Source organism: Dipteris shenzhenensis, chromosome 9, assembly GCF_047967505.1.
Source record: "Dipteris shenzhenensis isolate YYH24624 ecotype China chromosome 9, Dip_SZ_1.0, whole genome shotgun sequence".
In the NCBI taxonomy this organism is placed as follows: Eukaryota; Viridiplantae; Streptophyta; class Polypodiopsida; order Gleicheniales; family Dipteridaceae; genus Dipteris; species Dipteris shenzhenensis.
The window spans coordinates 13,123,925-13,196,013 of NC_141604.1; the positions used below are offsets into that span (position 1 = coordinate 13,123,925).

General features: G+C 43.1%; 2 protein-coding genes across 2 annotated transcripts; one reads left to right on the top strand and one right to left on the bottom strand.

Annotated features, from left to right (window-relative positions):
- Positions 1-21,542: 21,542 nt before the first annotated feature.
- On the bottom strand, positions 21,543-26,405 carry LOC147898221 (PRA1 family protein A1-like). Its single transcript, XM_087379436.1, has 7 exons — positions 25,999-26,405; positions 23,367-23,413; positions 22,980-23,058; positions 22,722-22,808; positions 22,531-22,616; positions 22,196-22,267; positions 21,543-21,934 (listed from the first exon to the last, which is right to left on the bottom strand). Exons 1-7 carry the CDS (start codon positions 26,154-26,156, stop codon positions 21,831-21,833), a joined length of 633 nt encoding a protein of 210 aa, XP_087235562.1. The 5' UTR covers positions 26,157-26,405; the 3' UTR covers positions 21,543-21,830.
- Positions 26,406-65,278: 38,873 nt separating this feature from the next.
- On the top strand, positions 65,279-70,859 carry LOC147898222 (inositol-tetrakisphosphate 1-kinase 4-like). Its single transcript, XM_087378960.1, has 10 exons — positions 65,279-66,166; positions 67,191-67,272; positions 67,921-67,953; positions 68,224-68,344; positions 68,515-68,607; positions 68,891-69,010; positions 69,249-69,422; positions 69,556-69,611; positions 69,962-70,046; positions 70,188-70,859. The coding sequence occupies exons 1-10, from the start codon at positions 65,790-65,792 to the stop codon at positions 70,262-70,264; spliced, it is 1,218 nt and encodes a 405-aa protein (XP_087235086.1). The 5' UTR covers positions 65,279-65,789; the 3' UTR covers positions 70,265-70,859.
- The last annotated feature ends 1,230 nt before the right edge of the window (positions 70,860-72,089 follow it).

Genomic DNA, 72,089 nt, shown 5'->3' on the forward strand with positions numbered 1-72,089 from the left:
AAAGTTGAAGGCGCATGATATAAGCAAATCTTTTCAGACACACCACACATATGTAGTGGTGCAAATATCCAAAGTTATAGATAGAACTTTGACTTGAAGTCTTCAAGGAAGTTGTAGATAAAATTGAGAGCTACATTTTCGCTTTCAGCATCTTTGTCATCCAAGTTTTCAGTGAAAAGTTATAGCTCCTACAAAAAGTGACGAAATTCATTTCTTGCGAGGATTTCGTGTGTTGGATCTCCATATCCAGGCCACATTTGTAGTTTTGACACTTCTTGTATGAGTGGGATCTCAATATCCGGGCCTCCATTTGCAGAGCTGTCTATCCCGCTGGATCTAGTACTACCTGAAACATATGTCTACAAAGCTGCTTGACATTCCATGAAGAATCGAGGGAGTTGTGATTCTCTGTGTTTTTTCATCATCTCTTTGAAGGAAATTTCTCAAAGTTTCCAAGTCCTTCTCATTGATTGCCATGTGGCATTTTGGCTAAGGCTAAGATTCCTAAGGTTCATTTTTGCAAGTAAATGCAAGGGCTGGCTCACTCCATCCTTGGATCAAAATTTGGAGTTGTAGCAGAAGAGAGATATTTGTAGATTATCTTGCTGAGTTCGATTATGCACTGACGCCCATGTTTTGAGACATCCGAGGTTCTACTTTCACTAGCGGTCATTGCCATAAGGCCATGATTTCTCGGATATACCTTATGCAGATCACTCTGGTTGCAGTTTTGAGCCGTGTGCGCTCATTTGTGGTTTGCATTGGGTTGTAGTGGATGCTTTACAGGCCATTTAGATGCATCGTGATCCTTGTTAGATGCACTAATAGGCCCAGATTGCCTTGTGGGATGCTTTATTGATGAACATTTAGCACACATTTTATTCTATGCTGAGGGTTAGCTTTGACATATTGCAGTGGATGCACAAGTTGTGTTATGATCTTTTGGATGAGACATTATTGATGCTTATGCCCATGGACGGTGTTTGTGCTTGAGGCATTTGGCTCTTATTGTTGGTATTATATTTGCCATTGTTTTGTCATTGTGGGTTGACATTTTTCTTTTGGGCCATATGGATGCATAGTATATGCGCATGAGTCAAATGCATTTTGATGCTTTGAGCCTTGAGTTTTGGTGACACTATCCTTTATTAAAGCAGACATATTGGGTGCACCTGGTATTTGGTGTGATTTCTCTTTTGCAGGTACTAGCATTTGGGATTTTGTTTCATTTGCATCATGGCATCCTCTTCCATGTCTCAAAAGGAGTTTTTTAGCATTAAAAAGTTTGATGGGACAAACTTTTCTTTGTGGAAAGAATAAATAAGGGATGTGCTTATTCAAAAGAAGCAGATTAAACCCTTGGCAAGGATTGAAGCTAAGCCTGCAGATATGTCTTATGATGATTGGAATGAGTTGGATGCATTAGCAAAGTCTACTATTAGACTTCATCTTGTAGAGTTAGTTTATTTCACAAATGTAAATGAGCAGGCTACAGAAGATTTGTGGAAGAAATTGTGTGCCACTTATGAGAAGGAAATTGCCTCTAATAAAGTTTATCTCATGAAGAGGTTGTTTGAGGTGTAGATGAAGGAAGGGGTCTCCAATGATTATTAGTTCAACCTAAATGTTACTAATGTAGACCATCTTTTTGCTGATTGGGTAGCAGGCCTTTCGAATCTCTGATAATCATGGATGATTTTTTCCTCTTAGTTTCGTTATGAAGCAAAAATTTTATATTGGAGCTGAAAGATTGTATGCCCTAATAAAAATAAAGGTTTGAAACATTTGCCAAGATTTGAAAATTTTATGAGAAAAATTTTACAGTTTCGCTAGGATTTACAACTTTTCCTTCAAATTTTAAAAGAAAATATGTAAAATTGTAGTATGTTTTATCATGAAACTAAAAATACTAGCTCGCTAAACTTTCACCATGATTTTATATTAATATATAAGTATAGCTTCGATAAAAACATCCATGATGACAATGGTCTCGACCGGTTCTTCTCGGAGATATGTGATCATGAGTAGGAGCACCTCAAATCTTTCAATGAAGAATGTCAATTCAAAGGAACCATCTACTACAATTCTGAGTCAGACTTAGAATGATCTCTTTTCTTGCTACTACTTACCTTGTTGCTAGACTTTGGGAAAGTCTTATTGCTTTTAAGATTGTTGTTGTCTCTGTGCCAACATGGACTTAGGTAGAACAGAATGTGTGTGTAGAGTAGTGCCAAAGCTCCGCTTGTACTTGCATAAGGCTAGAAATAATCCCTCTTAGAAATCCAACTTGCAAGTTCTACATATGAGTTTTACATGCAACTCCTACATACAAGTTCTACATGCAAGTTCTACATGCAAGTTCTACATGCGAGTTCTACATGCAACTCCTACATGCGAGTTCTACATGCAACTCCTACATGCAACTCCTACATGCAACTCCTACATGCGAGTTCTACATGCAACTTCTATATGCAAGTTCTACATGTAGAGAGAGAATGTCTTACAATTCCTACATGCAGAGAGACAAGCTCTCCAACTTGTATAAATACCCCATAATGGAATGAAGCCCACACTCTTTGGGGCATTGTGTTGAGTTCTACTTTGGTATTCCAAGCAATTGTCTCAAGTGTCCATGGTTCCTTGCACTCCACGTCCAAAAGCATATCCTAACCTTTCAACTCCTCCTCCCCTCTCCTCCAACCTTGCAAGCCATCCTCTCCCTCTCCTCCTCCCTCCTCCTCCTCCCTTCTCCTCCTCCCTCTTCCTCCTCCCTCCTCCCTTCTCCTCCTCTCTCCTCCTCCTCCCTTCTCCTCCTCCTCCTCCTCCTCCCTCCTCTCTCTTCTTTCCCCCATGCTCTTACACTTTCTTCCTCTCCCACTCTTATGCTCCCCCTATACCCTTAGTTCCTTAATCCTTAATCTCCATGATCTACAAGGGAGATGAGTTCTCCACCATGTACTCTACTCTAAACCTTGGAACCTCTTTTAAACTCTGGAACCTCCTTCTAAACCTTGGACCTCCTTCTAAACCTTGGAACTCCTTCTAACCCTGGAACCTCTTCTAAACCTTGGAACCTCTTCTAAACTCTAGAACCTCCTTCTAAACCTTGGAACCTCCCTCTAAACCTTGGAACCTACTTCTAACCCTTAAACTCCTCCTAAACCCTGCAACCCCCAGTGAAGACGAAAGTCTTCATTACCTCAACCATGATGATACACGTTCCTTTTACACATGCATGCACTATGTTTGCTTACCACACTTAAGCCTACGTCTCTCATCGAAACACGACTCGAGGTCCTAAGCTACACGTATACTACAAACGACAACCCCGATATATTTATAGGTGACAAAATCCCTTGGAACCCTGCATACTGTGAATACCTTGCTCTTCCTACGAAAGCCATGGGAAAGAGCCAACATTTGATGCCACTATCGGGGAGACTAGCATCTCAAGTAACTACGAGTAAACATACGTACATATGTGTAAAAAACAAACTACTTCAAACTTTCATGAACATATCACTCAAGAGCTAGGAGAGCTAAAATTTTTCCAACTCAAGTATAAATAAATAAAAAATTCCTAGCTGAAACTCTTCGTTATCGGTTTAGGAAAATGCATGTTTTTTGGAAAAACAACACCTTAAGGAATAAATCAGACCATGTGATGGTTGTCAGAGTGTAGAGCTTGAAATTTTGAACATTTCTCCTTTTTACAGAATCACATTCTGACACAACCACCAAAAGTTATGGGCAATCAATGATTAAAGGTTCTAAATGCCATAACCCAAAAGAAAAATTAAAACCACCTCCCTAGTCAAACTTGGACAAATTCAAAGGTGCACATGTGTTTGACTAAATCCACAGGTCCCCCTCCTTCCATGTAAAAGAGCACCCATCCCTCTCATACTTTTTCAATCACATCTTGCCTCCATCCTCTTCCCCACATTTTGAGCCCTATGCAAGACACTCCTCCCTCTCCATCGACCACCACCCTACTCCCATCCTCACATGGTAAGTTACTTCAAGCCCATCTTGTAGTAGCGATAACCTAGCCATCCACCCACCATCCATTAGTCCTCAACAACCCCATTACATTGAAAAAAACTTGGAGAGCATTCAGGTGACCATCTCCTCCTCCCTTTGGATTTCCGTCAAAGTTTTCCGTTTTCCGTCAAAGTTTTCTGTCCGTTAAGTTTTTTGTTTTTTCCCCCTACCCCTCCTCCATCTCCCCCTCCACCCTCCCCTCCATCTCCACCACCCACATCCCCCCTCCCCCACCCCCCCTCCGTCTCCACCACCCCTTCCCCCACCCCCATCTCCCTCCACCACCACTCTTTCTTCAACCCCTCTCCTCCATCTTCCCCTCCACCCCCCTCCATCTCCACCACCAACCCCCCCTACTCCATCTTGCCCTCCACCACCACCCCCTTTCCCCCCCCTCCTCCATCTTCCCCTCCACCCCCCTCCACCTCCACCACCACCCCCTTTCGCACAACTCCCTCTCCACCACCCCCTCTACCACTCCCTCACCCCCTTCACCACCCCCCTCCCCCCCCCCCCCCCTCTCTCTCTCTCTCTCTCTCTCTCTCTTTTCCCCCCCCTCTCTCTCTCTATCTATCTCTCTCCCTCTCTCTCTCTCTCTACTGTCTGCTCGCACTCCCTAATCTAAGGGCTTCAAGCCCTACTAAACTAAAGTGCTTTAAGCCCTTGCCTTAAGGGCAAGACAGCCCACAAGTGCCCGCAGCGGCATTCGCAGAGCCGCCCAAGGTGGCACAGTGCTCGCCCCGCCAGTGGTAGCACGCCTTGCCTCACTCACGCTCGCCCACCCCCACCAACTCCTCCCCGCTCTCGCCCACCCTCACCCACTCCTCCCTGCTCCCGCCCACCCGTGCCCACGCCCTCTACCACCCGCCCGCCTGCCTCACCGCTCCCTCAACCCTCTCCTCCCCTCCACCCTCCCCTACACCCTCCCCACTCCCCTCTGTGCAAACCCCCCCTTGCCACCCCCGCGCGAAATCCCCCCCCTTAACGGATTTTTTAAAATTTTATTATATTAAAAAAATTCCTAACTTAACCCTCATTCTAACCTAGGTTAGTTTAACCTAGGTTAGGTTAGTCTAACCTAGTTAGGTTTAACCTAGATTAGTTACTAACAGCTAGGTTAGTTTAACTACCTTCAGTTTAGTAAAACTAGCTAAGTTAACCTCCCAGTTATAGTAACTGAGGAGGATATAGGCTAGTTAATCTAACTAGAATTAACTTGGTCCAAACCCCTCAGTTGGACTTAAAGTCCATTCACACCACCCTTAAGACACCCCCCCCAAAAAGCCAATTTTACCCCTACTTTAACTCCTCGTAACTCATCCATTTGGGACCCAAATTGGACCCCGTTTGAACCAAGGTTTTACACATGGAAACACCACGCTATGGCATTGCACAGCATTTCAGCATCCCTAGCACTCACTCATTCGTGCCCCCGTGTGGGCCTTGTTTCGCATAAATTTGCTTGTATCTTCACGCCGTGACCTCCAATTAACAATCCATTTGCACCTACACGGTTCCCTACACACGTAGGCACATTATTAACACGACGGTCCCTACACAAACTAACACCACTCTAAACCTCCCAACAAAACTACATCCACACCTACACTTGCGGTAGAGACACCCTTTGTAAATCTCGCCCAATTTGCATGCAACTACGTTTCGGCCAATGCCTTCGACTCCAACGCTCGCCAAATCTGCATACAACTCCACTGCAACCACCAATCCTGACAATCCTCTACCTTGAACCCTACCTTGAAATTCAATCAATCCCTTTAAGTCCTCGATGCCACAACATGGCTGGCCGCTGTCACGACAATGATGGGGATATCGACCTCGATGCAGAGGCTAACAATTTCTTTAATCGAAGAAATAATAACACTCAAGGCAGGTGCCCCTTGGGAAAACTGAAACTTCCCAAATATAATGGTAGGGGAGATTTAGCCTGATTCCTCCAACATTTTCATGCCGCATGCCGAGTAGGTGGAGATCAATCCCATGAAACCAAGGTGGCTTGGTTTCTTGGTTTCCCATGGCCTTAACTGATGAAGCTTCTGAATGGTACCTAGACGTTCTAGTGAAAGAGCATGCCACATGGGACCTACTTCAAACAGAATTTAAACGACGCTTTCAAATAGAGAGGCTACAAGATCATCCCGCTCTCCAACTAAGCAAGATCAAACAAGGCCTTCGAGAAGATGTATGCTTGCACCTGGGTAAGATGAAAAGATTAATCGCCAAATATGACCCATGCCCCGATGCAAAGTACCTCACGGCCTAGTTCATTGCAAGACTAAGAAAGAAAATCCAAAAGGATATGAAAAAGATAAGCAGCTATGAATCGTTTAGTACTACTCATGCGGCAGCCATTGACATCGAGGATGGCATGACCAACTCAGACACTAGCAGTGATGATGGCAGAGCTAGTACATGAGATAAGCACTCAAAAAAAGGCAAATCCAAGTCCACTGCTGAAACATCAAATGAAGATCGCCTAGAGGCCATGACCATGAAGCTGAAAGAAGACATGATGCAAGCCATGGAACAAAAACTTCACTTGTCTTAGCCGCCAACTCAGACATATCCACGACGAGAAATTGTCTGGTGTCCACATTGCATGGCCAATCATACAGCAAATGAATTCCTGGTCCTAAGAGCCAGGATCACTGCACAAGCAAATCCACTGCCAAGGTTGTGGTGCCATATCTGCATCATCGGTAGCCATGATGAAAACAATTGCATCTTCAACATGCGCAACAACCCAACTCGACCTCAACAATACCAAGCAGCACCCATGCCAGTGTATAGGCAACTGGCACTTGCACAAGCACCCCTAGCTCTGAGGCTAAATCCTATTCCCATTCGGACACAAGTCCTAGAACTACTCAGGAATCCGAATCCACGACCATATCCAAGCACCAAATCTAGCTCCTCGGGCAATTTCAATACATCAACTACGAGATGAGGAAGTAGACTCATCATTTGAGTATGAAACAGAGTATCCAGTATACTATGTAGAAGGTGTAGAGGGTCTAATACCAGTTTATGCAAATCAAGTACATCCCAACACATATCGAGCACCAATCAAGTGCTACGGTTGTGGCAAAAATCACCAGATCGCAGAGTGTCCTCATCGTGGTAGCCCAGCTACTTTCCAACCACTCTGTAGAGATTGTGGCATAGGACATGCATGTATGGATTGTCCCATGAAAAATAAAGTCCCACAACAAAGAGAGGTTAAGCCTGATGTCCCAATCGGCATCATTGGGGTGGACCATCAAAGTCTGGTTCCCGTAAGTATAATATCACAACCTATAAATGTAATTACATGCCAACAGAAAGAGGCCACCAAGGACCCTAACATTCCAATCCAACCAAAGCGACTTCTTAAAAAGAAAGCACAAGTGCCTCCACCTCCGCCAAGCAATGAGCAACCGAGCTCATCCACATCAACTCCCAAGCCTCAAATAAAAGAAGCTCCATACCCAAATGTAGAGGTGGAGAAGGCTCGTTTTTAGGCAATTCAACAATGGATACAAAAGGAACAAGCTCAATTTAAGGTTGAGAAACAAGCTCAAGACCCAACCCATGACTTGGCCCCACAAAGTATTGATACCGTACTTGAGCCTCTGTTCTAACAACGGACTCCACAACATAATGTACCGCCATGTCAACTTGAAGGAGCTGCACTCTCTAGCATCCTGAGTTGCCCTGTGTCGATTCCCATTAGAATCCTCCTACAGAATTGTCCCAATCTCTAGGACAGTTTCAAAGGATGGATTGAACTTGCAAATCCTCCTCCACCTATGAACGACATCGAAGATATTCCTATGCAGATGGGTTAGAGAGATGACATATGCAACATTACTATGCCTTTGATCCACAAGACATATAATGAAGTCCAAGCCATAGTGGATGGTGGAGCACGTGTAAATGTCCTATCAAAGGAGCTCTACAAAGAATGGGGTCTCCCACCAATGCAAAAGGCTAATTTCAACATACACCTTGCCGATGATTCACGGGCTAAACCCTTGGGAATAGTGAATGGTGTGTCAACAAAGGTAGCAGGAGTCCGCTTTTCCCTTTGATTCACAATCTTGGATCTCCCCAAAAAATCCTATCAAATCTTACTAGGATGTCCTTGGTTACAGGAAGCATCAGTCCTCCATGACTGGGGAACTGATAGACTAACAATCTAGAATCGCAACACCACAGTCAGGATGAATGTGAGAATAGGAGCTATAAAACCAATTGTGCCTAGAGCATTGGATGACACATCTTCAACGACAATCTCAAGCAAATTAGCTCCCTTGCAACAGCATGCCATAGCGGGTGATTCATAAAGCAATGTCAATAACTGGATACAAACATTGGCAACAATCAACAACTGCCATTCTTTAGACCCCATCTTCTCACAGATAGATGCTAAGGTGCTACAGGTAGATCCTCCACTCACACATCAACAAATCGATCTAGAGATGCCATTCTTTATAGCTGACCTCGAGTGGGATAATGAACCTGAAAAAGGTACCCATACCAATGATGACTGAAATTTTCCTTGGGACCTTGAAATTGAGGCTGAGAATGCTAAAATTGAAGATCAAATCTTTGATAATGACTTATTCTGCATGCCCTAATGGCAGTCGAGCTCCCAAAAGTTGAACCTCCAAAGTTGAATAATGGCAGAAGATCTCGCAAGAAAGCTGAAGGAGGAAATCATAGAAAATCAAAGGCCGAGCACTTTAATGAATTCGAACGAGTCCAAACAAGGATCGTCAAATCGTACCTTGCAAAGCCAGCTCCCTCAAAATCAGAACCACTGCCTCTTGAATGGTCCCCTGAGGGATTGGAAGGAGTATGCGCAACAAATAAACCCTTACTTGGAAACACCTTACCACCAGTGGAAAAGTTACCCCACAGTTCCCAACGTAAGAAGTTTTGGAAATATAAGCCACATGTGCGGATGAAGCTCTTCCATCAAGAGACTTCAGAAAAAGAAAGTCAAAAAGAGCCTAGCAAATTGATAAATGCAACTATGCCACCTGGTACACATAGCACATGTCAGGCTAGTTCAACACCATCAGAGGTCGATCTTTGAGAAGTGCCAGAATACTTTAAGAATTACACAAGTGGTAGTGTGCCAATAGCAATGCCAAGACCACTAAGGGAATTTGAAGTTCAAGAAACCGATAGGATTGGAGATACTCCAATCTATGAGGGACCGGTAAAAACACACACAATAATCCTCGCTCTTGAAGGGGAGGAAGAAAAACTGGTTTTCATTGGGAAACAGCTTCGACAAGAAGATGAAACCAAACTCAAAACACTCCTAATGGAATACCGTGACTGCCTAGCATGGTCATACAAAGAGATGGAAGGAATTTCACCAGAAGTGGTAGTACACATGATACCTATAAGGGAAGGTGCTCACCCTAAGGTATGTGGACCTTATCGCACAAATCCTAAGTATGGCACCATGGTTTATGACGAGCTGGAAAAACTCCTAGATGCCAGATTCATCTACGAGATAGAGCACACTGATTGGGTTTCACACATCGTCATTGTGCCTAAACGCAACAAGAAGCTCAGAATATGCATAAACTTAAAAAATGTGAATGCTGCCACAATTAGGGATCACTATCCCCTACCCTTAATAGAAACAGTGTTGGAAAAGGTGGTAGGTTCAAAAATATAGCTTCTTGGATGGCTTCAGTGGCTATAACCAAGTGCAAATTGCTCCTAAAGACCAATCAAAAATAGCATTTTCTACAGAATGGGGTATTTTTGCATATAGAGTCATGCCATTCGGCCTTTGTAATGCCCCGGCCACATTCCAGTGAGTCATGTTTATAGCTTTCAAGTCATTTTTGATTAAGTTTTTACAGGTGTTCTTGGATGATCTGTGCATCCATTCAAACAAAAAAGACCACTTCAAATGTCTTAAAGCAGTACTAATCAAATGCAGGGAGTACAAAATCTCCCTAAATCCAACAAAATGCCAGTTCATGGTCACCCACGGAGTTGTTTTGGGACACATCGTCTCTCAACATGGGATTGCAACTGACATGGACAAAATCAAAATCATCATGGAATTGCCTCCTCCTACAAATTCCAAAGGTGTACAGGTCTTTATGGGACATGCCAACTATTATAGAAGATTTATATTGCAGTATGCCATGATAGCTAGACCACCTTACAAATTATTAGTGGAATTCTTATGGACGGAAGAGTGCGACCAAACCTTTGAGCTTTTAAAGTGGCGCCTAATCATAGCACCCATCCTTATATCTCCCAATTGGGATATTGATTTTCATGTTCATACTGATGGATCCAAGTATGCAATTGGGAGTGTGCTTTGTCAACTTGGTGAACTTAAGAAAGACTACCCATTCTACTTCGCTAGTCGACAACTCAATGATGCAGAGATCAACTATACCACCATAGAAAGAGAAGCCCTAGCAATGGTGTATAGTGTAAAGAAATTTCAACACTGTCTATTGGCAAATGATTTTGTCTTCTACACTGACCATCAAGCATTGCTTTATCTTGTGAACCGTCTGTGTACAATAGGAAGAATAACTAGATGGCTCCTCTTGCTTCAAGAATTAAACTTCAAAATAGTGGTCCGCAAAGGTGCCCAACACTACATTGCTGATCATATGTCTCGTTTCAAGTTGGAAGAAGAAGCCACTAGAGTAGAAGACGACTTACCAGATGCCACACTATTTCAAATAGATGCTATTCCAGAGTGGTGTGGAGATATCATTGGGTACTTAATGGTAGGAAGACCACCCCTTGAAATGAAAGCAGTAGATGGCAGAAAACTAATTCTAAGGGCTACACCCTATCTACTCATTGCACGACAACTATACAAGATGGGCAAGGACCAGATATTAAGAAGATGTGTAATGTCTCATGAGATCATGCCAATCCTAAGTGAAGTCCATGAAGGCATTGCAGGAGGACACTTCCAAGGGGAAGCCACAGCAAGAAAATTTCTTCTCGCATGCTACTGGTGGCCAACACTATGGGCAGATGCCTATGAATATGTAAAAGGATGTGATGTATGCCAACAAACTACTAAATTACAACACAAAGACTTCAATCCCCTAACAATAGTTGTTGCATAAAAACCATTTGAAAAATTGGGGATTGACTATGTGGGTCCCATCCATCCAGTAGCAAAGGGAACACAGGTATGCTACATTATTGTTGCCATTGAGTACTTTACAAAATGGGCTGAAGCTAAAGCAGTCAGAAAGGTGGATACTAGAAGCACAATTTCTTGATTCCTTAATTCTTTCTTTTTCTCCTCCTCAATTTCCCATCGCTAACCCCTTTACTTACATTTCTTTATTAGCTCCCTAATGCCCTCTTTTCTTTTATCATCCCCCCCCCTCCCTTCTTCCCCTATTATATTTCTTCCTTTATTTTTACTTCTTAATTATATACAAAAATGTGATCGCGTGATTCAGATGCCCCATTGAAATTGTGTCAGATAGAGGCACACGTTTTGTCAATGAGGTAATCCAAGAACTCGTCTGGCTTTATGGTCATCCATAGAAAAAGCACACCCTACTACCCCCAAGGGAATGGACGGGCCAAATCCACCAACAAAATATTATGCATTATCCTCACCAAAGTAGTAGAACCACAGTGTTTTGATTAGGCAGAGAAACTAAATGTAGCCTTATGGGCATAAAGAACCACACTCAAGGTCAGTACAAGGAACACACCTTTTCAATTGGTATACGGCCTTGAAGCTGTGGTCCCACTAGAATTTGTAATACCAAGCCTATGCATAGCAGTACAGGAACGCATGGGAGACCATGAATCCTTAAAAGAAAGACTCTATCAGTTGGAGAAGCATACAAAAACAAGACTAGTCACTACCATGCCATGACAACAGAAAAACGCAGAAGAAAGGCATGGTTTGACAGAAATCTTAAAGCTAAAGACATCAAGGAAGGTGACTTAGTCCTATTATACAATGCCAAAGTACACAAGGGGAACTGAAGTATCTAGGTCAAGGTCCCTACTGAGTATGAAAGATGAATCCCATCGAAACCGTGCTACTAGAAACATTGGAAGGAGTCCAATTCAACACAACAATAAACGGGAGCTGACTGAAGCGCTACTACTTCAACACGCAAGCCACCCCCTATAAAAACGAAGATTTGGGAAACCAAGTCTTCCTTAGTTAGGATTAGATTGTATCATGAGCACTCACTAGCATATGCATATTTTGTATTAGGGATGATTGAGTCTTAGTTTCCCTACTAAGTCCCACAAATAAGCATATAGTTAGACACATTAGGTGCACTCACACGATTTTGCATAGGCACATAATAGATTGCATCAATAATAGTATCACACACTTTCATTCCATACTCTCAAAGCATGCAATGAATTCACAAGCAGGACAAGAAGCTATGCCAAAACTCAAGATGAATCGGCAAAAGAGTCTGCAGCCTCAGCAACGAGACCCCCACCAAACATCATAGCCATCTCCTATATGCAAAAATATCTGACTTGCATACAAACTTATCTACAAGCTCAATGATACGGGTGCAATCGTATCCAACATGTATGCAAGATAGCAACAAATGCCATCATCAACAACAAGCCCCCACCAAACCTCTTCCCAAGAAGATTCGATGGCTGAGTCCGCAACCTCAGCAACAAGATCCCCTCTAAAATTCACAGCCATCTACCCCTCCTTAAGAGGAGATAAGCTTCCTTACTATAGACCATAAATTGTATGGTCCAAAAGCATTACAATATAACTCACATGCCACAAGCTCAATAGCCACTGGACTAAAGGCATGGCAATCCAAGTACGTGCTCGCAATAAGCCATAACCCGAGGATGGGTAATAAAATGGATCCAGGAGTATGTTGTCTCTGTGCCAACATGGACTTAGGTAGATTAGAATGTGTGTGTAGAGTAGCGGCAAAGCTCCGCTTGTAATTGCATAAGGCTAGAAATAATCCCTCTTAGAAATCCAACTTGCATGTTCTACATATGCAAGTTCTACATGCAAGTTCTACATACGAGTTCTACATGCAACTCCTACATGCAAGTTCTACATGCAACTCCTACATGCGAGTTCTACATGCAACCCATCCTCTCCCTCTCCTCCTCCCTCCTCCTCCTCCCTTCTCCTCCTCCCTCTTCCTCCTCCTCCTCCCTCCTCTCTCTTCTTTCCCCCATGCTCTTACACTTTCTTCCTCTTCCACTCCTATGCTCCCCCTAAACCCTTAGTTTCTTAACCCTTAATCTCCATGATCTACAAGGGAGACGAGTTCTCCACCATGTACTCTACTCTAAACCTCTTCTAAACTGTGGAACCTCCTTCTAAACCTTGGAACCTCCTTCTAAACCTTGGACCTCCTTCTAAACCTTGGAACTCCTTCTAACCCTGGAACTTCTTCTAAACCCTGGAACCTCTTCTAAACTCCGGAACCTCCTTCTAAACCTTGGAACCTCCCTCTAAACCTTGGAACCTCCTTCTAACCCTTAAACTCCTCCTAAACCCTAGAACCCCCAATGAAGACAAAAGTCTTTATTACCTCAACCATGATGATACACGTTCCTTTTACACATGCATGCACTATGTTTGCTTACCACACTTAACCCTACATCTCTCACTGAAACATGACTCAAGGTCCTAAGCTACATGTATACTACAAATGACAACCCTGATATATCTGTAGGTGATAAAAAGCCTTAGAACCTTGCATACTGAGAATACCCTGCTCTTCCTATGGAAGCCATGGGAAAGAGCCGACAATTGTAATTTTGGACATGATTGTATATCTTTTGATCAATATATAATATAAACAATTTTTCTCTCAAAAAAAAAAGTTTGTTGTCTTAATTCAAACGCTTGTATGAATCTAGCTCTGCGCCTTGGCAAGTAGTGCAAACTAGGTTGCACTAGATCCTTTATAGCCCAACAAATGGCACAAATCCAATAGAGAAACAATTGGAATTAGTAAAGAAACAACTAAAAGTAGTAGAGGGAAAATTAGAATCAAAGGTCGAATGCATGGGGATAAAATTTTAGTGTTGATAAAGATTGCAATTACTATCTTGAAAAGGGCCATTGTTCTAGCTTGAATTGTGCCAACAATGCAAACAGAGGCAAAAATCAGTAGGGTATCTCAATTGTCTAGTTTGGGAATAATGCTCAAAGAGAATAACAACCAAATATAATGCAGCAACCCCCACAAGTGATGTTGTGATCATTGAAGAAATTTCAAACATACTTGGTAAGAAACTTGCAGTTTATTTAATTAATGCGCATCAGTAGTGTAAATTTTTAGAATGTATATAGATGAAGTGCTAGAAATCCCAGAGAAGGTTGAGGTTCTCCCGATTACTTGCTCCAAAGGACTAGTTCAAATTTTGAAGAAGCTGGCAAAATCAATTAAGAAAGATAAGCACATCATTTGGAAGGACCAAGAAGAACTAAGAACCAGAGTCTTATAGGAAAACCAAGATTGGTTCAAAGCCCTAAAACAAGTGGAAGTTTAAATCAATTAACTTAGCTCTACTGCGCCGCATGGTAGCAGAAGTCCGAAGGACGTTGGTAAAGGAGCTATTAATAGAGAATGATCCAGCAACCATCAATGCCCCCATGGAGGTCATGACCCACTGTTTAGAAGAACCAATTGCATATCATGTTGAGTCAAAATATGTTGATTACAGAGTGCCCACATTAGATCTATAAGGATCTGATTGGTGTGTTATTTAATGGGAAGATTTGAGGGAAACATCTTACAATTCATGTACAAGAAAATGGTATTGTTTGGATTAGATCCCACACCCTTTCAAGTGCGAATGGCAAACCAAAGAAGGATCCAGCCATTGGGAATCATACAAAACCAAGTAATTTGTACCCACGGAGAAATTTGTTACATTGATTTCATGGTTCTAGAAATGGAAGAGAGTGATATACTATATCCCATGATGCTTTTGGTAGACAATGGTTCAAGGCAACCAAAGTGAAATAGGACTAGGGAATTTCTAAAATCACTATTCATAGTGGAAAAAAGAAATTGAAGCGCAAAATGGTTCCTGGAAAAGATCCTATGGCTAGTGATCACTTAAGGCATTAACATGGGGATGAAATTGGATGATGACAAAAAGCAATAGTCCTTAAAATGAACCCATTCGATTTTTCCACTATGAATAGTGATTTTAGACTGATGTCAGTCAGTTTTTCAACAAGACTCATGGGAGGATTAGAATCTGACAAGTGTGTATGCTGTATTGGTACCTAATCTTGGATAGGAATAGATACAACTGAGAGGACTCAACACATATCTTGTTTCAACTTGCTGATGAAGCGTTCATTGCTTCCTGTCACAATTAGATCATCTACATACAAAAGTGCAATAGTAATGTCTTCCTCTTGGACTTTGTAGTAGAGAGTATGATCTACATTGGATGTATCCCAGATTAGTAAAATACTTGTCGATTTTGCTATACCAATGTTTGGGTGCTTGCTTTAAGCCATAGAGACTTTTCTTGAGATGGAAAACCTGATGCTCTTTCCTTGGTTCAATATAACCTATTGGTTGCTACATGTAGACTTTTTCGTCTAGCTAACCATTGAGAAACAGTTTTGACATCTAGCTAGTACACATTCCATCTCTTGAGTGTCGCTAGTGATATCAAAAATCTTATGGAATCCATCTTTGCTTCTGGAGCATAAGTCTCATCATAGTCTTGACCATATTGCTATGCAAATCCTTTCTCAACTAGTCTAGATTTGTATCTTTCAATGCTTTCATCTAGATTGTACTTTACTTTGTAAACCCATTTGTTTGCTATGGCCTTCTTTCCTAGTGTAAGGTCACATAATTCCTAAGTGTTGTTTTTGTACAAAGCTTCCATTTCTTCATTCATAGCAGTTTGCCATTCCGGCTTGTCAACTACATCTTCAAAGTACATTGGCTCTTATGTAGCCATGATAGTAGTCATAAGAGAATAATTGGTAGTTTCAATCTGAATTGCTTTGCCTTTCTAAGCATATGTCAATCTGGCTGGTGGTCTGCTTTCTCTGGTAGACCGTTTGAGTTGTTGCTCTTCTGGAGGGTTCTCTGGAAATTCTTGCTCTTCTTCATCATCCTTTCAGTAGGTGACTCAATTATCGGTGTGATCTTCTCCTGTGTATTTGATTCTGATTCTTCATGTTAACCCTGTGGCAATAAGGGCCAGAAGTGTAGTCTAGGACATCAACCATGAGAGCATTGTGTGTGTAGAGTAGCAGCAAAGATTCACTTGTAATATCTTGGCCTAAAAGATGGTATGATGAATCTTAAAGGATGAGGATAGCCGAAAGCCTCTCTAGAAAAGATCCAATCATACTTGCAAAATCAGGATCTAGGGAAAGAAATACTAAATCTAGAGAGAGAAATACTACAAGCATACAGTTTTAGAGGCCCCCCTACTTTGTGTAGAGACCCAAAAGGTCCCCCCACTTTGTGTAGAGGCCCAGAAGGTCCCCCCCAAAAGTGGAGGAACTCTTATCCAAAAGGTCTCCTATAAAAGAGGTCCCACCACAGAGGTACCTACGGATTGTGTAGAGACCAACATGTATAAATATCTCTCAATGGAATGAAGCTCCCACTCTTTGGGGTTCAGTGTTTAAGATCACTAATGTGTTCACGTGATTAATCTCCATTGCATCCATGCTCTCCCTTACACTTGCACTCCCTACCCTTGTACTCCCTCCTCCTCCTCCCTCCTCCTCCATCTCCTCCTCCCTCCTCCTCCCTCCTCCCTCCTCGCTCTTCCTCCACCCTCCTCCTCCACCCTCCTCCTCCCTCCTCCTCCTCCTCCTCCTCCCTCCTCCTGTATCCCCCTCTGGACCCCGCAACTCATAGATAGCTCTCTCAACCCTGTCCCCTTTTCAAACCCTAAAATCTCCTTCTAAACCCTTGAACTCCCTTGAGGCGAGGACCTCCATCAATCATTATGATCAAGCCCTCTTTCTCACCCACCGCGCATGAGATCTGCTTTCCATGCTTTAGCCTACATCTCTAACCGGAATACAACTCGAGGACCTATGCTACACTCGTGAACACCTATGCTACAACGAGCGATGGCACGGCTGTAGGTGTCAACACCCTCGGAAACTGCACTTGGGAGAAACAATGACAACATTTTGGCACCGCTATTGGGGAGATTAGTGCCTGAAGCAAAAGCAAAGCACGTATTTGCATGTGTGGAAAAGAACCCCCTTCTAGAAACCATTCAAGATACATCCCTCAAGGTAAAGGAGTCAAAAGATGCTTCCAAATGGTGCAAAAGGATAATGTTGACTTACATAATCATATTAATACACTTAACAGCGAAAATTAACCCTTAATCTCCCACATCCTATAAAAACAACACAAACCCCCTTCACTTCTTTCCCCACACCTTTCCAAGCCACTTCCATCTCTAAATTTTGTGAAGCCTCCATATATTCCGTCTACCTGTATTTTATGCCCTCCAACTTTCGTCCACCACCACCACCACTTTTTCCATCAACCCCCCCTCCACCACCACTTTTTTCGTCATCCCCCCTCTGCATATCCATCTCCACCTCCCATCATCTTCCTCCCCACCACCTCCACTTTTTTCGTCCATCCCCCATCTCCCCCACTCAAGGTAATCATCATTTCCCTCTCCACCTCCACTTCACCATCTCTCTATCTCTCTCTACACCCTCATCACCCTCCACTCCACTATCTCTCTACCTCTCTCTACACACCCATCTCCTTATACTCCATATCCCTTCTTCCCCTCCACTCCCCCTCCTGCCCCCTTCCCCCTTCCTCTACCACCCTCCCTTCCCCCCCCCCACTCCCCTTTCACCACCACCCCCTTACCCCCCCCTTCTCCACCGCCTTCTCACCCCCCCTTTTTTCCAGCTCCAAACCCCCCCTCTCCACCCATCCCTCCACCCCCCCCCCCCCCCGCCTCCTCCCACTCCAGCTCTCTAATCCCTGCCCCATCCTACACCTCCCCCCCCCCTCCTCCTCCCCTCTCACCCCCCCCTCCTCCCCTCTCCCCCCCGACCCCCCCTCTCCTCCACCCCCCCTTCTGAATCACTCCCCCCATACTCTAATAAGGCATTAAGAGCCTTGGAGCCCCGCCTGCAATGGTGTAGGCTGCCAGCCAGCTTCAAAACTGCCAAGGTGGCACGCTCGCCAATGGTAGAACTAGCAAAGGCGGCACCCACCCAAAGGCAGTGACACAGGGCCTACAGCGGCCACTCCACCCCTTGGTCGCTACTACTAACCCCCACTCGCCCCTCAAACCCCCCCCCCTTCCCTCCACCCGCCTCAAAAACCAACCCCCCCTCCACCCCACCTAGCCAGCAACGACAGCCAACCATCCCCCCCCTTTTGGGGAAAAAAACCCCTCTAACCTAACCTTAGCCGTCACCTAACCCCCACTAACCCTAGTTAGATTGGTTTTGTTTGGTTTGGTTACATGTAGGCTAGGTTAGAATTAACTCTAGTTCAATTAGTAGACTAACAATACTTAGTTCAACTAAATGCAATTAGTTAGACTCACATAGACTCTCAGTGGGTTAGATTAACTAATTTCCAATTAGGTTAACTAAACTAGCTAGTTAGGTTAGTGGCTAACTAATAGTCACACCAAGGGGAGTGGTTTAGTTAGGTCAACTGACTAAGTCAGTTAGACTTTAAGTCTATTCACACCCAATTTTCGACCCAATACCCCCCAAAAGGCCTAAAATCGACTCAAATTTAAAGGTCCATAACTTGCTCATTTGGGACCTAAATTGGACCCGGATTGCATCCAAGAAGCCAAGGAAGCATACCCCAATGCTAAAGCTGAGAAGGCTGATTATCAAGCCTTGAAGAAATGGGTACAACAGGAGTAAGAAAAATTTGAGACAAATAGGACGACAGCAGCACAGGTCATCACCCAGCATTGACACAATGATTGATCCCAACAACTTCCAAAGGGTAATGGAGCAACAGGCAAAACATCCCCAATTGGATGGTACCGCACTAGCAAGCTTGATAAGCTGCCCCGTCACAATGCCAATTGGGACCTTACTAAGAAATTGCCCTACAATGTGGGAGAGTTTCAAAGGATGGATCGAATCTTCACAATACTTCGCCTCACCTGAAGATGAAGAGAAAGTTATTTCAGTCAATTCGGTGCTAGGCATGACATAAAAAATGTAACCATTCCATTGGAGCATAAAGGCCTTGGCCAATAACCTGCAATAGTGAATGGCACAGCCATAGTAAACATTCTAGCAAGAGTACTATATGAAGAATGGGGCCTACCTCTAATGCAGAACTCGCATTCTCTCAAGGTCCTTTATTAATATTCGTGTCTTGTTAATTACAATGGTAGTGTGTTCTCTCCAAGTAACCAAAGCTTTGGGAGATGCACTTTTTTAAAAAAATTGAAAGAAACTTGCAACCACCAAAGCTAAGGGTCCAGGGAGATACACTTTGTAGTAGTAGACCTTGTCAATTCTCAATCCATTTCCTTAAACCATTCCCTTTTGGAGTCCCTAATGTATTGTGGCTCATTTAGTCAAGCAATAATTTTATTGAGGCCTTCATTACCTTTATTATAAAAAAACTTAAGAAGCTTGAGTGCAAACCAATGGTCTCTTATACATAGATTGAGCTCAGGTTCCAATACTACTAGCATCACTTTAAATACAAACCATGGCTCTAATATCACATAGTACAAGAGAGAGCACATGAGATACCTTCATCTCCACAAACTTTTAAGACTGGGGACAATTGAGAAGTTGCAATCTCTTACTGACAAACAAGAATGATGCGAGAATAGAATATTTCAATCAATATTCGAGCAACAAACACTTATAATAATAGGTACTGATTGCCAAAAAATTCACAACTTGGCAGTAAGAACAACACAAACATGATTGGAGCACCCATACTTTTTATTTTGTGTGTATAGTTCACATGCTAAAAAAACTATTCAATCATTAACTTCAAAATTTGGATTTACCCAAATTAATTCATCATGGTTGAGGACACTTGGCAACTAAATTGATGTAACTAATTGAACTAATGCACCTAACCTAACTAACCTAGTTGCAAACACTCGCCCTCTCTTCGCAATACCCAAACTTGCCTTCGCCCCCTCTTTGCAATACCCAAATCTTCGAGGCTTCCAACATGTGTCCTCCTTGCATCACTACCAGCATGCAGATCAAGAAGGTGAGAGGGAGAGGCTGTGCAGAGCGAGAGAGGGGGAGAGAGGGTGGGCGCTAAGCGATGAGGGAGTTGCAACCACCTGAGAGGGAGAAGAGGGAGAGCAATGAGGGTGAGGCCAAGGAGGTCCAGTAGCAGTGAGGGGATTGAGTAGGTGAGAGGAAGAGAAGATAGCGATGAGGGAGGGGGCCGAGTAACTAAGCGTGTCAAGCACAGGAAGAGGAGGGAGCGGGTCAAGGAGGGAGAAGGGTGAGGAAGCGTTTAAGGGAGATGGCATCGGAGGGGCTGGAAACAAGAGAGGAAGGGGAGAGATCAACAGAGACGTGACGAAAGGGGGGATTAATCCTTCATAGGTTAATTATTTCCATGCTTTTAGGGGCATTTAAAATACCTTAATTTTTGCACCATGCAGGGGGGCGAACTAATGCTATACAAATATATTTTTTAGTTTCGTTGGGGGGATACTCCAACAACTTGAATGTCAACTCGAGTGGCTTCTTCACCAGAAAACACTCTCAAGCGCTCTATTTAGTCGTCATCTCCCCTTGGATAACCTTGAACCAAATCAAAGTCATTAGCAACCCACACTTGTACCAATGTCTTTGGTCTCTTGTTGACAATTGAAACAAACGAGATCTACAATCCCTCTTGTAAGATTGTAATTGTCACCAAACATTGTTAAGTTTTCATCCTCACTGAAGTCCACTAGCATTGCTAATCTTAGATCTTTTTAAATATAATTATAACAAACATACAATTTTCACCAATTTTCAGGTAGCAACCTTTCTCCCTCCCTATTAATCTTGAATCCCTACTCACAAAAAATTAAATGGAGTTGTTTTAAAGTGAAGCCACCTTAGTTAATTCGACTCTTTCCTGATCCATGAACAAAGGTGCAACAGGATACATGCATCACAATTAGAGGATACCTGAGCTCTTACTTCCTTTGATCTTTACTGCACATATTTACATTCATGTGCACTGCCATGGAATGTTGAACCATGACACAAGGCCAAGGAATGCTCAACAAGACATGGGTGACCAACATCCACACAATCACGAGAGTGAAAGATGATGAGGAGACAAGGCACACATGAGCAACTCACGCTAGGCTGCAAGCAAAGGAACTCCACAAGGGACAACGTTGATAAGGATGCTTTTAATTAGAATTTGAAGGCATGGACAAATTCATCATGTAGAAGTAAAACAAAGGATGCATTATTTGACCTTACAACATCTGCCCATGGAATAACACCCATCAAATTCAAAAGGACTACTAACTAAGACATCAGTTCCCAATGATGACTTTCAATAAAAGACCAATACCACTGCATTTCTATAGATCTGTGCATTTCTTTGTATCATATAGAATACTTCCATAATAAAAGGACAAGAAATCCCATGTAGTTATCTAAAATGTACAAACACCCGTTCAACCTTTAATATATGTACAATGTGGGGTAAGCAAACCATCCCATGAACAAATAAAAGCAACGCTCGTAATCCTCTCATAATGTACAAGGGACAGAGTGATACCATCTGAATCAGGGATCATGGATCACCATAGCTACGCCAAACCGCTCGAAATTCCTCACGGGATGAATTCAATCTAGCTTTCAAATTTGGGATTCGGAAGCTTGCATGTAATAGAGTTACTGAAAAGAAAGAAGAGTGTTTCAGCAACATTTGTTGGTCCAAACACCAGCAACAAACTATTCATCAAAGATACTGATGTGTGCAATACACCATAAATGCATATTAATGTCAACCAGTTACTATGCAACAACTCCATATCAAAAGACAGCACTTATTTAGTCCCATTAACATAGATCGATGGTAGCATTAGAGCAACAACTTTACAGCATTAAAACTACAATTATCTAGTTTGATTGACATAGATCCTGCAAATTACTTACAAATCAGGCCTAAAGCCAGGGCACCAAGAACGAATTTTATTGTCGATGACAAATACCACAAGAGCATGCTCACTGTGACAAAAGCATGACAAGTCTTTAGTTCAACAGTCGAAGCTAAAACTATTCAAACAAATGCCACAAGAGGACGCTCACTGTGACAGAAGCATGACAAGTCTTTAGTTACAACAGTCAAAGCTAAAACTATTCAAAAACAAACAAATGTCACAGAAAAACTTGTGAAATTGCAAAGAGGCATCTTCCCTGTGTGTCAGCTTAGGGAAGTGTGAGTGGTTTTCCAATACTAAAGAAGTAAGGACCTGACTCATGGCCCTTACCTGAAATAAGACCAATCAGGATAAGCCGTCGATCTCTACCACATATGTAAACAATCCTTCTGGATGGACGACCCCGGCCACCTGGCCTGCAGAAAGAAGCTAATGAGTGACCTCAAGAGCCTCATTTAACAAACCACTCATAATATTTGTTGAAAAAGAATTGCCAAGAGGTTATTTATTCAACAGCTCACGTAGGAGGAGCTCGCATCTTTGCAGCAAGGGGAGGATAAATCCGTCTAGTTACCCTTGTCAGCCTCTCACTCAGGGATATTGCGAAGCTGCATCACCAGCAAGTCGATTTTAGCAAGCTCCAAGCCAAATTGTATGCATTTCTGGTGGTTTTTAAAATACATGGACTTCATGCAAGCATGTTTGTCTGCATCGCCTGCAATGTCAAGTATTCATTCTTCCTCTGGTTCTATTTAGCATATGCTATACCAAGGCTATACCTGTCATTCAAGCATGCTATACCAAGGCTGGTCATCATTGCAGCCACAGTAGCGATTGGATTGCGTGACCAAGCAATCCCTGCATGGTTGATACAGAGGTCAGAATTCAAAATGCACCATCTCTTACACGTTTTGTGCCATGCTATTCAACACATCCACAGGGTTTTATTTCTGAAAGAAGAACACCAATCTGGGAGTAAATGGAAACAAATCCTTAATGCGTTAGTTAACTATATTTAAAAGTTCCTTTAAAAATGGCTCAATTTTCTTTTTTCTGCAGACTGCTTCTCCACCCTCTAAGTCAAGAATGGAAAATACGCTCATATGCAACCAAAAAATGAGCAAAAAAACCTGAGCGTGAAGCTGACTCATAAGAGAGCTGCTTACCAAGAAATAAAACAAGACCAATGACGATGAAGTAATTTGTTCGGTATCTGCAAGATTCTAAAAATTACATCAGAAAAGTAAAGGAAAACTACTGTATGATGATGGCTATTTCATTACACATGGAGCTATGTTGAATGAGGTTAGGTAAACAAAAATATCCCAGAAATCCCCCATGAATGAATTCGGAAGGTTCCTGAAGTCAGAATGCCATCAACTACGGAGCAAATGCCTCGATAGAATGTATGTTGTAATATACAGTTGACAAATGAATAATAAGCTTAACTCTGTGTGTGTGTGTGCGCGCACGGAATGCCATCAACTACGGAGCAAATGCCTCGATAGAATGTATGTTGTAATTTACAGTTGACAAATGAATAATAAGCTTAGGCGTTTGATGCCCATTCAGAACCCAATGCAAATGATCTCTTCAGTCTACTATGGAAAGATGTAAAGACTTTCATTTCAAAGATATGACAAGAAGAGAGCAAAGGTTCCATTGATCTTGTGCACTCAGATTTTCTTGGGCCTTTGGGCTTCATTTGGTGGCAAGAAATGTCCTAACTTTCATTGATTACCATAGTTGGAAAGTTTGGGTGTATTCTCTCAGCAAGAAATTCAGAATCATTCTTTAAAGAGTTCCAGGTCATGGTTGAAAGAGAAACCGGAAGAAAGATCAATATGTTTAGAATTGACAGAGAGGAGGATATAGACACGACGAATTCAGCATGTTTGGCAATAGGAATTTATGACTAATTTTGGCAAGAACTCTTTTTGTTGCTGCTCTCGCTGTTCCAAGCCTTCTAATGCAAACTTTGGCTCATTCTAATCCTGTGTCTTATCTATCCTAAAATCTGGCTACATATTGGCAGTAGGATGATGACTCTCTCTCTCTCTCTAAAGGTGACATCTCTGCTATCTTTGATTCCAGACGGTACAGCCTACAGGCTTTACCTTGCCCAATGGAACCAATAAAATGCATTATCATCCAACTTCTGCCTCAACTCTTTAGGCACATGAGCATAGTATGTGCATTCAACAACTCTGAGATGCAACACACTGGGCTTCTTGCCTGACCACGCCTGTTAGGTTCCTCATTACTGCAGTGAGACACCTATTGATAACATAGGCAGCTGTAGATACTGCCTCAGTCCAAAACACGTTAGGCATAACCATTTCTTTCAGCATAAATCTTGCTGCTGCTAGGAGATGCCTCTTTTTCCTTTTGCAAAATCCATTTAGGACTTGCCTGAGAGCAGCGAGAGAGAGATCAGTCAACTGCAACAGCCCACAAAGAGTGCATATGCAGCACTCACGTTGCAGCTTCTCGATGAGGATGAACCTCAAACATTTACACAAGCTGAAAAGCAGTACATTGAAAGAATGCCATCAAACATGATATGGATGCTATCATGAAAAACCACACTTGAGATCTAGTTGATCTTCCATGGGAAGAATGTGGTTGCATGCAAATGGGTTTACAAAAAGAAAGTTATACAAGATGGGTCATTTGATAAGTACAAGGCAAGGTTGGTTGCCAAGGGGTACTCCCATAGATTTCACTTAAACTTGTGCACCAATTGCAAAGGCTACCACAGTCGAGACTGTTAGAATAGAATGGTCACCTCCCCACCTGTTAGCACATTGGAAAGGATGGCATATAGCATAAGTTGGGGGATGGATTAGGTCTCCATGTGGGCAGCAATCTGGCTGCCACATGAGATATCCTTATTGGGTTGATTTTAGGACAGCCACATGGGCCACGCTGGTCAGCACGTAGGGTTGACATAAGCCAACGTTTAGGGCTGTGTATAGGGCTGGAAACAGCCCAGCCATGTGCCCATGGAAGGGGCCTGAGGGCAGCAGCAAATAAGCCAGGGCTGGGAGCCCGGGGCCATTTATAGAACCAGCACCTTGGTCAGCATGAGGAGGACCAGGGCACACCGTTGCTGGTCGGCCAAGTCTGAGGCTGGCTAGCCTCTATAAAGGCCCACTTAGGGAGCATTTCATTCTGCAGCATTCAGCAGTTCGCCTTCCACATACAAAATATCATAGGCAGATCTACCGTCAGTAGAAGATCCAGAGGTGGTGTTCGAACGTGTGAGCAGGAGGTGTCATGGGCCTCGATCTTTGGTCACCGTAGCATAAATATTACAGCAATTGAGAGCTCCTTATCGGGTGAGCTTTGAAGAGAGCGTACAAATTTTGACTATGCTTCTATCGTGCAGGATTATGCGATCTATTTCGCCATTTCCACGAGAATCTGATGTACTCCTGTGAATTTGTGTGCGGTCCCCGTGCATCTATCAGGCATTATTAGGCATAATTGCATGATTGCGCGATTCAAATTCGTGGCGCGCCTAGGAATCTTATTGGCCTAAGTCTGCAGTTTTGAAGGGCTTATCTCCAATCCGCAATATCAATTTTTGTCGCAAACTCTTGCTATACTCACATTAATGACCTGTTAGTTGAAATCTTAAGGCGGACTAACGCATTAGGGACACATCGAAGCAACCCCGTCTATAGGCCATCAAGCATACGACTCAAAAGCAAATTTTGAGTCGAACCCACGACGCTCTTTCGCAGTCTAAACAAGCAAAGGCGCAGGAAAAGAAAGATCGCAGGAAATACATACACGTAAAGGTTGCATTTAAGGCGAGTGTTCCATTGGGAGAAGGACTTAGGGCCAGAGAAGTTGGTGAAGAACTCAGAGGGAGTACGGGGAGGGAAGGACCATTCGACCTCTTTGACGGCATTGACAAGCTCCCCGAAGGTGACATTACCCCATTCCATGGCGAAATGGCAAAGAAGAGATACAGAGGAGGGGATGAGGAAAGGCAGCTAGCTTAGCCTTTTGGCTAATTGGGTCTTCTTCTTGCTCCAACTGTTGAGTCTCAAACCCTCCCTGCAAGCATCGTGTGTATCACTTCAAGCACATACATGCCCTTGGACATTGGAACAGTTTTGGCACTGGATTCTGCGTCTTATTACACCTTGACAGGAAAAGATGGGAATCTCTATTTGCCTTTTAGGATCATTTATGCCTAACATTCCACCCAATGTAGCTCTCTTAGAGGGCATTCCCACCTTCGGCCAATCCAGCGGAAATGCTCTCATGAGTCTCCCTGGTGGACAGACGTGGGAACGAGTCCAAAGTCCATCTGAACGTTCACACAACTGACAAGCCTGGCTGAATTCCGAGAGCAGAAGAGAAGATAGGACCTTACCATTGGCAGCAACAAAGGTAGCCCCGAAATGCTCGGGAAGAATGAGGAAAATCCCGTGTCCAATGGGGCAGTGGAAAGCTAAGATGTGGCGTAGCTTTTCGACTGGCGATTTGTGAGAACAAGGGTAGCAAAAGTATCTTCTACCACTTTTGGGCATTCCCACTCATGTGGGAATGCGCTCTTAGAGCCCGTCCCCATAGCCTTGCTAGCAAAGATGGGATGTCTTGCTAGCGAAGTTCTTTGTAGAGTGTTGTCAGATGGAGACGAAGTGGTGGTCCAAGGTGGTCCCATGGAGGGAAGGTGTCCCCATAGAGCCATACTCAGTTTGCCAAAACCGGTTCACATGAGGTTGTAATGGAGCAGGACCCTCTGCCCCCCTCACTGTAGGAAGCAGACCTTCTACCCCCCTTTCAAAACTGGCACCTGCCAGTTTGCACCTAATGTAGCAGGTGTGAGGGAGTACCGCCAGGCCCCAAATTTTCTTCGAAAGCTGGTGGTGGCTAGTTGCAGCGCAGTTTTAAGACTCCAATGCTATGAAGTTGGTGTAAGGGGGGTATGGGTACGGCCTCTTAGCACTCGTTCCCTTATCACTTTAGCCAAATCCTCTTGAAAGGGATATTTTATATTGACCTAGATTGAGCTTCTTCCAATCCTATTTCCAACTGATTTGCACATCAACATTAGCTCTTGTGCGAGCTTACTCTTCCAAAATCAAAACAAGTTCTTAAGATAGTGTGATATGTGATGTCGGTCTTTAAGATGCTTGATAAGTCTGATGTCTCCTGGTGAGACAGTCCTGTAATTGTTCTTTTGGATTTACTTTCAATATATAGTAACTTTTTTCCCAAAAAAAGAAACAGTCCAAGCAATGCATTTGTAGACCTCACATGAGTCACACATAGGCAGGGGAATCTTTCCATGGTCTTTTTTCCTCAATTGATATGGCTTCAAAATTTCCCTCCTCAATAGCTCAAAGTCACCACAGTTTCTTATTACTATCATGCTCATGTCATCAGACCTATATTGGATGCACGTTCCACTAAGCAATCAAACACAAGAATCGAGAGCCCCCAACCGCTTGGGTGTACCTATAGTACTCCAATAATTGACTGCAACAAAGGTAGTAAAGGAGGTGTTACAAGAATGGGGTAAGCTCCAAGGTTGGAGAAAAGCGTTGAGAAGTGGAAGGAGGTGTGGGAGGATGCATTTGAGGGATAGGGGACGAGGTAGACTGGATGTGGTTTGAAAAGTCTTCAATAGACTCCTCACTACAAATGAGGAGGGAAGTGTAGGTCGTTTTGCTTGAAGGGGCTAGAAAAACTATAGGCACAAAGCTAGACCTAAACAAAGCGTACAGGTAGAGAACCATGACTAGGGCATGCCATTTATAGAAAAACTCCTCTTGCTGGCTAGAAGCAAGTAGTAGAGGGTCATTTTCCTTTGTTAATGGTTTTTCTATCGATCCCACAGGCAAATAGAAGCAATAAAGCAAATTCCTTGTCAAACTTCTAGATGACACGTCTTTGAGCCGTGCAGACTCTAGCATAGATAAAACAGCATGTTCTATCTTTCTAACGCCAAGTTTCTCAAAAATCATAGCAACCTCTTATTTGTTGATTTTCCCATCGTGGTTCTCATCAAAGGTCTGAAATAATCTTTGTAGAGTGTGTCACTTTATACTTATGTAATAAAAGTAATTATTATACTAAAATACTTCCCATACTTAAGAAACTAAAAGACTTCCCAATATAAAGCAATGCCTCCCATACTTTGCATTGCTTTGCACTACCCATACTCTGAAATTGAAATCCCATGAATTGAAATGCCCATAAAGCAATGCCTCCCATGCTTTAAAGTACTTATGCATTGCTTTATACCCAATCTTTATAATAAAATGCTTCCCATAATTATGAAACTAAAATACTTCCCAATATAAAGCAATGCTTCCCATATTCTTCATTGCTTTCCACTTGCCACACATTAAGAAATTAAAATCCCTATGAAACTGAAACACCCATAAAGAAATGCCTCCCATGCTTTATGAAACTGAAACATTTTTTGCATTGCTTTATACCCACACTTACGTATGAAACTCTCCATCATTCTAAGGGAAGGCCTTACATGAAACTCTCCATCATTATAAGGGAAGGCCTTACATGAAAATGAAACACTTTGCAAAGAAATATGAAGCAAGAGGCCCACTATACATTCCCAAAGATTTCAAATGTTGAGTCCTTTATCACCAACCTATGGTGGTCCTTATCTCCTCAATAAAATCTCCTTGACATGTTGGATCCCTCCTCATAATTACTTCCCCCATTTCACAACAGTGAGGATCAAACTTACATTTTCCCCCTTAAGGACTCTAGGAAATTATTTTGGAATTGAGTAAAGTTGAATTCATTAACATTGGCATTCGACTTAGGGGATTTGTTGCCACATTAAAGTTTTCCTTCTAATATGTTATCTTAGTATCAAACTCTTGCATTATTTTAGCCCACCTATCTTTTCTTCCTTTAAGCTCTAGCTAATTGCATATCCATTAGGTATTTTCCTAATAGCACCATACAAATATTTTCTCCATTTCTTTATTGTATAAACCATTAGGGGAGAAAAGGGGTCTCAAAAGGGCCTCATAAGGAATGGATTAGTCCTAATAAAAGGGCCAAGGTAGGTCCCAAAAAGTACTAACCCCCCTCACCTAGGTGGGTTAAGCCCAAAAGTGACCCCACCTCTTACACCTCATCCGCAACTCTTACTCCTAGGTGGGAACCATCAAATTCAAAATTTGAATTTTGAATTCCCTCCCTCCTTCTCTCTCCTCCCTCCCTCCCTCCCCCTCCCCCCTCCCTCCCTCCCTCCCCCTCCCCCTCCTCACTCCCTCCCTCCCCCTCCCCCTCCCCCTCCCCCTCCTCACTCCCTCCTCCCCCTCCCTCCTCCTCCTCCTCCTCCCCCTCCCCCTCTCCCTCCTCACTCCCTCCCACCCCTTCCTCCTCCTCCCCCTCCCTCCCTCCTCCACACCTACTCCTCCTTCCCTCCCCCTCCCTCCTCCACACCTGCTCCTCCTGCCCCCTCCCTCCTACTCCTACCTCCCTCCTCCTCCACGCCTACTCCTCCTCACCCTCCACACCTACTGGTCCACCCCCCTTCCCTCCTCTTCAACTATTGGTCCTCCCTCCCCCATCCCTCCTCCTCCTCGCCCTCCCCCTTCCTGTGTGCTACTCCTTCGAGCCTGCTTCTCCACACCTTCTTCTTCTCTACACTCCTTTACTCATGGCACCATTTGAGGACATCTCCAACAAGTACCAGGTTCACTTAGAGTTGGAGGCTGAATATGCAAGCACACGTAGTCTTGGATTGAGGGGAGCTTCCAAAATCCACAGTCTTCATTCGCACAAGGAAAGAAGAACCTCGACCTTTGGGTAGAAGGATCCTTGTATCCTTTAGATCCTGCCAACCAAAAGAGCCCTCCTTTCCATACAATGCATGAGCTAGTTCGGTTTGCTAGAAATGGACATGCGGGGTTGCTTGGTTATTGCAATCGGTTAAACAATGCTCAGTCAATGGCTATGCAAGCAAGTGAGATGCGCAGAGCCCAAGCAGAGCAATTAGCACATTTAGGAAATAGCACCATTATTGCAATGCATAACTCTATGCAGGATCTTCAAAGGAAGAACGAGGATCTTCATGATAAAGCCAAAGTATTGGACTTGGAGCGAAATGCATTGGACTTGGAGGGACATAAATTACAAGAGTCACTTTGTAAGCTAGTTGAAACCAAAAAAGGCTTGGAAAGATCTATATACAATCAAGTTCAACGAGCTATAGAGAAGGAACGAGAGAAGGTAGACGAACGAGTGCAAAAGATGAAAGAAACACCTTTGGGATTGAAGGATAGGAAAAGAAGGTACTTACATAACATGGATGCATTGGCACCCACTGGTGGTGCTAGAAAGAGGAGAGTCCAGGCTACAAGGCTGGTTATCAAATGTTCCAATGGAATTACACTCTTTTGTGCTACATTGTTTGTGACTACGTTTTTTTTGTGTTCTTCTTTAGGAACTTCATGGAAGATGTGATGGGAAGAACGGATAGGGATGATATTGACTGCTCATATGCTCTAGGTAGTTTATTGAAGTCAAGCGATGTCATTGGGATACTAAGGGACCAAAGACACAAGTGCCTACATGTGCCAGTTGCTGAAGAGGTGATGAAGGACTTCAAGGATATTGTGGATACAAAGGAGATGCTTGTAGCTTATGATACTGCCGATGTAAGTCGTGAAGCTTACACATCTATTTTCAAATTTTTCAAGTCTGCTATTTTGGGAAAATATAAGAACTACAGTGCCCCTACCCACAACTTGGTCTGTGAAACGTGCAACCATAGGGAGCCAAGGAGTCACACACGTTGGTTGCAAGCTAGAGTGAGAGAAGGGAGCAGATGGGTCCAACCAGCAACAGAAGCTATGGTGTAATTGTATACAGTTATGAAATGAATATCTTGTTGATTTTGACCACAATTTGTGTACTCTTGGAGTCCAAGGTTTGTGTGAAGTAAGGAGGTTGGGGAAGGTGGGGATAGGGTGGAGGGGCAAGGGGGTGGAGTGGTAGCAAGGGTGGGGGGAGGGAGGGGGGAGTGGGGGGGAGGGGTGCGACGGCAGGATGGGTGGTATGGGGGAGGGCGACTGGTGTGGGCGGGGCAAGTAGGGGGTAGGGAAACGAGGGGGAGGGCGACGAGGGTGGGGGGGTTGGAGGGGTTAGGGTAGGGAAATGAGGGGGAGGGCGACGAGGGTAGGGGGGTTAGGGCGGGGGGTACGATGAAACCCTAAACATAATTAAAAGGGGTGTCAAAAGATGATGGACCTATATAAAACATTGTTAAAATCCGTAACTCTCATTATTCAATGGCACAAGTGAAGAACACTGCTAGACCCATAGGACGACGCCTCCACCCTTCCTCCTCTAGCTCCACCACCTCCATGGCATCTACGCACACGAACCTATCCGGGTCCGGTGGCACCTCATCAAACTCTCGTGAGCCCTCCCCCAACTCTCATGAGCCCTCCCCAAACTCTCATGAGCCCTCCTCGACTCTTGTGAGCCCTCCCCTGACTCTCATGAGCCTTCTCCTCCTCAATCTTGTGAGCCCTCCCCCAACCGTGAGCCCACTCCCCAGCCTCGTGAGCCCACTCCCAAGTCCCAAGAGCATGAGTGTTCTCCCAAGTCCCAAGAGTATGAGCCTTCCCCTCAACCTTCCCCTCCCCATGAGAGGACTCCCCCGATTAAGCAAAATGTGTTTGAGAACCTCCCTGATATCAAGAGGCTTCCAGATTCAACAGACTGTAAGAAAGAGCACCATCTTTCCTCTCCCCCAGTGATAGGGCTCGTCATGGACATGATACATGTGCCCATAAATAGGATAAAGCAAACGCCAAGGATGCCCCATCCCCAAAAAGGTGAAAGCTCAAGACATCCGTGAGAGGGAGATTAGGAGGAGGATCAATGCAGAGAAGAGAAGTGCAAGAAGTTCAAGGCAGACAAGAGGCCGTGGAACCATATTCGGATACCTGTACAGCCTCCAGCAAGAGTCAAGAAGCCATACATAGCAAAGCCAGGAGCGCGGGCCCTAAGGGAGATCAGACAGATGCAAAAGACCACCGACAACCTAATCTCGCATGCTCCCTTCCAATGTGTGGTACGGGAGATAGCACAAGGGTACAAGGATGATGTACGATTCAGCACAAGAGTTATGGGTGTGCTCCAAGAGGCTGTGGAACAAGTCACCACCTCTTTGTTCGAGGAGGCCAACTTGTGTGCCATCCACACAGAACGCGTCATGGTCATGGACAAGGACATGGCTCTGGCAAAGCAGCTACAGATGGACGCAAGCTTGAAGTCCTAGAATCTCTTGGAGCCCACCCTTAAGACTTAGACTACCCCCTGCCCTTGAAGGCACAATCTTGTATCTGAGGCCTAAGGGCCAATCTTTTTTAATAAAATATATCTACATTTGTACACTTTCGCATTGTTGTACATTCTTCATGTTTATGATTGAAGCTACTGTTCATTTTAATGTAACTTTTGAATTCTACCAAATCTTGGAGGAATTTCATCGTGGCACAGAAGGCAAAAGTGTCCAAGACGTCGTGAGGAGCCCAAAATGCCCTAAACCTGCCACAGCACGAATTTGGGCATTCTAGCAAGTCCAGAATGCCCAAATTCATGCCGTGGTAAGTTTAGGGCATTTTGGGCTCCTCACGACATCCCAGACATTTTTGCCTTCTACGCCGCGGTAAAATTCCTCCAAGATTTGACAGAAATGAACTTTGGATACCCAAAATTGGTGAAAATCATACTAAATTGGCTAGAAATGCATTAAATTAACACAGTTAAAAGGATGGAGAAATTTTATCATCGACGACTTTAAAAAAATACAATGGAATAAATATTATGAATTCATGACGAGCAATGATGGCTTGAAACAAATAAGAAAGACATGTAGTCATTAAAGTCATGTATCTATTAAAATATATGTTTATATTTACAAGAGGCCTCACAAGCTATCTTTCTTCTTGGCTAGTTTGAGTACATTGAGAATAGGGGTCTTTGAATGCCCTAGTGGACTCCTAGATATAAACATAGCCGCAATAGCACTAACATCCTCCTCTCCTGCTGCCAAAGACATAGGTGTTACCGTCAATGCCCTGCCGTGAATGTTAGATCCAAAAGCATTGATAGCAGCCAGGCGGTGTACCAAAATCACTTTGTCGGCATTTCGAGTAATGTTGGAGTATCCGATAGCGTGTGACAATGCCTTGCACTTCAGCAACTCTGCAGGCCTCAAGGAGAAAACTTGTTGTGGAAGACCACGAGGTGCTCTGTGACTTCGCCGAGGTAATGGGCCAAAGAATGATCTCGCCCAAATGCACTGCGAACATTACCCTGTTGAGATGAGAATTCGTCAACCTCAAACGCCTCCTGCAACAATTCAACAAACATTGGAAGACCGACAAAACAAATTATACCGAAAGAACATCAAAATAAAAAATATTGTTCGAACTTACCACTACAGCATCATCGACTTCTATCCCTTCCTAATCTGCAATGTTGATGGAACCAGGTGTGTGATGTTCCATTTGGGAGGTAGAAGCTTTCTCCCGACCCCCGTCTTGGAGGTGGAAGCTTCTACATGAGAGGGTTGTGCATCATATATGGACATGTCTGCATCCCTCATTGAAACCAACATCATCAAGAGAAACTCTTCAATTGTCTGGTCTTCGAAACCTAAAACCCCGAGATCTTTGACACTTGTGTCAACAAGTGCCTCATCCTCTCGTAGTCCAAAAATAACCTCTATGTCATAGAGGAATATGTACTCTTCTCCATCAATGATGAGGGGGGACAAGTGTTAGATATCAATGCTCCACTCTCGTGTAACTACGCAGGAACCAGCTAACTCTACTTGTAAGCCCCCCATATGAGGAGAAGGCATTTGAGTAGCTCGGTTATCCGATAGGTCTTGGTTTGGACACCAGATGGGGACCATGTGTGGCTTGATGGCTGGACGGCTTCACTGCCAACTAGGCTCCATGCAAGTGCGGGAAGGCATCCCATGACTGACCGCACTGAGGGAAGACAGAGCATTTCTCGAGGTAGCCCACCACTCTCGAGTTGCGGGGCCCGTTTGGAGCCCCAGATGATCCCGGATGGCTCTGGGTTGAACGGAGTCCATAGGTTAGTTGCTCTATTCTATGTCACGGTTCTAACGTGTGGTCGGTGGCCTATTTCGGGACCGACCTCTAGTCGGCTATTTTGGGCCGACTGGGTCAGTCTCCCAATTGGGTCTAACCGACTACAAGTGGTGGCTATATAAGAGCAAGCCCGTGAAGCCCATCATTATCACTGGCTACAGTAACCCTGATTCCTTAGCATCCAGCCTCCATCCTCAACTATTTCCAGCATGCCATCAAAGCTTCTCACACAGGAGCGCACGGCTGGGAGGTAGCGCCATCTATTGTATCAGTTTTATAGTAATCAAATTTTTTATTCTCCATACTATCTGCTTTTCTCTCTTGCATACGAGATCCTGTTACCTGTTGAGCATAGACGTTGTATTGTTTTCTTACATGGTATCAAAGCTTGGGCTCTAGCAAGAAGATTTGGTAGTGTGTTTCTCTTTGTGAGCAGATTGTGAGAGATGGCCCAGCTCGCAAGACTGCGAATCCCACCGTTTGGCAAAAGCAGAAAGTTGGACGGCACTAACTATCCACTCTAGAAGTTCAAGATGAAGACCATCCTAAGCGCATACGAGCTTTGGGATACTGCTACTGGGGTGGACGTGAAGCCAGATCCAGCCAAAGCAGGACAACAGATAGTACCAACTGCGGATGAGATTCTCGCGTGGACAAGAAGAAATGCAGATGCACTGTGTTCTATTGTCTGCAGTGTAAGTGATTCTGTCATGGTGTTAATTCAACATGTCACCACAGCAGAGGAGGCATGGACGGTCTTGAAAAATTAGTACGAGACCACGAATCAGACACGAATTCAGAATCTGGAGACTCAACTCGTGAACGAGAAATTGTCTGAGTTTAAAACGGCAGAGAAGTTCATCACCAGGGTGAAGAATCTACATGATCAGATGACTGCGATTGGCATCACCATCACTAGCGAGAATCTAGCACGAAGGTGCATACGGATTCTCCCACCAAAGTACAACGATCTTGTTACGGCGCTGAATATGCAGAACAAAAATTTGCCCCTCAACTTTGAGGATTCAATGCGATGCTTCTGGAGGAGGAGATGCGTCAAAAGACGAGGACTAGAGAAGATTCGGCTTTCTCAGCTGGATCAAAGAAAGGTAAGGGTAAGGACTCTGGTAACCCATCTTCTTCTGATGATAAAAAGAGAAACAAGAAGATCAAGTGCTGCTATTTCAACAAGGCAGGGCACAAGCAGAATGAGTGCCGGAAGAAGATTGCAGATGAGAAGAACGGAGTAAAGAAAGAGTCCAGCAACAGCCCGCAGGCAGTACCAGTAGAGCTGTTCATAGCAATTGAGTAGATTTGCACGGAGGCAATTCATGTACCTACGGATGAACCTTGGATTATTGATAGTGGTGCATCGCGCCACATGACTAGTCGGAAGGATTGGTATGCCTCTCTGCATCCGGTAGGGAATGACATCCTGGTAGCAGTCAGCAATGATGCAAAATGTCCAGCAAAAGGAAAAGGTACGATCGCTCTCAAGTCAGATGGAGTTGTAAAAAAATTGTCCGATGTTCTTTATGTGCCAGATATCAAGAGGAACTTGTCCATTTCTACGATCATGGATTGGGACCTCAAAGTTCACTTCGATAAGAATGGCGCACAAATTTTGGATCTTCAAGGGAAGATCATTGGTAAAGGTACATGGTGCAACAACATCTACAAACTCTCAGTTTGTAGTGCTCGAGCCGATGTGAGCAACACTAAGCTGTGGCATGAGAGGTTTGGTCATCTAGCTTGCATGATGGGCAAGCAGCATCGGCAGCCCTTTCCTAAAGAGGCCAACAGGGCAAAGGCTCCTCTAGAGCTCGTTCACACGGACCTTTGTGGAAAGATGGAGACGGGATCTTTGGGTGGTTCCTACTACTTCATGACACTGATCGATGACTACAGTAGAAGGATATGGATATACTTCCTGAAGACTAAAGATGAGGCTTTTAGTAAATTCAAAGAATGGCATGTAATGGTCAAGAAAGAAACGGGGAGGAAGGTGAAGAAGTTGAGATCAGATAGAGGTGGTGAGTTCACATCAAGTGAATTCAAAAGTTACTGCAAAAGTGACGGGATCAAGAGGTAGAAACCCCTGCCACATACATCACAGCAAAATGGAGTAGCAGAGCACAAGATGCGTGTCATCTACGAAATGGGCAGGAGTATGATGAAAGGGAAAGATTTGCCAAAGACTTTCTTGGCTAAAGCATGTAACACGGCAGTTTACATTCTGAATCGTAGCTACATAAAGGCTGTGAATGGGATGACTCCACTACAAGCCTTTTCTGGTAAGAAACCTTCAGTTGCACATTTCAGAGTTTTTGGATGTGACTGTTGTGTGCATATCCCTGATGCTAACAGGACCAAATGGGAACCGAAGAGCCGGAAGTGTATTTTCTTGGGCTACAGTGAAGAGACGAAGGGTTACTGTCTCTATAATCCTGTTACTAAGAAGGTAATACTAAGTCGCGATGTGGTCTTCTCAAAACAGCCGCATCAATTGGAGGAGGATGCTTCCTTCCCAAACAACCTGGACCAGGATATCCATCTAGTACAACCACCAATAGCAGACCAAACTCCCCCAATGGTGCTTGGGAGGATTCAAGATAAAGAAGAGGAAGAAGAGCCTGTAGAACCACAACGGCAGCGGCCATTCCCGAAGTGGGTAAAGTAGCTTTTGGACGGCAGAGAACCTCTAGCCATTGAGGAGGAATCATCCGAACACCACCAGTCCAAGAGATTAGAGGAGCAAAGAAGGGCGCAGGAACACTTGGTCAACTACGCTTTGATGATAGAGGTGATCCGTGCTGAAGAACCCAAGTGTCTTGAAGAGGCACAAGGTGATGATAGGTGGATGGAGGCTATGCAGTCAGAGTATGGCTCCATAATGAAGAACAACACTTGGGACCTTGTAGATCGACCACCAAAATGCAAGGTAATCAGCACCAAGTGGGTGTACAAGACCAAGTACAAGTCCGACAGCACGTTGGATAAGTACAAGGCTTGGCTCATGGCAAAAGGATTTGCACAGGTACATGGTTTTGATTATCAGGATACTTTTGCTCCCACAGCTTGACTAACCACAATTCGCAGTGTTTTGGCTTTAGCAAGAGGAGCCCATCTAATGCAAATTTGTATATCTACAGAGAAGAAGGCAGGTGTATGATCATGGTCCTTTATTAGGATGACCTTGTCATAATAGGGAACCATGAAGAAAAGATATCGTAGACAAAGCAGTTGCTAGGAAGAGAGTTTGAAATGACAGACCTCGAACTGATGCATTTCTATTTGGGGATTGAAGTTTGGCAAGAGCCAAAATAGATCTTCATCTCACAGCTGAAGTATGCTGGAGAGATACTAAAGGCATTTGGCATGGCTGAGTGCAAGACAGTTGGCACCCCTATGGAGGTTGACGTGAAGCTCTCAAATGAGGATTCATCACCACTAGTGGACAAAGCGAAGTACAGAAGGCTTGTGGGCAATTTGATTTACTTGTGCAACATGCGGCCGGACATCAGTTTTGCGACTGGTGTACTAAGCAGGTTTTCCAATAAGCCCCGGGAGAACCATTGGAGGGCAGGGATGCGGGTGCTAAAATACATCAAAGGCACACTTGATTATGGCATCACCTATACCAAGGGCAACACCTTGACCGGATTCTATGACTCGGATTGGGGGCAGGAGACGTGGATAGCAGGAGATCAGTGACAGGTTACTGCTTCTCACTTAGATCTGGAGCTGTGTCATGGGTCAGCAAGAAGCAACCCACAGTTGCTCTTTCTTCTACTGAGGCTGAGTACAAATCAGCATGTTTTGCCTCTTGTGAGGTAGTGTGGTTGAGGAGGATTTTAGGAGACATGGGTGCAATGCAGAACAAGCCTACGCAATTATCATGTGACAATCAGAGTTGCATGGCAATTGCAAAGAACCCTGTGTTCCATGCTCGCACAAAACACATTGAGATTCAATATCACTTTGTGCGCGAGCTCATCATGGTGTACTGTCCGACTACAGAGAATGCTACGGACATCTTCACAAAGACTCTTGGAAGAGACTTGCTGGAGAGGCATCTTCATCGACTTGGCATTGGGCCAAAAAAGTAAGTTCACTTGCAGGTGGACACTGAGGGGGGGTGTTAGATATCAATGCTCCACTCTCGTGTAACTACACAGGAACCAGCTAACTCTACTTGTAAGCCCCCATATGAGGAGAAGGCATTTGAGTAGCTCGATTATCCAGTAGGTCCTGGTTTGGACACCAGATGGGGGCCATTTGTGGCCTGATGGCTGGACGGCTTCAGATAGAGTTGGCACACTGCCAACTAGGCTCCATGCAAGTGCGGGAAGGCATCCCATGACCGACCACACTGAGGGAAGACAGAGCATTTCCCGAGGTAGCCCACTTTCGGGTTGCGAGGCCCGTTTGGAGCCCCAGATGATCCTGGATGGCTCTGGGCTAAACGGAGTCTGTAGGTTAGTTGCTCTATTCTATGCCACAGTTCTAACATGTGGTCGATGGCCTATTTCGAGACTGACCTCTAGTCGGCCATTTTGGGCTGACTAGGTCAGTCTCCCAATTGGGTCTAACCGACTACAAGTGGTGGCTATATAAGAGCAAGCCCGTGAAGCCCATCATTATCACTAGCTACAGCAACCCTGATTCCTTAGCATCCAACCTCCGTCCTCTACTGTTTCCAGCATGCCATCGAAGCTTCTCACACAGGAGCGCACGGCTGGGAGGCAGCGCCATCTATTGTATCAGTTTTATAGTAATCAAATTTTTGATTCTCCATACTATCTACTTTTCTCTCTTGCATACGAGATCCTGTTATCTATTGAGCACAGACATTGTATTGTTTTCTTACAATAAGGACCATAAGTTTGCTTCTGGGTCAATGATCTCTGATGCAGATTCTTGCTCTACTGGGGGCTCTTGAAGTAGGCTCAATGCTTGAGCTGCTTCCATCTCCTCTCTTTCATGATCAAGACTCTCTTTCATGTGCATGTCAAATTCTAGTCTAGGGACGAGGATATCAGTAGTTCTACTAGAGGGGGTGCTGGATGATGAGGCTTCTTCCTCTAAATTTCCTTCTTGGAGAAGAAAGATGAATGTCATCTCCCATGAAAGGAATTTAGTGCCTGTATTTCCCGTGATCCCCGCTTCTAGGATGTCTTTTACTTCTACCGTCCTAAACCCTTCCTCTGTAAGGTTATCACAAAAGCGGGCCAAGCACTTTACAAACTTGGGTTCGTTTAGGAACAAATACTTGATGTAATCTATTGGAACCCATCTCTTTAAAGAGTCATCAAGTGTATATGCAAAATTTGTGAAATTCTCTTGCATGTAGAGGGTGAGATCTGTGAAGTCATCCTTGGCTTGCATATATGTGCCTAGGACATCTAAAGTACTATTAAACACTAAAAATAGCTCTTCCTCGTGACCTGCAAATGCAGTTCGTGAGATGAAATCATGGAATGCAGCTCTAGCTGAATCCATGGCAAATAGTGAATGACGACTGATGGAGTGAGTAACTTTTGAGGGTGGGAGTTTCTATGGCTCTCTAAAAGTGAAAGTGAGAATGTGCTGTAAAAATGGCTCTTACCCCTTTATATATATCAAAACCCTAAAAATTAAAACTATTCTTAAAATCCCCAAATTTTTTGAAAAACATTTATCATGAATTGAAAGGAAAAAACATCAAAAGAAATAACATGTCAATTTAATTGTCCATCATCTTTTGAAACAAGAATTAGGATTTGGCAAAAAATTAAATGCTACACTAGTCAAACACATTGTTAACAATCTTCAAAGTTGTAGGGGAATGAAATTGGCACTATGCATGCACTTCTCTATGCGGCAGCTGATCTTACCACCATTTAAGGTAAAGTTGAAGGACTCTGACATGCCATCCTCCATAGCTAATAGGTGTCTCGCACATCCCTTAGAGTCCATTGCAATGTGACATTCACATTCTTGACATCTCCCTCTTCAACACCAATAGACAAACTTGCTTCCATATTGTCTTCATCATTAGAGTCTAGGGGAAGCTATCGGCTATTTGTTTTCTTCCAGCGCCTGTACTGAAAAGCTAAATACAACATTTGGCATGACAAATGGTATCTAATAACCACATTGTCTTTACATGCATGACATTGAATCACATTACCCTTTTTGTTTGCCTGACCTGGCTCCCCAATTCATCCCAAGTAAATCTTCAAGAGCATTTTCATCTACACGCTTGTAGGACCACATAGTTTTTGTTCTATGCATATGTATATTCTGAAACAAAGAAGCAAAAATGTGCAGAGGCATAAACCAAGATAACCTTGACCATTTGGATCCAAGTGTAAACTTCATGGCCATGCCCACATCCTTTGCAACCTTGTCCTTGTATGATTGCAATGTCCTCGAGTCCACATTGCTGCAATCCATGTCTTGAAGTTGTGATGGTGCAATGGTTTACAGATGGCCATAGCTTGATGATGTCATTGGAGTGATGTATGTTGCATTATACCAATACACATTCTTCACTCGCAAAGGATCCCAGCTTCTCCCCTGCATGCATTTGCTTACCTAAATCCTCATGAATAGCAAAGAACTTGTCTATGAATGATTCAACTGGTTCCCACTCCTCAAAGTCCGAAGGAAAAACATCTGCCATGAATAAGAGCTCTTAGAAACCTAACAAAAAATTCCAAATGGACTCATTACACTTACAGGTGAAAAAGGTACATAGATAGAAAGGCTCACAATGTGATGGTATCCTAGATTGATTGAATGATGGAGGAAGTCGCATATCTTTTCCCATGTAGACATGTTGCACTTTTGCAAGCCATCCTTTCTTCCCAAACTTGAACTTCAAGATGTGCCCCTTCCACTCATGCAAGATATCACCTCTCTTGCTCTTGGGAAGCTTATGTGGACATTTGGCCAATCCTTTCATCAGCACTATCCAGTCATTTAAGTTATAGGTGCAAGGGATCCACTCATCCAATGCATTTCTGGTGTTGTGGAAGACACAAGAGATCACAACATTGCGTGGTCTTGTAGCCTTGCTCCTTACCATGCTTACAGAGGTTGCATTAGCAAGAATGGGACTCCTACATAGGGCAATCCAGATCTAATAGAGGCATAAAAGAGGGAGAAGGAGAGGGACAAAGTAGCACCAACAGAGGCATAGGAGAGGGAGAAGGAGAGGGACAGTGCAGCTCCAACAGAGGCACAAAAGAGGAAGATGGAGAGGGACAAAGCAGCACCAATAGAGACACAGGAGAGAGAGAGGGGAGAGGGAGAGAGAGAGAGATAGAGAGAGAGGGGGGAGAGAGAGAGAGAGAGAGAGAGAGAGAGAGAGAGAGAGAGAGAGGAGCTGTAGCAAGTAGGCCAAAGCAAGGGGGAGCTGAGAAAGAGGGGGAAGAGGGCAAATGCAAGGGAGGGCAACCTGACAATTAATAAATGGAGGGAATGGTAGGCTAGACTAGAACAGTGGGGGGCAAAGGCCCTAGAAAGAGGGAGGGGAGAAGAAAATTCCACCACAAGGGGCCTACCATCTCATTGAAGGAAGATTTGGGCTCATGTGGGGGAGGTGCACTTGGTAGGAGGGTTAAACATGGGTTAAGGGGGGGGATGGTTTGGTTGGTCCCTAGTGTAAGGGGAGCAACCAATAGGGGCTCTCTATAGGACTGCCCACCCTCCACCTCAACATACCGTTGCCCCACACCTTTTAGCACTCTCATTGGTACACCTCAAATCCCTCTCTAATCCCTTGAAATTAGGAAACACTAATTGGAGGCCCTTTTGAGACCCCATTTCTCCCCTACTGTCTAGCATACAACTTCTTCTCATGTTTTGAGTGATTTCGTTAAGTGCAGTTTATTCTTTTACTTTCAAAAGATATTGGTTGAATTTTGTGTTAAAGTACTGCCCCAATAACAAAATCATTGGTGCATGTTTTCAACCACAAATGGTTCATTTGGATCCACTATCTTAAGACAAGAGTTGCTATTATAGCTACTTTCAATTTTTCAAAGCTCTTCCTTTGGGGTTCATCCCATATGAAGGTACTTCCATTCCCCTTAAGTTGATCCATCATCCGAACAATAATTTATTATATTCTTGGATGAGTTTCCTATAAAATCAGGACAAACCCAAGAATACCTATAATTCTCCTAGGTTTGTAGAATGTGTCCATTCCCATATGGCCCTTACCTTTTCAAGATCCATACAAATCTCTTCTTGGGATATAACATGTCTAAAGTATCTTACTTCTTTTGCAAAGAATTCACACTTGGATTCTTTAATTGTCTCTAAGCAATTGGAACACTTTCCTCAAACATTCCATACGCTTTTTCCTCCTTTTACTATAGATAAGGATATCATCTAAGACTACTATAGCAAAATTTCATAAGCGTCATAAAAGTTGTTGGAGCATTTGTTAAACCAAATGGCATTACTCTAAATTGACAATGCCCATACCTAGTACAAAACGATGTCTTAGGGGCATCCTCTTCTATAATTTGTACTTGATGATATCTAGATCTTAAATCAACTTCCTAGTATATCTAGATGTTGGCTCTTTCCCATGGCTTCCATAGGAAGAGCAGGGTATTCTCAGTATGCAGGGCTTCGAGGTTTTTTGTCACCTATAGATTTATCAGGATTTTCGTTTGTAGTGTACGTGTAGCTTAGGACCTCAAGTCGTATTCCAATGAGATACGTAGGCTTAAGTGTGGTAAGCAAACATAGTGCATGCATGTGTAAAAGGAATGTGTATCATCATGGTTGAGGTAATGAAGGCTTTCACCTTCATTGCGGGTTGCAGGGTTAGAAGGAGGTTCCAAGGTTTAGAAGGAGGTTCCACGTTTAGAAGGAGGTTCCAGGTTTAGAAGGAGGTTCCAAGGTTTAGAAGGAGGTTCCAGAATTTAGAAGGAGGTTCCAAGGTTTAGAAGGAGGTTCCAAGGTTAAGAAGAAGTTCCAGGGTTAGAAGGAGGATCCAAGGTTCAGGGTAGAGTACATGGTGGAGAACTGATCTCCCTCGTAGATCATGGAGGACAAGGAGGGAGGAGGAGGGAGGAGGAGAGGGAGAGGAGGAGGAGAAGGGAGAAGGAGGAGGGAGGAGGAGAGGGAGAGGATGGGTTGCAAGGTTGGAGGAGAGGGAAGGAGAAGTTGCAAGGTTAGGACATGCTTTTGGACGTGGAGTGCAAGGAAGCATGGACACTTGAGACAATTGTTTGAAATACCAAAGTAGAACTCAACACAATGCCCTCAAGAGTGTGGGCTTCGTTCCATTATGGGGTATTTATACAAGTTGGAGAGCTTCTCTCTTTGCATGTAGGAATTGTAAGACATTCTCTCTCTGCATGTAGAACTTGCATATAGAAGTTGCATGTAGAAGTTGCAAGTTGCATGTAGGAGTTGCATGTTGCATGTAGGAGTTGCATGTAGAACTCGCATGTAGAACTTACATGTAGGAGTTGCATGTAGAACTCGCATGTAGGAGTTGCATGTAGAACTCGCATGTAGGAGTTGCATGTACGAGTTGCATGTAGAACTCGCATGTAGGAGTTGCATATGTAGAACTTGAATGTAGGAATCGTATGTAGAACTTGCATGTAGAACATGCAAGTTGGATTTTTAAGAGGGATTATTCCTAGCTTTATGCAAGGATAAGTAGAGCTTTGCCGCTACTCTACACACACATTCTGTACTACCTAAGTCCATGTTGGCACAGAAACAACATACTCCCAGATCCATTTGATTACCCGTCCTTGGGTTATGGTTTATTTTGATTTCGGAGTTGGGATGCCATGTACGTAACCCAGTGGCTGTTGAGCTTGTGGCATGCGAGTCGTTCCTATTGTAATGCTTTTACACCATACAATTTGTGGTTTGTAGTCAAGAAGCTTATCTCCTCTTAGGGAGGGGTAGACGGTTATGAATTTCAAAGGGGATCTCATTGGTGAGGCTACCGACTCTGCCATCGAATCTTCTTGGGAAGAGGTTTGGCAGGGGTCTCGTTGTTAAGGCTGGCATTTCTTGCTATCTTGCATACATGTTGGATGCGATTGCACCCGTATCATTGAGCTTGTAGATAAGTTTGTATGCAAGTCTGATATTTTTGCATTTAGAAGACAGCTGTGATGTTTGGCGAGGGTCTCGTTGCTGAGGCTACAGACTCTTTTGCCAATTCATCTTGTGTTTTGGCATAGCTTCTTGTCGTACTTGTGAATTCATTGCATGCTTTGAGAGTATGGAATGAAAGTGTGTGATACTATTATTGATGCAATCTATTATGTGCCTATGCAAAATCGTGTGAGTGCACATGATGTGTCGATTAGGTAGGGACTAACTATATGCTTATTTGTGGGATTTAATAGGGAAACTAAGACTCAATCATCCCTAATATGAAATTGATTAGGTCTTCCTAAATGTGCAAAAATGTGCATATGCCAGTGAGTGTGCATGTAACAATCTAGTGCAAACTATATGTGCAAAAAAAATATGCATATGCTAGTGAGTGCGCGTGTAACAATCTAATCCTAACTAAGGAAGACTTGGGTTTCCCCAATCTTCGTTTTTGTCGGGGATGGCTTGCATGTTGAAGTAGTAGCACTTCAATCAGCTCCTGTTTATTGTTGTGTTGAATTGGACTCCATCCAATGTTTCTAGCAACACAACTCCGATGGGATTCGTCTTTCTTACTCGGTAGGGTCCTTGACCTAGATACTTCAGTTTCCCCTTGTGTACTTTGGCATTGTATAATAGGACCAAGTCACCTTCCTTGATGCCTTTAGCTTTAAGATTTCTATCAAACCATGCCTTTCTTCTACGTTTTTCTATTGTCATGGCATGGTAGGCGACTAGTCTTGTCTCTGTATGCTTCTCCAACTGATAAAGTCTCTCTTTCAAGGATTCATGGTCTCCCATACGTTCCTGTATTGCTATGCGTAGGCTTGGTATTACAAATTCTAGTGGCACCACAACTTCAAGGCCGTACACCAATTGAAAAGGTGTGTTCCCTGTACTGACCTTGAGTGTGGTTCTGTATGCCCATAAGGTTGCATTCAGTTTCTCTACCCAATCAGAATGCTGTGGTTCTACTACCTTGGTGAGGATAATGTATAATATTTTGTTGGTGGATTTGGCCTGTCCATCCCCTTGGGGGTAGTACGGTGCGCTTTTTCTATGGATTACCATAAAGCTAGACAAGAGTTCTTGGATTACCTCATTGACAAAATGTGTGCCTCTATCCGACACAATTTCAATGGGGCATCCGAATCGGATGATCATATTTTCATATAAGAATCTTGCTGTGCTTCTGGCATCTGCCTTTCTAACTACTTTAGCTTCATCCCATTTTGTAAAGGAATCAGTGGCCACAATGATGTAGCGTGCCTTTGTTCCCTTTGTTGCTAGATGGATGGGACCCACATAGTCAATCCCCCATTTTTCAAATGGTTTTTGTGCAACAACTGTTGTTAGGGGATTGAAGTCTTTGTGTTGTGATTTAGTAGCCCGTTGGCATACATCACAGCCTTTTACATATTCATAGGCATCTGCCCACAGTGTTGGCCACCAATAGTCTATTAGGAGGACTTTTCTTTATGTGGCTTCCCCTTGGAAGTGTCCTCCTGCAATACCTTCATGGACTTCACTTAGGATTGGCATGATCTCATGAGGCATTACACATCTTCTTAATATTGGTCCTTGCCCATCTTGTATAGTGTCCTGCAACAATGAGTTGATAGGATGCAGCCTTTAGAATTAGTTTTCTAGCATCTACTGCTTTCATTTCAGGGGGTGGTCTTCTTGCCATTAAGTACCCAATGATATCTCTGCATCACTCTGGAATAGCATCTATTTGAAATAGTGTGGCATCTGGTAAGTCATCTTCAACTCTAGTGGCTTCTTCTCCTGACTTAACACGAGACATGTGATCGGCAATGTAGTGTTGGGCACTTTTGCAGACCACTATTTTGAAGTTGAATTCTTGAAGCAAGAGGAGCCATCTGGTTATTCTTCCTGTTGTACACGAATGGTTCACAAGATAAAGCAATGCTTGATGGTTCGTGTAGAAGACAAAATCATTTGCCAGTAGATAGTGTCGAAATTTCTTAACACTATACACCATTGCTAGGGCTTCTCTTTCTATGGTGGTATAGTTGATTTCTGCATCATTGACTTGTTGACTGGCAAAAGTAGAATGGGTAGTCTTTCTTACATTCACTAGGTTGACAAAGCACACTCCCAATTACATACTTGGATCCATCAGTATGAACATGAAAATCAATATCCCAATTAAGAGATATAAGGACGGGTACTATGATTAGGCGCCACTTTAAAAGCTCAAAGGCTTGGTCGCACTCTTTTGTCCATAAGAATTCCACTAATAATTTGTAAAGTGGTCTAGCTATCATGGCATACCACAATATAAATCTTATATAATAGCCCGCATGTCCCATAAAGACCTGTACACCTTTGGAATTTGTAGGAGGAGGCAATTCTATGATGATTTTGATTTTGTCCATATCTGTTGCAATCCCATGTTGAGAAACGATGTGTCCCAAAACAATTCCGTGGGTGACCATGAACTAGCATTTTGTTGGATTTAGGGAGATGCCATACTCCCTGCATTTGATTAGTACTGCTTCAAGACATTTGAAGTGGTCTTTTTTGTTTGAATGGATGCACAAATCATCCAAGAACACCTGTAAAAACTTAATCAGAAATGACTTGAAAGCTGTGAACATGACTCGCTGGAATGTGGCTTGGGCATTGCAAAGGCCGAATGGCATGACTCTATATGAAAAAATACCCCATTTTGTAGCAAACGTTGTTTTTGATTGGTCTTTAGGAGCAATTTGCACTTGGTTATAGCCACTAAAGCCATCCAAGAAGCTATATATTTCAGAGCCTACCACCTTTTCCAACATTGTTTCTGTTAAGGGTAGGGTATAGTGATCCTTAATTGTGGTGGCATTCACATTCTTTAAGTTTACGCATATTATGAGCTTCTTGTTGCATTTAGGCACAATGACAATGGGTGAAACCCAATCAATGTGCTCTATCTCGTAGATGAATCCGGCATCTAGGAGTTTTCCCAGCTCGTCTCATAAACCATGGTGCCATACTTAGGATTTGTGTGATAAGGTCCACACACCTTAGGGTGGGCACCTTCCCTTATAGGTATCATGTGTACTGCCACGTCTGGCGAAATTCCTTTCATCTCTTTGTATGACCATGATAGGCAGTCACGATATTCCATTAGGAGTGCTTTGAGTTTGGTTTCATCTTCTTGTCAAAGTTGTTTCCCAATGAAACTAGTTTTTCTTCCTCCCCTTCAAGGGCGAGGTTTATTGTGCATGTTTTTGCCGGTCCCTCATAGATTGGAGTTTCTCCAATGCTATCGGTTTCTTGAACTTCAAATTCTCTTAGTGGTCTTGGCATTGCTATTGGGGCACTGCCACTTGTGTAATTCTTGAAGTACTCCAGCACTTCTCGAAGATCGGCCTCTGATGGTGTTGAACTAGCTTGACATGTGCCATGTGTACTGGGTGGCATAGTTTCATTTACCAATTTGTTAGGCTCTTTTGGACTTTCTTTTTCTGAAGTCTCTTTATTGAGCTTCCATCTGCACATGTGGCTTATATTTTTAAAACTTCTTACATTGGGAACTGTGGGGTAACTTTTCCACTAGTAAAGTGTTTCCAAGTAAGGGTTCATTTGTTGCGCATACTCCTTCCAGTCCCTTAGGGGACCATTTAAGAGGTGGTGGTTCTTATTTTGAGGGAGCTGGCTTTGCAAGATACAATTCGACGATCCTTGTTTGGACTCGTTCGAATTCATCGAAGTGTGTGGCCTTAGCTTTTCTGTGATTTCCTCTAGAGTACCTTCTTCAGGTTCATTATCCCACTTGAGGTCAGCCATAAAGAATGGCATCTCTAGACTTATTGGTTCTTCATGTGTGAGTGGAGGATCTACCTGTATCAGCTTAGCATCTATTTGTGAGAAGATGGGGTCTAATGAATGGTAGTTGTCGATGGTTGCCAATGTTTGTATCCAGTTATTGACATTGCTTTGTGAATCGCCTGCTATGGCATGCTATTACAGGGGAGCTGATTTGCTTGAGATTGTCGTTGAAGATGTGTCATCCAACGCTCTAGGCACAATTGGTTTTATAGCTCATGTCCCCACATTCACCCTCATTATGGTGTCACGATTTTGGATTATCAATATATCAGTTCCCCAGTCATGGAGGACTGATGCTTCCCATAACCAAGGACGTCCCAGTAAGATTTGATAGGATTTTTTGGGGAGATCCAAGCTTGTGAATTGAAGGGAAAAGCAGACTCCTGCGACCTTTGTGAACATGCATTCACTATTCCCAAGGGTTTAGCCTGTGAATAATCGGCAAGGCGTATGTTGAAATTAGCCTTTTGCATTGGTGGGAGACCCCATTCATTGTAGAGCTCCTTTGATAAGACATTTACACATGCTCCACCATCCACTATGGCTTGGACTTCATTATATGCCTTGTGGATCAAAGGCACAGTGATGTTGCGTATGTCATCTTTCTCGCCCATCTACACAAGGATATCTTCGATGTTGTTCATAGGTGGAGGGGGATTTGCGAATTCAATCCATCCTTTGAAACTCTCCCAGAGATTGGGACAATTCCGTAGGAGGATTCCGATGGGAATTGACACAGGGCAACTCAGGATGCTAGAGAGTGCAGCTCCTTCAAGTTGACATGGCGGTACATTATGTTGTGGAGTCTCTTGTTGGAACAGAGGCTCGAGTACAGTATCAATACTTTGTGGGGCCAAGTCATTAATTGGGTCGTGAGCTTGTTTCTCAGCCTCAAATTGAGCTTGTTCCTTTTGTACCCATTGTTGAAGTGCCTGAAAATGCGCCTTCTCCACTTCTGCATTTGGGTATGGAGCTTCTTTTATTTGAGGCTTGGGAGTTGATGTGGATGAGCTTGGCTGCTCATTGCTTGGCCGAGGTGGAGGCACTTGTGCTTTCTTTTTAAGAAGTCGCTTTGGTTGGATTGGAATGTTAGGGTCCTTGGTGGCCTCTTTCTGCTGGCATGTAATTACATTCACAGGTTGTGATATTATGCTTGCTGGCCCCAAGCTTTGATGGTCCACCCCAATGATGCCAATTGGGACGTCAGGCTTAACCTCTGTTTGTTGTGGGACCTTAATTTTCATGGGACAATCCATACATGCATGTCCTATGCCACAATCTTTGCACAGTGGTTGGAAAGTAGCGGGCCTACCATGATGAGGGCACTCTGCGATCCGGTGATTTTCTCCACAACCGTAGCAATTGATTGGCGCTCGATATGTGTTGGGATGTACTTGATTTGCATAGACTAGTATTAGTCCCTTTGCACCTTCTACATAGTACAGTGGGTACTCTGCTTCATACTCAAATGGCGAGTCTACTTTCTCGGCTTGTAATTAATGTATTGGAACTACCTGAGGAGCTGGATTTGGTGCTCTTGGATATGGTCGTGGATTTGAATTCTTGAGTAATTGTGGGACTTGTGTCCGAACCGGAACAAGATTTAGCCTCGGAGCTGGGGGCGCTTGTGCAAGTGCCGGTTGCTTGTACATTGGCATGGATGCCACTTGGTATTGTTGAGGTCGAGGTGGGTTGTTACACATGTTGAAGATGCAATTGTTTTCATCACGGTCGCCGATGACGTAGATATGGCACCACAACCTTGGTGGTGGATTTGCTTGTGCAGTGATCCTGGGTCTTAGGACCAGGCACTCATTTGTTGTATGATTGGTCATGCAATGTGGACATCAGGCATTTTCTCACCATGGATATGTTCGAGTTGGCGACTGAGACAAGTGAAGTTTTTGTTCCATGGCGTGCATCATGTCTTCTTTCAGCTTCATGGCCATGGCCTCTAGGCGATCTTCATTTGATGTTTCAGCAGTGGACTTGGATTTGCCCTTTTTAGAGTGCTTATCTCATGCACTGGATCTGCCATCATCACTGCTAGTGTCAGAATCTGTCATGCCATCCTTGATGTCAATGGTTGCCGCATGAGCAGCACTGAACGTCTCATAGCTGCTAATCTTTTTCATATCCTTCCGGATTTTCTTTTTTAGTCCTGCAATGAACCAGGCCGTGAGGTGCTTTGCATTGGGGCGTGGGTCACATTTGGCGATTAATCTTTTCATCTTGCCCAAATACATGCGTACATCTTCTCAATGGCCTTGTTTCGATCTTGCTTAGTTGGAGAGCGGGATCATCTTGTAGCCTCTCCGTTTGAAAGCGCCTTTTGAATTCTATTTGAAGCAGGTCCCATGTGGCTCGCTCTTCAACTAGAAGGTCTAGGTACCATTCAGACACTTCATCAGTTAAGGCCATGGGAAAGCAAGCCACCTTGGTTTCATGGGATTGATCTCCACCTGCTCGGCATGCGGCATCAAAATGCTGGAGGAAATGGGTTGGATCTCCCCTACCATTATATTTGGGAAGTTCCTGTTTTCCCAAGGGGCGCCTGCCTTAATTGTTATTATTTTTGCGATTAAAGAAATTGTCAACCTTTGCATCGAGGTCAATATCCCCATTATTGTCGCCCGTGATGGCGTCTAGCCATGTTGTGGTGTGGAGGAGTTAAAGGGATTTCTTGAATTTCAGGGGGGGAATCAGGGTAGAGGATTGTCGGAGGCGGTGGTTGCAGCAGAGTTGTATGCGGATTTGGCGAGCGTTGGAGTCAGAGGCGTTGGTCGGAGCATAGCTGTATGCAGATTGGGCGAGAGTTGCAAAGGGTGTCTCTGCCGCAAGTGCGGGTGTTGATGTAGTTCTGTTTGGAGGGTTAGAGTGGTGTTAGTGTTGTAGGTGCCGTCATGTTAATAATGTGCCTAAGATTGTCCCACGTGTATAGGGAAATATGCTGGTGCAGATGGATCGTCAATCGAAGGTCACGGTGTAAAGATATGAGTGAATTAGTGCGAAATGAGGGCCACACGGGGGTGCGAATGAGCAAGTGCTAGGATACAAAAATGGTGTGCAATGGGCTGGAAAAATACCCCATAGCATGGTGTTTTCGTGTGTGAAATCGTGGTTCAAATGGGGTCTATTTTGGGTCCCAAACGGATGAGTTACGAGGGGTTAAAGAAGGGGGAAAATAGACCTTTTTTGGGGAGGGGAGGGGCCTTGGTCTTAAGGTTTGGTGGGCTTTAAGTCTAACTGAGGGGTAGTAACTGACCCAGCTCAGTTGACCTAATTGGCCCAGTTAGTCTAACTAACCTAACTATCTAATTAGATGCCTAACAATTAGTCTAACCTAACCTAGTTATGGTTTAAACTGACTGCAACTAACTAAACTAACCACAGTTAGTTGAGCTAACCTAGTACAGTCAAACTAACCTAACTATCCAATTAGTGTAACTAACTAACAGTTAAACTAACCTAATTGCAAGTAACTAACCTAGAGTTAAACTAGCTAACCTAGGTTAAATCTAACCTAGCCTAAGTTAAAACTAACCTAGTTGAATACTAAGCTAACTATAGTTAGTTGGATGGTTAGGTTAGGTTAGGGTTTTTTTTAATAAACTTTATTTAAAAATAACAAAATTTTTAAAAAAAATTTGGGGGGGGCACATCGTGCGGCGGCGGATTTGGAGAAGGGGGGGTGGAGGGTCGCAGCGGCCGAGGGGGAGGGTGTGTGGAGAGGAAGGGAGGGTTGGAGGATGGAGGGTGGAGGGATGGAGGGAGGAGAACAAGGCGGGAGGAGGCTGTGTGTAGGAGGCGACAGCGGAGCGAGGTGGAGAGGAGGCGGGGAGGGCTGTAGTGAGGCAGGCCAGTAGAGGAAGCGCCAGTAGAGGGCGGGGCGGGGTGGTGCTGGCAAGGTGTGGCTGGTGCACTGCCGCTGGCAACTCCGCTATGGGCAGCTGGCTGGCACGCTGGCTCTACACGTGGCACTGCAGGTGCCTTTTGCACCAAGGGCTTATAAGCCCTTAGTATAGGATGGGCCTTAAGCCCTTAGAATAGGAATAGGGAGAGGACCGGGCGTCGACGAGGGGGAGGGGGGGGAAAAGAAAAGAGAGACAGAGAGAGAGAGAGAGAGAGGGGGGGGGAAGATAGAGAGAGAGAGAAAGAGAGAAAGGGGGAGAGAGAGAGAGGGGGGGAAAGAGAGAGAGAGAGAGAGAGAGAGGGGGGGGGAGGGGGTAGAGGGAAGAAGAGAGAGAAAGTGAGAGAGAGACAGAGAGAGAGAGAGAGGAAGGGGGGTAGAGAGAGAAATAGAGAGAGAGAGGGGAGTAGAGAGAGAGAGAGAGAGAGAGAGAGAGAAGAGGGAGGGGGGTTGGAATGGAGGGGTGGAGAGGGGGGGGAGGGGGTGGACGAGATGGAGGAGGAGGGGGGGGTATGGGGGTGGAGGGGGTGGTGGAGATGGAGGAGGGGGGAGGAAGGGGGTGGTGGTGGAGGGGGGGGTGGAGGATGGAGGGGGAGATGGAGGGAGGGGGGGAGAGGGGGTGGTAGTGGAGGGGGGGGAGATGGAGGAGGGGGGGAAAGGGGCGAATGGAGAGGGGGGGGGGATGGAGGGAATGGGGTGGAGGGGTGGGGGAGCATGGACACTTGAGACAATTATTTGGAATACCTAAGTAGAACTCAACACAATGTCCCAAAGAGTGTGGGCTTCATTCCATTATGGGGTATTTATACAAGTTGGAGAGCTTCTCTCTCTGCATGTAGGAATTGTAAGACATTCTCTCTCTGCATGTAGAACTTGCATATAGAAGTTGCAAGTTGCAAGTTGCATGTAGGAGTTGCATGTAGAACTCGCATATAGAACTTGCATGTAGGACTTGCATGTAGGAGTTGTATGTAGAACTTGCATGTAGAACATGCAAGTTGGATTTTTAAGAGGGATTATTCCTAGCTTTATGCAAGTACAAGTAGAGCTTTGCCACTACTCTACACACACATTCTGTACTACCTAAGTCCATGTTGGCACAGAGACAACACTAGCCCTTTGCAAGTAATCAAAGAGCTCATCAATGAGAGGCATATCATACCTATTTTTTATTATGGTTTTATTTAAAGCTCAGTAAATGATTCTTAAATGCATAGTGCCATCCTCTATACTAGTAAAGACCAAGTTGAGCTACTTGGTTGAATTTGGCCTTTCCTAAGATATTTAGCTAACTATCTTTCTACTTCACATTGTTCCATTTTACTAAGTCCATAAGGGGGTTACAAATAGGTGTAGATCTAGGAAATATCTATAATTTACGATCTAATTCTCTTTAAAGAGATAAACCATTAGGAAAACTAGATAGAAAAACATCTTTGAATGCAACCATTAAGTAATTAAAAGAAGCTTTATGCTTTTCAACAAAATCATGTAAAAAATTACTTCTTTCAGATGCAAAAGAAATAAATTTATGAGAAAATTATAAACAAAATTAAGTTCACAAATATATACCAAGCATTCTTGTTGGTCTAGAAGTCATTCCCAATCCTATCAAACAATTAGTTACATCATGTTTGCCCTAGATCTAGAATACTCTAGCATGTTTTCCAAAGCTACTTAAATAACTCCACTACAATCTATGATCAAGACTATAAAGCCGTTATGGACCTAGAAGAACAATGTTCTATTGATGTGCGTAATTCAAAACTGATAAGGCATACTTATAACCTTGAATATCCACCTCCATACCATGTATCATGGTATCCCAAACCTTTTTATCATGGCCATTTGCAAGAGAGACCACATGGTTATTGGCATGTGGAATCTCATGCAACCATAATTTATTAACTAAAGTATAATTTAAGAAATTATGTTTCGCACAATCATTGAAACCATAATCCTTACTTTTTTCCCCTTTCCTCATTAAATCATGAGGACCAAAGGTGGGCTTTCATATTGCCCATGATAGGCAGTGGAAGTTTATTTGGGGCTTTAGCCCTTGCTTGTTTATCTCTAGGGAAGTTTCAAGTAAATGATCTTTTCATAAACATTTAAAGCAATGATTTTCTTGCTTAACGTTTTCATAATCCTCTCTTTTCAAAGGAGGATAATTTTGTGTTTGGAGTTACTTAGATTGTGCCTGAACCTTTTCATAATCCTCTCTTTTCAAAGGAGGATAACTTTGTGTTTGGAGTTACTTAGGTTGTGACTGAGAAATCTTCTTACATTGCCCCTTCCTTTTAAAATTGGAAAATTTATTGAATTTCAAAATAAAGCCAATTTGTTTAAACGTTCCTATTCTAGATTTCCCCGTCATATCACCATATATTTGGGAATACTTTGATAGATTCTTCAAAATTTTTGGGAGAATTTATTCTCACCTCAACCTTATAATTTTCTTTCAATCCCCTCATGAAACCTCTTATTTTTTGGAATGCATAATCCCCTTTAATTTATGGACTAACTCCCTATAATTGACTATGTATTGGACTCAAGTTTTTTTAACCCATTCTACAATTATCCCAAGCTTCCCATGTGCTTTCCAACTAATTTTCAAGTAACAATTCTTTAAGAAAATATCTTCCAAGCTCAACACAGATCTTATCAATTTCTCTAAGGCTCATACACCATTTTTTCAAGGGAAAGGCTAGCTTCCATGACTTGATTTTCAAGAGGGCCATTGCTAAGCTAATGGAAGTGTTGCCATATTTTTAAGAACATGTTTATAGCATCCTTCTTTCTTTCTTTTTCTTTCCCATTATAAATTAGTGGTTTTAGGTCCTTTAATTATTCGAGGTTTCTCTAAGATGAGAGGTAGACACCTCAAATTGACATGTAGGAGTCCATGATTTTACGATAAGAAATATTGATTGAGAATCAGATAACTTAGAGATGGCTTCAGTTAGAGTATCTAGTGAGTCATTAATAGAATGCAACCGAATTTCTATGTTTAGCGTTCAAATTTTTAATTTTGTGAATTTTGAGTAAGGAATTTTGTGTTCACAATACTCTACCTCCTCCACATCCAGAGTCTCCTCGTGTATATACTCTCCAAATCCATAGTCTCCTCATGTGTGTCCTCTCCAAAAATGGCATTTCCTTTGCTCACCCCTTCCTCACTTTTAGTATATATTCTTCCTCTCTTTGGACTTGTGTTTATGAAATGAGATTTTCCAAGGAGCAATAAAGCAAAAGCTTGCAATTTCCACTTCCTTGTTATTCATTTGAGGTCCTAGATTTTAAATTTGAGACTTGCTCTCCTCGTGATGCACAAATTTTCATTCTTCAATCTCACTCTTTAACTTTAATCAATCAAGTTTGGATCTCCTCAACCAATCCTTTTCTTCAAAATTGATGAAGCTAGTTGTTAGAGCGACTTGGAACCTTGGAGAGGAAGAGGGGAACCTTTAAGGGAAAGTTGTGCTTAAACAGAAATGAAAAGGGGAGCCGTTAAGGGAAAGCCATGCTTAAAAAGAAATGATGTGGCTTCTTTCCTTAAATAGCAAAGGCTTTTCTCTTTGTGTGACATGGAAGACCTTCTATGTCTCTTCTTTGGTTATGTTCTTTCTTTGCATGTGTCGTGTCATTATGCTTCCATTGCATTTCAACTTTGCCTCCAAGAAGGCTCTTGCTAATTGTGCTACTACTAAAATTTTTTTGTGTGACATGGAAGACCTTCTGTGTCTCTGCTTTGGTTCTGTTCTTTCTTTGCATGTGTCGTGTCAATGCTCCTTTTCATTATGCTTCCATTGCATTTCAACTTTACCTCCAAGAAGGCTCTTGCTAATTGTGTTGCTACTAGAGAATAAAATTTCTTCAATCCATGGTAGAATGTCTTGTAGAAAACACCCTCCCAACTGTCTATGCTTTGTGTGGCACACAATTGAGCATACATTATAAAAGGTTGTCCACACAAGGGACTCTAGATCAACGTATCTTTTCTAGGTTCTGTCAATACAAAAGGTGGAAGCTAGGTGGGCCATTGCTATTTGAAGGATTCCTGAGAAATCCAAAACTCTAGCGATGGTTGATTCAACAAAACCTCCCGTCATGCATTTGTTGCAAGTGATAGTGGTGGTAAGAACAATTATTCTAGACGTACCTCTATCACAATGCCATTTGCAAAGTCTGGTTTTTTCATTTCATTTTGCAAAGTGATTGCGACAAAGACCACAAAACCTCATATGTTGGAGCAATCTTCATTGCCATCTTCTTACATCTAGTAATTGAATGACTCGCTCATGAAAGGGGCACAACAACCTTTCAAAAGAGATCATCATGCGCTCTGATACAATTTTACAATAGCTACATAAGAGGGCCAAAGCAGTCAAACCACCCAACCATGGATACTTTTTGTGAGCTCCCTCTCTCCAGCTTGCTATGTTCTCTTATGTGAGGTCTCTAGACCTTCCGAATGGAGCTCTCCCGTTGGAATCCTCCCCTATGCCTGCCATGTGGGTCCTTTCGAAGGTGCCATTTGTCCTTGAATGGACCCTTCACTAAAGGCCTATTAAGGCATTCCATTCACATGTATAATTTATCCCTAGGCCTAGGAATACCCCTAGAACCTAGCCCTTTAATCCACACATGCAAGGATGGTCTAGCCCTCTCATTTCCCACCTCGCCATAACCAAGCCGTGGGCTTCCATGATTATGGTTGACGTAACACTTGTGACAAAATAAAATACAAAGTTGTGAAATAAAGAGAGCATCCCCATTACAAATGCCTCAAGTTCTTTGAAAAACAATAGTAATTTCATAGCAATTCAACTAAATGCATTGAAAGAATAGAGCTAATGCATATGAAACTCAATAGCTGAAAGGAAAGGATGGCTAGAAGATGGACTAATGGAGATGGGGATTATGGACTAGGAGATGGGAGATGAGGGGCTGGATGTAGATATAAGAAGATTGGGTGGATATAAAGTTGGGTGGATATTAGGTTATGCATCATATAACATAGACACGATCTATCAAGGCTGTAAAATCCAACTAGCAAAAAAATAATATTGGCTATGTCGCATGGCACTGTAATATTTTTGAAAACAAAATTGCATCAAACTGCAACATGATTTTATTAATAAAGATTGTATTGCATAGTAATCCTCTTGAGTCATTACAGCTATCACTATGTGATGTTGTGCTACTCCCTTTATGATGCTTTTTAAACCTCAAAATGGGCTTATTGGCATATTAATCCTCTTGAGTCATTACAGCTTTCGCTATGTGATACTATGCTACTCACTTTATGATGCTTTTTTAACTTCAAAAAGGGTTTTTTTGCATCACCAATAGACTCATTATATGTGTAATCTATAGCAATAGTATTTACTTTTAATGCAAACAAAATTCATATGGTTGTGCAAATGATAACAAACATGACAAAGATGAATGACCCAACTCTTCATTGATTTAGCAATAGTATCTACATCAAAGGTCGATGGAGGTTGGTGCTGCTAGGGGAAGCAACGAGGCTTCCCTCCACCCTTGCCATATGCTGGTCGTACGTGCGCGCAGCAGTGTGTTTACCATTTGGGAGATGAGAAATCGTCTAGCCTTTAAAGTACAGATCGGGTTGGGTCACAGGGAGCCTGCAATCATTGCCATGGTCTAGTCGAATTTCAGAGACTTAGGGTGGATGCTAGGAGAAAAATCACCAGTCATAAGCCACAGCCTTCTCTTTATTGGCTCACACATGTAATTTCTAGTACTAGCCTTTCTCTATTAGCGTAGGCCGTAAGTATTTCCCATGAAGTCAAATAATTTTTGTATATGGTCCCTTTTGGCCTAGCTAGCCATTTTGCAATATACATAACCTTTTTTGTCCCCTCCCCCCCCAAAAAAAAAACCCTTTATAGCTTACAACAATGTTCCACGATTTTACCTTTGCTAAATCAATGAAGAGTTGGGTCAATTCATATATAAATAATTGAGGAAGCTTCCAATGTTTAATAGGACTGACTACCTTTGTGATCTAGGTCATTTATGTAATTTAAGATGCTTAGATTGTGCATGTCCACTATTCAACTCTTTATAGTTTATATCAATGCTCAATGATTTTACCTTTATTAAATCAATGAAGAGTTGGCTCACGCATTTACAAAGGTACATTGTTGCTATCATACTGAAAGTTGTGTTCAATGACTTTATTAAATTTCTTGTTTACATGAGCTCATCAATTTCCCTTTTCTAGTGCCATTCTTAGTCCTTAAAGTTTATTACTTAGATGCTTAGATGCTCTTTGTATGATGTCTTTGTACTATTGCATGGTTAGCAATGCTTTTCGTAAACTTTATTACGTTAGCACGATTGTATATTAAATTTAGCTAAGCCCTCAACATCTTGTTATTAAGAACTTGGTTTCTTATGGCAAGGATAAATGGATCACATGTAAGACTTCTTGACAGTGCACTAAAAAAGGTACAAGTTGAGTGCCAAGAGATGGCTTTGCAATCTTGTGGGATGAATCTATTTGGGTTGATTTATAAAATTTGGCTCCAAGGTGTAACAAAAAAGTCCAAAAAGAAAATTTCACATTTTTTCTTGTTTCAACTTGGTCTTTACATAGCCTATTCTAATTGGTGCTGCCTCATGAGGTTTACCTCTACTTGTTTCCATGGTGTAATGTCCTCTTTACTACCATCCTCACCTCTTATCCTTTTTGAATTCAATTTCTTGCAATACGTTTTTGCAAAACAACAAGATTATAGGGGATGTCATGCCATAATCTTCCTCATCTAAGCATTGATTTATTTTCTTCCCTCCATAAGCAATGACTTCTTCCATGATAATCTTATCATATTATGATTGAATTATGATTGAACTATAAAGAAAAAAGAAAGGTTGAGTCAAAATGTTTGAAGCAAGGAGCTAACTTAACAATCTCCCTTAACACCATTCATTCTTGTTGCTTTGTTCTTTGCTTACTAGATGTGATGAGTTTTAATACACTCTTCCAAGTACTTCAATTGCTCCTATTTGGAAAATTCCAACATGTACCATCATCTAGAATTGTCCAAAAAGCAATAGAGACAAAAAATCCTCGCTCATTAGACTCACCAAAACTTGATTTGAATGTAGAGTTAGCCTCTTGTACTCTCAAACATTTCTTGATGAGAACATGATCGTATAAATCACTTGGTTAAGTATGAAAGTCCTAGTTATGGTTCAAGCTCAAATATTTGCATGGAGTGCTTGTGGCATTGGCATTAGAAACCCTATCCTTGCAGCCCTTGATGGCATTTTTTGATTGTGCTTCATAGGGTCAGTACGGTCCCCCTTGCCTTTCATGCATGTCCTTGCCATGATCCTCTAGCTAGGTTGTCTAGTGGTGTACCACTCCATTATTAGGTATAATTTTGTGTTCAAACTTTGCTTGGCCTTTTGGCTAATGTTAGGTGTACACTCATATTTGCAATAATTGACCAACTAGGCTTAGCATGATTCCAAATTTGCTTAGAGCATTTAAGTGAGATGCAAACAATCATTAGTAGTTGTAGTGTGTTCAGGTCTTTGCTTTATTATGCTAAGAGAGCAGTCATGCCATGCCCTTGATTTGCAAAGCGGGTGAATTGATTCTGGGCAGTTGGCAAAGCAGTTTTATAAAACAAGAGAAGCAGGACCCCTCCTTTGCAGGAGGGGTGCCGCTAAGAAGCAGCTTCCTTGCCCATATTTATGCTTTAGCCAATCAAATTACACCAGCAAGCTCTACAACTGTTCTTTCCCATAATAAATAGACACTATCGATGATCGTTCAACTAATGAGAACGTTGAGAACTCTCTTGTGGGCCTGCACATGCATCCTATTGGTAGTTGGTCGAATCTGTTTGCTAGCATGATTGCTCTCTAAGAGCCGGTCCCCATGGACTAGTGTCTTCGAAGAACACGACTATTGTTTGCTATTTTTAATCCCACCCCCATTTTCGTGGAGTTGCACCACCGGAGAAGAAGAGCTAGTTCAGGGGGCACCCCCTGGAGAGCACAGATGCCCACTGCGGAGTTTCCGTGCCAATTTGAGCTGTTGTAGCCACTGCAGACTCTAGCATCAGTCCCAAACATAGCATGCATTAATTCTCTCCCTCTTTCTGGCTGGTACGAAATTTTGCCTCGCCATGGGGCCTGGAGAAGACGGAGCATGAAAATCTTTCCTCCGAAAAGCCTTCTTCAGCCCGTCCATGGGGACCGGCTCTAAGCGTAGCCCATCACCACTCATTTGTGCTTATATCTATTCTAGGCATGTCCTTCCATTTTATGTTAAGCACACCCATCGTTTCAAGAACGATTAAAATATAGTTATTAGTTGATGATAGTGCTAGACTAGTTTTGCTCGTACTTGCAATCAGTCGTTGGGGCCAACACAAACCTCCCTTCAGCTTTACCCCTGAACATGTTGCAAACAGTTCCATGAAAAGGTCAGCAGGCCAACCCACGAGCAGCTTGATAACGAGTGGAATTCAGGTCAAGTGTCGTCGCTTGATTTCGCAGGCTCGTGCGCTTCAACGTCGCAGCCGCAGCTGCAGTGCAGCCCCCTTGCTGACTCAAGCGTCAATTCGAATTATCAGAGATATTTCGGGAGGGATGACGAATTGCCTTTATGATAGCTCCGTCTCGACTCTCAGCAGCAACAGAGAGTGGAGTGGAGTTGAAATCGCACAGTCTGGCCTTATCGAAAGAGATTCGATTGTGCTTGTGATGATAGAGTGCAAAGGAAGGAAAACGATAAGATAAGTGTACCTGGTTGAGTCAGGACTCAAGAGCTCACGCGATATATCCATGGCGATCACGGTAGAGTGTGAGCAGGAGGTCTGAATGCAGACCAGCTATGGCGATTGCCATGTTCAAATTTGCGCAATGGACAAAAAATGTACACAGTGGGCCCCGCAAGAATATTCGGATGTCCAACACGTCGGCTTTGGAATCTCCTGCGCGGTCGGCGGTCGGCTGACTCTGAGTTAGCGGCTGTTGTATGCCCACGTGGCGCCTTGTACGACCAGTGGAGCTTTCTCCACGTCGGAGAGCACGGGGCAGCTGTCTGCCACGTGTCATAGGTGAGAGGCGTCCGGGGGTCCAGGCGAAGCCACTGAAAGGTGCCACGCTGGCAGGTGGCACAGATATTTCCACCAGATCCGCCAGTCACCTCGGGGGCTCCCCCTCACACCGACCTCCCCGAAGACCGGGCCTGACCGGCTACAGCCGGTACACTCCAACCCCCCGGAAAACATAAAAGGCATAACTTTTGACTTGTACAGGAAATGCCACGTGGCAGGACCTACGCTGTCCACGGGGAAATTTGTCGACGTTCCAGTTTTTTGCACTCTCCATTTTTCTTTCATCATCTAAATTAGGTGGGAGGAGTCCCCTTTCCTCCTCTTTTCTAAGGTTGTTTTCCCAGCTTTTCTCGTTGTCTACCTCTCTTCTTCCTTCCTTGTGAATACCTAGCTTCCATTTCCAACAAACAAATTTCCTTTTCAGATTTGAGGCCTTTATAGTTAGGTTGGGCCCCACCAGGAGTCATGAAAAGACTCCTCCTGCATTTTTTGGTGTAAAGCCTCGTGGATCCCATTGAATGCTTTACAAGGGCTCAATGTGTCCTGTAGAGTGCCCATCAGCTCACCACCTTTGCCCATCAGTCCCAAGGGTTGCATATGGAGTGCTCTCCTACCAAGCCTCCAAAGCAACAGAGTTTTAAGAGCACCCAAAGTGCTATAGCAAGCACTCCATTGGTTGGCACTTTGTGCGAAGTGAGAGCGATCAATAGTCCCTTTGCCTTATTCCTCTTTCCAATACAAGATAAACATTCACCCCTTCCCATTCCAAAAACAATGATTCCACCTTCCCGCACATCAAAGAGCCCTTGCATATTCCTTCGAACAATTCGTTGCGCATATCTTCGTCAAGGAAATTTTCCTTCAATGCTATTGTTCTCAATGCTGTCTCTTTAAAATAAAGTTTCGAAAGCATGATTTGCCCACTCGGCCAATCGAATTGGTTTGTCCATGCATAATGGAAGGGATCTCGTATGCATATACTTATTTGATACCTTTGTCTCCTTTATATACCCAATGAATGATGGAAATATGGGATAGTGAATAAGATTTGCAACATATAAAATTAACTAGGATCTACTCTTTCCTATTTCAACCGCATGGCATATGGAATCATGCAAGCATTATGCTCCAAATCTACCTCGTGGAATTGTCTCTCATAATTTCATTATTTAAAAGAAAAGTACTTCATCATCACTATTATATGCAATGCATGATCTCTCTTTGTAAACTAAGATGATTCCAAACATGAATCTAAACAAAAAGGTTACCATCATTACGTCCATCCATAGAATACAATAGGCTACTAATTGGAACAAGTAGTAAACTTCATAATAAATCACAATGTGAAACCTGGACAGGATTTTATGCATGTTCACTTTAATAAACCATTTGATTAGACTATTGTAGGAATGTTCAAATCATTGTTTAGTTGAAACTTGCTAATGAGTATAAGTTGTCATATTTAACAAATATTAATATCATTAAATATAATGCTTATTTAGCTTATAAGGTTCTTAGACTTGGAAGCCTTTCTCACCAATCATCACTATTAATTAACTATGATATTTCTAGACTACAAGAGCTGAGTTGGTTCAAGTAGTGCTTGCTTGTTGAAACCACGACCCTACCAAAGTATTATGGTTTTGGCATGAATAGTTATTTAGGTTAGCATTGATAGCATTACTACGTTAGCCAAATAATAAAACACTCTTTTTCAAGGTGGATCTCATTTTCAAAAGTAGATGCCAACTAGGTGATGAAATCCTTGAACTCATATATTGAGATAGACTTTTCCAATATGGATATACCATAATTTGGTTCAAGATAACCTTGAAATGACTAGCTTGGATCAGCACACACGAATGGGTATCCACAATGTGGTGATGTCTCCTTATGTATGGAGTCATGGAATGTATTACAATTCCCACCTCATAAATACGTTGAAATAATCAAAATTCAATGAGGAGATTGAGAACATGAGGTACAAAAGCAAAAAATAGGTGGTTGTATAAACATCTGACTTTGATGGGCTAATTGGAGACATAGGATGGTGCCTGTCTCATGTAAAGGTAAGGGAAGTAAGCATAATAGAGATTGGTAGGTGTAGATGATCTTCCTTAGGTTGAAAACCATTGGTTGTTTTTGTTCGTTTCTTGGGGCTGATTGCAACAAGCTATTCTTCACATGTTTTGATACTTGAGGCATCTTTGATTAACAATTGGAAGGTCCTTTTCATAACAGTTGTGTGCACGAAAAAGTTGTATATTTAATATAAACTGAGCAAATAAACTTTGGATGAGTTTGCATGTATCGATTATAAACATGGCATAGTTTACTTTGTGGGCAAGGGATGTTAAAGGTGAGAACCAAAATAGCGTAAGTGGGTTTAATATGAGAATGGAGAAGAGTCTTTCTTTTAAGAACTTTTGAGAATAATATGAGAATGGAGAGTAGTCCCTTGTTTAAGAACTTGCGAGTCATGATTGGTTAAGAACTTAGCATGGTCTCTCTTAAATAAAAATGTGAATTATGATTGGTAAAAGGATCTAACATGTACTATTTGAGAGGAACTATTTAGTGAAATGCTCCTCATAGATATGTTGGTCTTGGAAGTTGGAATTTGAGTGGCCACCATTAAGATGCAAGTGTTTAGGTGGAAGGGTGAGAGATTCATTGTTTATGAAATTACATGTGAGGGAGGAAACAAAGAGAGAATCATAGGTGATTGCAGATAGGGCTTTGTTTGTCCCCCTTAGTTACCTCAATCAGGGGGATGATAATCAAATTTAAAACAAGTTTCATAGCTTTGTTTAGTGGCAAATAATAGAGTAGATTGGCAATGAGAATAAGGGGTTAACCAATCTTAAATTCTTCGTAGTTATGATAAGCTTGCATCCAGTTGCTTGAGTCGTGGGTAGGGTTAATCTTTAATCCTTAGTAGTTACAATAGGAGTTACCACGTGAGTCAGACTTGAATCATTTATAGTTATGGTAGGCTTGTGTTCAACTACTTTAGCCATGGGATGCTGAGAGAATAAGGAGTTAATCGACCTTGGTTGAGCCATGGTGGGAAGGCTAGTCTTGAATTCTTAATAGCTGTGGTAGGGATTTTACCTTCAACGTGAGCCAATCTTGAATCCTTAGTAGTTAGGGTAAGCTTATGTTTCGTTGCTTGAGCGTGGGAAGGCGAGAGAATAAGGGGTTTACCAATCTTGAATCTTTAGTAGTTATGGTAGGCTTTCGTCTAGGTGCTTGAGCCATGGGAAGGTCAATCTTGAATTCATGGTAGTTGTGATCTTGGTTTTACCATTCAGGTTGAATCCTTAGTAGGCTTGCATTTAGGTGCTTGAGTTATGGGAGGGCGAGGCATTGTGTACAAGATGGAAGCAATTGTTATGTTGAGATTAGATCAGTAGCAAGGTTGTTTCCTTCACAGTATAGCAGCAAGGGAGCAAGGTGAGTGTGAGGATACTTTACCACGAAAGAAGGTGGGATGATGTGGTGCGTGTGATTCCTTCTTCTGCCACCGGGCACCCCAGTGCGACAGGAGCGACGACGAGATGGGTGGAGGTGTTAGCTTCTATGGGCGAAGGGCCTGTTAAGATCAAGCCTGCGTCCTCTCCTTCACCCTATTGTAAGACCCCCCTCCGCGTCATCTACTGGGGATGGTGACGGGGTCTAGGGACGAGGGGGGCGAGGAAGAGAAAAGTGAGGTTGAGTGAAGGGGGCAATGGAGATGCTAAATTGAAATGGGAGAGATATTTTTATTAAACGGGCATATATTTGATATGCATATAATATACATACATACATATATATATATATATTATATGCAAAAATGATATATTGAAATGGGAGAGAGATTTATTAAATGGAGAAAAAGATATATAAATGCAAAAGGCGAGCATGTGATAAACAGAAAGAAAGAAGAAGAAGAAGAAGAAGAAGAAGAAACAGAGCACAGAACAGAAAGAGCTTTAGATCTTCGTCTCCATCGCCATCGCCATCGCCATCGCCATCGCCATCGTCAATCTTCCCCCAGATCCCCCTCAACTTCTCTCTTCCCCCTCACCTCCCCTCCCACATTGCCCCCTCCCCCCTCGCCAATTTCGCTTCCCATCGACCATTTCCTTGCTCCATTCCCCCTCAAAAAGCTTCCTTTCCGCACATATCATCGTAGCGCACATCTGTATCCCACCTCCCAGAAACCTTTCCTTCCCTCCTTTAGTGCTCTCTGATTTTCCCTGCCCCCCTCATCGCTTTGCTGCAGAGATCTCCGCAGCCCAAAAAGCAAGAGCATATCCAGTAGGCGACGAATCCCCCCTCCAACCCCCCCTTGGAAGCTTTGGGCATATCCCGCATTTTCTTCCTGAAAGTGTCAGTTGGTCTTTCCGTGGAATTTTTCACATCACCACGAAATATTCTGGAAAGCTTCCTTGGGCTTGCTGTCCTCTGGGCATGAGGCTGGACGGCGAGGCCGTGACTGTTTGCTCCAGGGGCCCTGGGGAAGAGTGGGGCGTGGTATTCAAAAGGGCTGGCTTGCGGCATTTTCATGGGCATCGTGCGGCGGAGCGCAACCGTGAAGGGGGCTTGGATTGGGAGAGGATAGGGAGAAGAGGTGATAGTTGGATAATCGACGACGAGAGGAGAGGTGAAGAGAATTTGAGAGACGAAGTAGTGCCACGGTTAGAAGACCAGAGAAGTGTCTATTGCGGGGATGTGCAGCCGTATTTTGAAACAATCATGACCAACCCTTCAAGATTCACAGTCGGATATGCTTTAACGGTTAAAAAAACCGAAAGTTTCCTGCAGCCCAAGCTTCAAACGCACGCCAGGTAAACAGAATTTAGGGGATAATCACTTTTAGGCTCTCAAAACCTGAAAAAGTTGTAGCTGCACTTTCTGGTCGGTCTCCATGTTTGTTTTAGCTAAAAGATAGAGAGGTTGGCATAGCTATGCTTTAGCCGATTGTAGTCTAGACCGGCAGCTGATTGTGTCAAGCCTTATAGCAACACCTTTCGTAATCTTTTCGCTTTGATTTAAGCTTTTCTTTGTTGAGCACGTCCTGAGCTTATAGAATTCAGACCTTGGCTCAAAACTCTTGGCCTCGTTGCGTTTATGTTAGATTAAGCGGGTAGTGGCTGTTTTTTCTGTTTCTTTCCAGCAAGATGCTTCGTCTTCTCGTGTTCACATGTTGGCAACCTGACTGTCGATTTAAATGTGTAAGGCTGGCAAATCTTTGGCTAGGCAATATATAAAGAACGATTGATTCTGCAAGCGTTGTATTACGATTGTCCATTTTATTGCTGTTGGAAGGAGACAATACCATCTTATCAAATTGACTATACTGTGTCATTCCTGACCTACCTCTTAGCCCTTGGAAATTGAAGATGTCTTCATTAAAAGGTGCAATGATCGTACCGCTTGTAGGATGGAGGACCTATTGGCTTCTTGTTCATCTTAGCAACTCGTGCTAAATTAAACCGAAAAGGGTTGGGCAGGCTGTAAAATTATGAGCTTTATTATTTCAAACATTTTTCATTATTGTCTACTTGCTGCAGTAGAGTTTTTCACTCTGTTAGATGCAAACATTTTGAAACGGGCCTAATGTTTATCCACAGGGCAATCATCATGTGGTTTGTTCTGAGATCATTGTAGTTGCTGTTGAAGTGATTTTTTTTTTGGAGGGGGGGGGGGGGGGGGGGGTCATGTACATCTATTACATGGCACATGTAGTTCGTCTCTCTGTATTCGTTTTCCCCTCTCTCTGTGGTAGTCTCTTTAGTTTTGGTGCAAATTTTAAAGATATGCAACGCTTCAGATCTTGTGTGTGATTAATGTACTTCTCTGGCATTACAGAAGCATGGGCATAGTTTTTGTCGCAGTAGATCGCAACAGGCCACTCGAGGAGCAAGGGCCTTTCGATGTCATCCTTCATAAAGTAAGTTTTTTGGGTGGGTTCACATTCCTTCTTGCTACTTCACTGAGCCTGTGGGTTGCCTCTCTTTTTGACTCCCTGAGCGGATACAGTATGCACTGTGCTCCCTTAGGTTTGCCAAAATGATAATGATTTTGACCCAATTTGTATAGGACAGAAATCTGGGCTTCTATTGGAATAATGGACAGGGGATCAATTAGAGCCATTGCAAGGAGGGTTCTAACGTTGATGATAATATAGGCTGCATGGTTTTGATTGAAGAAGGATCAGGATTTAGCAATTACCTCAAGAAGAAACTTCTCTTTCTATGAGAGGACCATTCTTGTTAACAGTAAAAGTTGTCCCTAGTACATGGAGGTGCCCAAATACATTCCTCTATTTGTTCTTTAAACAGAGAAGCATCCTATTGCCTCATCATGAGAGCTTTTCTTACCATCTGAAAATTCACATAGCATGTACAAAAGGCCCTCTAATCAAGCCCATTCAAACAATGCAAATGGGTGCTGTGTTGCATTTACTTTTTATGTCTGTTACTTTGATTTTGTTTTTGATTGGAAATGGGTGTTCTGTTATACTTTTGCTGAAAAGGAAAGTGTTTTATTAAAAGGTGTATCCGGCCCTAATTTGGTCATCCTCGTGTTTATCCTACAGATATCTGGAGAGATATGGCAGCAGCAGTTAAAGGTGTGTTTTGCCTCATGTCTTGTGTGTCTTCCAAGAAAAGGAAACAATTTGTGTTTGTGTTTTCTCACAGTGGTTTTACATCTGCATGCCAAGATGTATATCATGTTTTTTGTCAGAATATATATGCGTTGATATAGAATTGGAGTATTGTTGCTTCATTTGTTTGGACGTCAAAGGGCTTGAAACTTAAATGAGCATTACCCAGTTTTCGTGCTTCTGTCATAGCTCACTGATGGCTTAAGGATACTTATCCAAAATGCTTGGCTACAGGTATACAAGCAGAAACATCCTGAAGTTATGGTTCTGGATCCGCCAGAATGTATAAAGAAAGTCTACAATCGGCAATCGATGCTCCAAGAAGTGGCTGCCCTGAACCTTTGGGACTGCCGAGGTTTGAAGCTCCTGCGACCTGGTTACTTTAATATTAAATGCACTCCCCCCCCAAATTTTGTTTTTAAAAAATAAAAATAAAATAAAATAAAGAAAACCTTTTAAACTCCATGTGCCCCAGAAGTGATTAAGGAGAAGTAGGCGTCATGAATTTTGAATTGGACACTGCAGGCAAGGTGGGGGTCCCGAAACAGCTTGTAGTGACTAGTGATCCTGCTTCCATTCGTGACAAAGTAGCAAAAGCAGGACTGAAGTTTCCTCTAGGTACGTATATTGACCATTAGTTGATGATTAATTCTAGTGAAGCACATGTGGGACTGGCTTTCTTCTTCTAATATTTGGGAGACAATGTGCATATCAAATGGCGTTCTTTTCTGCCTCTCTAGGATTTGATTTTATTTTTCAAAATATGTTACCCTGTGAGGTCTCTGGCACAATCTTTGCTTTGGTGGTATTATGGTGATCAACAAAATGCAGAGTTAATTTACTGTGTAAGCATGGCATCAGTCTCAAATCTATTATTTTACTGGCTGTGTTCTACGTGCAGTTGTGAAACCTCTATGGGTTGATGGCACGGCAAAATCTCATGCTCTATCTCTGGCCTTCAATGGAGGCTCTTTATCAGAGCTTCATCCTCCTTTGGTTCTACAAGAGTTTGTGAACCATGGTAAGGATTGTTGAAATTTGCAGCATGCTGGTTCTAGTAAAGGCTTTGCGAAGGATCAGGATAGTGCATATTTCTGGTTTGATTGGCACATGGAAAGGAGTTGCTAGTAAGAGTGACAAGTCAATCGTAACTCAGTTGACGTGTTATATGGGTGCGAACTGATTTTAAAGTTTGTTGTTAAGAGCTTCTAATGAAGGTGCAACTACTTTCTTCTTATGTGTTGTTTATTCTACTGCAGGTGGTTTACTATTCAAGGTCTACGTTGTAGGAGAGATTGTTAAAGTTGTTCGTAGGTTCTCTCTTCCCGATGTTCATGAAGGCGAACCTGGAAAGAGTGGTGTCATTCCATTTCCAAGGGTATCTTGTGCAGCAGCTTCTGCTGATGAAGCAGACCTAGACCCCAGTGTTGGTGGTTAGTATATCAGGACCTTTGAAGTCTTGTACTATATATAGGTAAATAGAGAGAGAGAGAGAGAGAGAGAGAGAGAGAGAGAGAGAGAGAGTTATATACATAGGTTTTCATGTCGTGGCTTTCGTGTTTACAGAGCTGCCACCTAAAGAGATGCTTGATTCACTTTCCAGGGAACTTCGTCGTAGATTGGTAAGTTTGTACCCATGGCTTTCCAATAGTGCTTTGTGGAGGGGCGTGCGCTTCACATATCTTTCTGGAAAAGGACTTGCATCAACTGCATTGTCATGAGTTTTCTGTTTCTGGCTTGAGACGAGACAAATGATCAGCATTATATATTTAGGTGGTAGCTTGTTTTTTATTGCCATTACTGTCTGATAATGTAAATATGTTTTTATAAGTTATGAAATGAATCTAACAAGCTGGAAGCTTGCCTGATGGTATGACCATTAATTTCAAAGTTCAATTCGACTTGTTTTAGACTGAGCTATATCAGCAAGTATATTCTTTAAAGTTGGTTAAAGTTAAATTTTTTCTTGCAGGGTTTAAGTCTCTTCAATTTGGATATGATTCGGGAAGGTGGAAAGGGGAATCGCTATTACGTTATTGACATAAACTATTTCCCAGGCAAGTTGGGTTTTCAGTTCTACCACTTGTTATCTTTTTAAATGCTTGTATTTTGTACAATATATTGGTGGCTATGTTAGAGTCTTGTACACATTATTTGGTGACTGTGTATCTGAGTTCTTGTGGATTTACATGTTGCAGGGTATGGGAAGATGCCTGATTACGAAAAAGTTTTTACTGATTTCTTTATAAGTCTTGCGGAGAAGAAAGGGAAATAACTGGCTTCAGTCGGTTAACTCAGGGTTAAGGCTTATTGAGGTCTAGCAAACAAGAAGAAGATGGCCTTCATTGCTTTCCCTTGTTGATGCTGCAGTTTCCAGGAATTACATAATCCTACTTCATTGGAGTGGCACATGGAGCTTGGTCGGGTTCTTAGTACTGTGTAATGTACGGTCACACTCGGAGCAGTCCGCAGAAGGCCTTCTGTTTGGGATAAGCATTCTCTCTGTCAGGTTTAGAATGCTGGAGCATGCAATGAAGTTGTCATTGGCACAAGCTGCTGTCCAGGCTCCCAACCCGTACCGAGAAAACTTTTCTAGGATGCACTTCTGAAACTTTTTCATGCACTCGCTCAGTCAAGCTACATGGTTAAGCCGCCTGGGGGTATCAGACAGTGGAGATGCAAATTCTCTGCTATTGTTATAAAATTGATCACGCATATAATTGCTTTGGCGGCCTGCATAAATGCTCTTGCCAGCTTGGTGTAATTTGCCAAGGATTATTATAATGACTTCTCAACTTCATGATGTGATCCGATCTGTTTTAAGTACACCTGTCCTTGTGGAAACTCTCCTTGGGCTGAAACAGTTTCAATTTAAAAGAGGTTTTGATTATTAATAAAATTGACTTCACATGTGAGAAGTATCTACTGATCATTCTTTGAAACGCTTCTGCAAGACATTTCCTTCAATAGCACTTGAAAAACCTCCATTTCTTAATGAGTTTTCGTGATTATGTGATAAAACTAGCATAATTGTTGAGGATTATTTTTTTTTCCCGCAAAAAGTAGTGCTAGTTATATTGCTTGAAAACGAGAGTACAGGAAGACCTAAAGGCCAGTGGGCTGTAATCACAAAACGGATACAGCCCGTGGTAACAAAATATAAAAAATTACAAGCCTCTCAGGGCATAATCAAAGTGTGGACAAACGGCCACGGTGGGGGCGAGTAATGCCACTGAAGACTCTGAGCAGAGTGCTGGAAGAAAAGCTCTTGATGGTCTCAGTCGCGAAGGAAGCGCCGTCTCTTCTCCTTCCCTCCCTGGGAGTCCCCTTGAATCTGATCCCACTGACCCCTAGCATGTGAATGATCATGCTCCAGATGTCTGCTAGGGTCTGGGTAGCAGAAGAAGCCTGATCTCCTAGGGTCTGCGCGCATCTGGAAGTCCAGATATGCCAGCCTACAATACTTCCTATGATCTCCCAAACTAGGTGCCGAGTCATCGCTCCTGCATCTGTCCCTGTCAGATGCCAGGGGAAGCTTTCCATGTATGCCTAGGTGGCCTGCGTGATGAAGAAAACTGGATCTTGTTGAGAGCTCGTAAGCCAAGTGGTGTCCCACCTCGGTGCTGCACCAACAAACGGCTCCCCAAGTGACCGGTCCTAGCTCAGGTGTAGCCCTCACTAAGATCCCCATGACTCCCTTCCACACTGTCTGAGCATGCGAATAGCTCCAAAGGCAGTGCTTCAGGGATTCCTCCTCTTGAAAATACATCTAGCAGTGCCCCTCTTGCCCCATCTGCCTCAGCTATCTTCCCACTGGTAGCCCCTTATGGACCACCATCCAAAGAAAGTAAGAGATCTTCCTCGGCCGCCAGCTTGCCCAAAGAGTCTTTCAGAATGTACGAAGAAAGATCGGAGATATCCCTTGGGCATACCAGCTATGTGCTTGGGTAGGAAGCTTGCGCTGGAGAGTCCCAAGAGCACGCCTACCGGTGCGCCCGCTATATGAGAAGAAGGGGGTAGGGTTCTCTGAGGTCTCCAGTGGTGGCCAGCGCCACTCCCCTGGGTCCCACTCCAACTCTGTCAAGGATCGGCCCTCCCAA

Excerpts from the sequence above, each read along its gene's own strand:
- LOC147898221 (XM_087379436.1), bottom strand. The coding sequence starts at position 26,156 with ATGGAATGGGGTAATGTCACCTTCGGGGAGCTTGTCAATGCCGTCAAA. Across the intron at positions 23,059-23,366 it reads TGGTCTTGTTTTATTTCTTG|GGATTGCTTGGTCACGCAAT; the intron begins GTAAGCAGCTCT and ends TCAACCATGCAG. Across the intron at positions 21,935-22,195 it reads CCTGGCTTTAGGCCTGATTT|TAACTCTATTACATGCAAGC; the intron begins GTAAGTAATTTG and ends CTTTCTTTTCAG.
- LOC147898222 (XM_087378960.1), top strand. The coding sequence starts at position 65,790 with ATGAGGCTGGACGGCGAGGCCGTGACTGTTTGCTCCAGGGGCCCTGGG. Across the intron at positions 67,954-68,223 it reads TATGGCAGCAGCAGTTAAAG|GTATACAAGCAGAAACATCC; the intron begins GTGTGTTTTGCC and ends GCTTGGCTACAG. Across the intron at positions 68,608-68,890 it reads AGGACTGAAGTTTCCTCTAG|TTGTGAAACCTCTATGGGTT; the intron begins GTACGTATATTG and ends TTCTACGTGCAG.